The following is a 70,522-nucleotide window of genomic DNA, read 5'->3' as shown; positions in this document are numbered from 1 at the left end:
TGTTTTGTAAATCAGTTCATTTGTATCATTTTTTTAGATTCCATGTATAAGTGATACCATGTAATATTTGTCTTTCTCTGTCTGACTCACTTCACTTAGTATGATCATCTCTAGGTCCGTCCATGTTGCTGCAAATGGCATTATTTCATTCTTTTTTATGGCTGCATAATATACCATTGTGTATATATTGATATATACCACATCATCTTTATCCATTCATCTGTGGACGGACATTTAGGCTGCTTCCATGTCTTGGCTATTGTAAGTAGTGCTGGAGTTTGTTTTTTAAAAAAGCATATAAACTATACAATTCCTAGTTAATATATCATGATACTAAAATCCAGAATTTGGGGGCAGTGCACAGGTCTCTGCTTTATGTGCTTTGTTGAATGAGACATTGAGAATCTAATATATATGAAGTGCTCCACTGGAAATGTCTTATTAAACAAAACAGCACATAGGGGAGACTAGAACAGCGTCAGGCCACAGAGGACTTTCCACCTGACACCAGCTCACTCTGCAAAAGGATGGATGTGAAACCCACAGACCTCTGGCATGCCAGTATCAGACAGCTGTAAGGAGTGTTTACTACTGCCCAGAAGTCTCCAAAATTCTTGGAAGGGGCTACTGGTGATGTTTCAGAGCCATGAGTTTAGATCCCACGGCAAGTGTGGGGAAACCACTCTTAGCCAAAAGGAAAGTCTAGCCAATCAGCCAACATCTGCAACTGACTCAACTTTGTAGCTGTCTCGTTGCCTGGGTCCACATAATTAAGGGAAAATGCTACATGCTCTAGCAATATTAGCAAAGCTGGGGTCTTAATATATATTCCTAGAGAGTTCTAAGGACCCAGGAAACATCACCTCTACTGGAAAAGTTGACCGTCAGCTTTTTGAACTGACAGTAGAGGGATGATTGGGCGGGTTTAGGACTTTAGGAGCCCCAAACGCCTGAAATTCCAGGTGGCAGTGCACTGTCATTAATATCCCCTGGTTTTAGCTCTTTGGGAGATACCTTTTCTGAGGGTTTTATACATTATTTTTGATTTATTTTAGTATTCCTACTTCTAGTCAAAGTCAAGACCAGGAAATGTAGAGATATGCTATGAGGTGGTTCTCGGGCTTTGTTTGAAATCTACTAAAAATTCCGTCATTCGTTCAGTGACTTTCACTGTGTACCATGCATCCGTGAGTAGTACTGCTATGGGTGCCCCTATGGAGCTGACATTCTTTGTTTAATATACTTATTTAATTATTTATTTGGCTGCGCTGGGTCTTAGTTGTGGCACGTGGGATCTTTTAGTTGCAGCATGCGAACTCTTAGTTGTGGCATGTGGGATCTAGTGCCCTGACCAGGGATCGAACCCGGGCCCCCCTGCACTTAGCCACTGGACCACCAGGGAAGTCCCTGGAGCTAACATTCTACCGGGGGGTTGGGGGGGGGGCGGGAGACAGACCAACGAATACACACTGTCCGCACAGTAGTAAATGTTGTGGAGAATTGTAGAGGCCAGAGGGGGGCAGGGCTTGCCGGTATGTGCGGCAGTTTCAAAAGGGTGTTTGGAGAAGGCACCACTTATAAAGGGACGGTTGAACAGCGTCCTGGGGAGGTGTGAGGGCTGAGCCCCTGTGTACTGGGGGGAAGTGGGTCCAGGCAGAGGGCTCAGCAGGGCAGAGACCCTAAGACTGGAACCACGTGGTGGAGGAAGAGCAAGGTGGCTGCAGCCAAGGGGCTGAGTGCGAGGGACCGCGAGACAGGTGGGGGGTGGTTGGCGAGGCTTTTTAGGCAATCACGAGGATCTCCACTTTTACTGGTCCTGGGATGGGGCACAGGAAAGTTTGAGCACTGGGGCGGCACACCCTGACTCAAGTGCTCATGCAGCATCGTCTCGGTGCTGTGGAAGCAAGAAGCAGGAGATGCTGCAGCGCTCAGCAAGAGATGATCCCGGCTTTGGGACCAGCGGCCAGCAGTGGAGGTGGTGAGAAGTCATCTGAAGATGGGAGGATAGATTTGCAGTGAATTGTGCTGTGGTACAAAAGCGGGTGGGAGGCACAGGGGCTTGCAGGGTACCATGTGCTTGGGTTCAGCTGGGGTCAGAAGGTGAAAGAAAGGCTCAGGCAAGAGCCTGAGGGTGTAGGGCGATGACTGTGTTCATGCATCTCGGAATTAAGGTGACTTGCTTGCTTTGCACAGTGGGCCGTCTGCTGAAGAGTATTGTCACACCCGCTCTGTGTTCTGCGTGATGCTTTTAGGTCAGCCTTAGAGTTCAGAGCTTTGTCCCAACTCTGCTCGCTGATGAACAGAGAAGAGTCTTGTGATTTGGTGGTTTCCAAGAGAAATCCCAGCAAAGTGTGGATGGAGGTGGGGGCAGAGAGAATTGCTTTAGTCCCTCAAAGAGACTGTTTATAACAGTAGAACACAGTGAGAGCAACTAGGACAGCTTCTTCAAGAAGCACATATTCTTTCTTCCCTTGTAAGAGGCACTTACTCTCCAAAGAAATCTTTTTTTTTTTCCTTACTGGAAATATTTCACTGCTTTGATTTTATTTTTTAATTCATTGTCTTCAAAGTTTGCTCTTTCAGAATTCATTTGCTTACCATATAATCTATGACTATTTCAGAAGATTGAAATTAGGTTTGTTTTGTGGCTTCTACTTTTAAACCAAGAAGTGGGTTCAGAATTGGTGATGGAAGAGAACTTGAAATAGGATAGCTTATTGGGAACATTGATTTGGGCCCTTTTCTTCTAGTGTTACTTTTTAGCTTATCTCTTTCAGAATATGCCTGATTTCCTTCTCGTGAGATACCACATGTCTAAGGATCCAGTTGTTACTTAATTTTTCTTTGTTTACTGATAAATATGCTGTATGCTTTTGTTCTTTTAAAAAGCAATTTTATTGAGGTATAAAACACTCACAATAAAATACATCCAATTTAAGTATAGAGTTTGAGTTTTGACAAAAGTGTGCACCCGCGTACCTGTTACCACGATCCATATATGGACCATTTCCATCACTTTAAAAAGTACACTCTGGGCCCGTTTCTAAATAGCTCATCCCACCCAGCCCCAGGCAAACACTGATCTGCTTCTGCTTCCAGTCACAATAGATTATATTTGCCTTTTCTAGAACATCCTATCAATAGAATCAAATCCTATGCACTCTTTTGGGTCTGGCCCCTTTGCCTCAGCACCATGTTCTTCCTTGAGGTTCATTATCATGTTGCTTGTGTTGGGGTTTTTGTTTCTTTTATTGCTGAATAGTATTCCAATGTATGGACTTATTAACACACTTCACTTTTCATGGACATCGGGTTGTTTCCAGTTCAGGGAAATTATGAGTAAAGCTGCTATGGATATTTTTCATCAAGTCTTGTTGTGAACAAATGCTGTCATTTCTCTTTGGTAAGTGCCTAGGAGAGGCATTGTTGCATCTCCTGTGATAGGTACACACGGTATTTTTTTTTTTTTTTTTTTTTTTTTTTTTTTTTTACACACGGTATTTTTTTGTTTTTTGGTCGTACCATGCAGCTTGCGGGATCTTAGTCCCCCGACCAGAGATTGAACCTGTGCCCCCTGCAGTGGAAGCATGGACCCCTAACCACTTACCGCCAGGGAATTCCCAGTACACACACATTATGATTGTTATGTCATCTTGATGAATCTACCACTTTTATCATGATGAGAAGTCTGTCCTGGTAATAATATATTTGTTCTGACGTCTACTTTGTCTAATATTGTTATAATCACTCGAGCTTTCTTGATATTGGTGTTTGCATGGTATGTCTGTTCTCTGACCTCTGCCTTGTAATTAGACTATTTAGACCATTTACACTTGAATAATTACCAGTTTAGTTGGATTTAAATCTCGTATGTATTATTTGTTTCCTTGTTGCTTTTTTCTTCTCCAGTCTTCTTTTGGATTGAGTATATCCTAGTAAGTTGTCATCACCACTGGCTTATAATAGCTATATAGCTCTTCATTTCATTTATTTTTCTGGTGTTTCCAGGCACCTCGTCTTCCGTGAACTCCTGGTGCCTTTGCCTCGGCAGGACCACCATGGTCTGCTTGGGTCCCCCTCCCAGCACCACATTTCAGAAAGTGCCTCCAGGCGAAGAGCTGACGCAGCCTGGGGTCCTCCTAGCTTGCTTCCCTTCTTTCAGGGACTCTAGCCCCTTCTGTGTCTGAAAACAGTTACTTCATATACTTTGTCCAGTTTTCTGGTTGTTATTGTGGGAGCTTAGGTTCGGCTCTGGTTACCATATTATGTTCTGAAGTGTAATTTTATTTTTGAAATAAAGTATTTGGTTCTTGGCAGGAGAATGTGTTAAATATGTGAAATTGGGACTGCCTGTAAAACCCTAGATGCATAACACCATTGTTATGACTTCACAAAGTGATGTAAAGATGGTGATGATCAGTTTCCGGCTTAGGCATAGCAGCACGTGTAAACCTCAGAAGCAGAAGCTTTGAAAAGTTCTGTATCAGTCCCGTTTGAATGATAACAGCCCATAATCGAGCCCTTAGGTGCTCAGTGTTCTACATACAGATCTTTTTTAAAAAAAATCATCTTACGTGTGTGTTTTTTAAATTATTTATTTATTTATTTATTTATTTTTGGCTGCGTTGAGTCTTCGTTGCTGTGCACGGGTTTTCTCTAGTTGCGGCGAGCGGGGGCTGCTCTTCGTTGTGGTGTGAGGGCTTCTCACTGTGGTAGCTTCTCTTGTTGCAGAGCACGGGCTGTAGCACGCGGGCTTCAGTAGTTGTGGTGCGTGGGCTTCAGTAGTTGTGGCTCACCGGCTCTAGAGCGCAGGCTCAGTAGTTGTAGTGCACGGGCTTAGTTGCTCCGAGGCATGTGGGATCTTCCCGGACCAGGGCTTAAACCCGTGTCCCCTGCATTGACAGGCGGATTCTTAACCACTGTGCCACCAGGGAAGCCCCTGAGGTTTTAATTTAATTTTAATTCATTTAAATTGAAATAGCCCCATGTGGCTAGTGGCTGCCGTATTAGACAGCAAAACTCCAGGTAGCAAGGGAGCAGGGGTAGAAAGACAGCCCTGTGATGGAGCAGTCAGGGGAGCCTCCCAGCAAAAGACTGACCAGCCTCTTGCCTCACTGTGGCAGGGGAAGCCCCAGGCTGGAAATGGCAAATACTTGGCACAGGCACCACTCCGAACCATTCCTGCGCCCATGGCAGACATTGCTAGTCAATCACCACACACTTTCTTGCTAGTTCAGCCATAGCTCAGGATCCTTCTCAATACAACACTCCAGGCAGTCCCCAACTACAGATCAGTAGATGCTAGCATTTGAGAGAAATATTACTGGTCATCCCTAGGCCAGGAGGCCCATCTGGGAGGTCCAGGATCTCACCAGGCTGTAAGGTGGCTGGCAAGGGACGTGTGGCCAACCTGGGTCAGTGAGGCAACCACAAATATGGAGAGTGGAGAGGCAATGTGCTGGAGGAGCCAAGATTTTTCTATTTCTTCAAGAAACACTCAGAGCATGATTTAGGGAGAGAGGAAGGGGGTGGGGGGAGAGGTGAAGACTTGTCAAAGCCAGCTGATGTGCAAAGCATTTGGAGATTTTTATTGAGCTGGGTGCAATATTGTGATTTATGAAGAAAAATACATATTTGGTCATTCAGACCAAAAATATATATTTGGCCATCTCCCACGTGGCCCAAACCTTAAAATATTTACATTTTCGCCCTTTTTGGAAAAAAAAAAATTTGCGGACCCTTATTCTAGAGAGGGTTCTGAATTGCCCACAAAAGTGGACTTGCTGGATTAAAGGAAATATGCATTGAAAATTTCAGCAGATGCTGCCCTTCATACTTGCACTAGCAGTGTATGAGATTGCCTGTTCCCCAGTATCCTCACCAACACAGAGTAATATCAGACTTTTCCATGTGGCCAATTTGATAGGTGAAAATGGTATTTCACTATCGTTTTAATTGTACTTACCTTATTAGCAGTAAGATTTAGTATTAGGCAGTAGGTATAATAAAATATATATTTGGTCTTTGTCCCTCATTCCTGGCACAAAACTTCTAAACCCCGTGGAATTTCCAGATAGGAGTGTCTTTTGATATTCATAACAAAACCCTTTCAACCACACCTGAGTTTGTGTTAATGAGGTGACTTTTGGAAAGCCCCTAAGGAAGGGGCTGGTTGCCAGGGGAACCAACCAGAATTAGAGGATTGGAACTTTCAGTCTCTTCCACCCTCCCCCCCACCCCCTTGAAGGGGAGAGGGGCTTGAGGTTGAATCAGTTAATCCTGTCTACATAACGAAGCTTCAGTGAAATTAAAAGAATGGAGTTTGGGGCTTCCCTGGTGGCGCAGTGGTTGAGAGTCTGCCTGCCAATGCAGGGGACGCGGGCTCGAGCCCTGGTCTGGGAAGATCCCACATGACACGGAGCAAGTGGGCCCGTGAGCCACAACTGCTGAGCCTGCGCGTCTGGAGCCTGTGCTCCGCAACAAGAGAGGCCGCGATGGTGAGAGACCCGCGCATCGCGATGAAGAGTGGCCCCCGCTTGCCACAACTAGAGAAAGCCCTTGCACAGAAACGAAGACCCAACACAACTAAAATAAATAAATAAATAAATAATTTTTAAAAAAAGTTCTTCAAAATTATTAAAAAAAAAAAAAAAAAATGGAGTTTGGAGAGCTTCTGGATTGGTGTACCCAGGGAGGTGCCAGGTGGGACAGCATGGAAGCTTTGCACCCCTTTCCCCATACCTTGCCCTGTGCGTCTCTTCCATATGGCTGTTCCTGAGTTAGATCTTTTTATAATAAACTGGTAATCTAGAAAGGAAAAAAAAAATATTATATATATATATATATATTTGGTCATCTCATATATATTTGGCTTTCCAAAAGTCACCTCATTAACATAACAAAAGGCACCTTTTTTAAAAATTAATTTTATTTGAGCGTAGTTCTGCTGTACAGCAAAGTGAATCAGCTATACATATACATATATCCCCTCTTTTTTGGATTTCCTTCCCATTTAGGTCACCACAGAGCATTGAGTAGAGTTCCCTGTGCTATACAGTAGGTTCTCATTAGCCTGGAAGGGCGACGCTGCACTCTCCCCTCCGTTGCCAGGCAGGCTGTGCTTCTGTTACTGCAGCCCAAGGCCCCGAGAGCCTGCTCTGGTTCCTTAGGGGCCCCTGGGAGGGGTGTTTGTCACAGGTCTCTCCGCAAGCCCAGTTCTCTCGACCGTGACTGTCCTCGATTGCGGCGTCTGCTACACGGCCTGGGTCAAAGAGCCTAAAAGTGCGGGGATTGGGACCCAACCTGGTAGGAGGAACTTGAGTCCCGTGATCCCCCTAAGCCCCTGTAACCCTGCGGTGGGCGTGGGTCCCCCTCAAGTCACGCTGCCTCCCACACCCACAGCTTCCTTCTGTCTTTGGCTGAGTCCCCTCTGGTTCCTCAAATGGCCACCAGGTGGGAGCAGAGACCTGCGGTGAGGCTGGGACTGAGGCCTCCTTGAAGATGGGCTAGGAGGGCTCCAGGCAGGGCTGGGGGCCTCTCTCACTGGGGGTCTGGGCTTGCCGGGTGGCTGGGAGCTGGGTGCGTGCCTGGGGGTGCAGGCCTCTTTTGGGGTGAGTGTGCTGTGACTGCGTGGGGTGTAGATGGGCACACCTGTGTGCAGAGGCCTCTGCAGCTGTTGGGTGCGTGTGCCCTTGAGCATGCCCGTGTGCAAGCATGCAGGGGGTACCTGTGTGTGACTGTGGGGCCTGGGTCTGCAGAATCCTCCCTGTTCCCCTGCAGGCCTGAGAAGGCTGACGATTGGGATAGCCTGGCCCTTGAACTTTATGTTTCCAAAGCGGCAGGTGGCTCCGAGGCTCGGACCTCAGGACCCCCTGCCCGCTGCGTTCCCTTAGGCTGTGTCCAGCCAGTGTGGCGGCTTGTCCTACTTTGCCAGGTTTGGGGTCCTGCTGAGCCTTTTTTATTTATTTATTTATTTTAACATCTTTATTGGAGTATACTTGCTTTACAATGGTGTGTTAGTTTCTGCTGTGTAACAAAGTGAATCAGTTATACATATACGTATGTTCCCATATCTCTTCCCTCTTGCATCTCCCTCCCTCCCACCCTCCCTATCCCACCCCTCTAGGTGGTCACAAAGCACCAAGCTGATCTCCCTGTGCTCTGCGGCTGCTTCCCACTAGCTCTCTGTTTGACGTTTGATAGTGTATATATGTCCATGCCACTGTCTCACTTTGTCACATCTTACCCTTCCCCCTCCCCATATCCTCAGGTCCATTCTCTAGTAGGTCTGTGAGCCTTTTGATTTGTGTCAGGATGGGGACTCATTGCTGTTCCTGGGGGCCTCGGGGTAGGAAAGGCCAACAGTGCACTGGGGGTGCTCCTTAGCCCCAGGCTGGGGGTTCGGGGAGGGGGAGGGCCGCCACACCGGAGTTTGTGCCCCTGGTCCTGCCAAGCCACTGGGAGGGTGGATGCTAGCCCACTTGTCACCCGCTTAGCATCCTGGGCTTCCAAGGTCCTCCTCCAGCCAGGCCCGTTTCCCTGCTCCCTTTGGTGCCTTTCTACTGCCCTCACTACCTCCACCGCCCTCTTCCGTTCTCCCTGAAAACCACGCTAAGCAGACATTTGTCAAGGTCACAGTGACCTCCATGCTGCCAAGCCCAGTGGACAATTCTCCGGCCTCCTCTGACTTGACCCTCAGCAGCACTTCAGGGGCTGGTCCTTCCCTCCTCCTGCCATCACTCCCTTCCGCAGCTCAGGAATTCCGCTCTCCTGGTTTTCCTTCTGTCCCGCTGGCCCTCCCTCTCAGCCTCCTTTGCTGGTCCCTGATCTCTCCAAGTCTGGGTGCCCCATCCCTACACCTCTTCTGTCTCCCTCTTTAAACGCCCACTTCCTTGGTGATCTCATCCAAGCTCATGGCTTTCAAATGACTCCCGTTGAGTATAATTTAATTAGTTGGTTTTTTATCATCTGTCTTCTCCCAAAGGAAAGCAAGCTCTACAGGCAGGGCTTTTTTTGTCTTAAGTCAGGTTTATTAAGGTATAATTTACATACAGTTAATGTCACCCTTTTTAGTGTTCACTTCTGTAAGTTTTTGACAAACACGTATAGTTGTGAAACTGTCTCTGCCATCAATTACAGGACAGTTCCCATCACCCCCAAAAGTTCTCCATACCCTTGTGGTCATCCCCTCCCCCATGTCCCGCCCTGGGCAGCCACTAATCTGTTCTTTTGTCCCTTTTCCCTAGTTGTGCCTTTTCTGAAAAGTCATATAAATGGGATTGTACTGCGTGTAACCTTTGGAATCGGCTTCTTCCACTTATCACAATGCACAGCGCATTTGAGATTCACCCATATTGTTGCAGCTGTGAGCCGTTAGTTCTTTTATTCTATTGTATTTTATTGCACAGCTTTGTTTATCTGTTCGGAGGGGGACCAGTTGTCCTGGTTTCCGTGGGAGGGAATGGTTTTTCTGGGACATGGGACTTTCAGTGCTAAAACCAGGGTGGTTGGTTATCTTAGTTCTTTAGTTGAGGGACATTTGGGTTGTTTCTAGGTTGTTGATGATTTTGAATACCTACTCAATATAACCAGTGACAGAGGGTTTTTTGGTGAACACAAATGTCCATTTCTCTTGGGTAAATACCTAGGAGTGGGGTTGCTCAGTTGGATGACGAGTGTACGTATCACTGTAAAAGAGGCTGCCAAGCTGTTCTCCAGAGTGGCTGTATTGTGTAGCATTGTGGGAGAATTCCACTTGCTCTGCATCTTAACCAGAACTTGGTAGTGTGTCAAAAAAAATTAAAAACCGGTTTTTTAGCCATCTTAATAGGTGTATAATGATATCTCCTCACGGTTGGCAGAGATTTCCTTTATTCGCCTTGAGTAGTGTTGTGCCCCCAGTGCCTGGGTTAGTGCCTGCTATGTAGTAGACACTCAATGAATTTTTTTTTTTTACTGAGTGAATGGATGTATGGATGGATGAATGAATGAAGTCAAAGGGGCTTCCGGTATCTAAATCTGTTATAGCAAATACATAGCACACGTACCGCCAATTCCCCCATGCCCCATTCTGTTTCCATGGCAGACGTCACTCATCAATTGAGCCATTTTATCCACCTGCTTCATTTCAGACAGGTACGATCCAGTCCTTTGTGTAGCAAGTGAGATGAGCCCCATGAGCTAATGCAGCTTTAGTTCAAGCCTCTCATTGGCTGAAGAAGAGGCCAGGTTCAGAGCAGGGTCCAAGGCTGCCCAAGGACTCACAGCGAGCCAGTGGCAGGACTAGATCTCCAGGCTGGGCTCTCCCCAGAAAAATGCACGACGTCTCTGACAAGGCTGGAGTAGGATGGGAGGCATGGACGTGGATCTGGGCCTGAGGCCGGGTTGGAGCATTGTGGAGTGCTCCCTGGGCCCCGGCTGGGTGGGAAGGCTGATGCCGGCGCTCTTCCTGCAGGTGCCCAGGAGCTGCTGGGATGGCCTACCCGCCCACGTTGGCTCCCTGGCCCAGCGGGCGTACTGGGCTCTGCTGAGCCAGCAGAGGGACCAGAGCATCGTGGCCCTGGGCCAGAGCGGTGCTGGCAAGACCACCTGCTGCGAGCAGGTCCTGGAGCACCTGGTGGGGATGGCAGGCAGTGTGGATGGCAGGGTCTCAGGTACAGTGGTCTCCAGGTGACGTGCAGCTGGGACGTGGTGGGGGCGGTGGCGTGGGGTAAGGGAAGGGAGAGTCAGAGGGGGTGCTGGGCAGCTCTTTCTTATATCTGCTCAGCTAGCGTTCACTGAGCACCTGTGTGCAGACCCTGTGCTGGCTTCTGGGCAGGGCCACCCCTAGTCTGTTGGGTACTTTTGTGTGAATTAGAAACAGGTACTCCTTGCCTAAGACACTCACTGCCACATGTGGAACCGTCGTCACGCATTGACATTGTTAGAACCAAACACTTGACCACCACGTTCTGGGCCATCATCCTAATAAGTATACAGGCCTATGGCTATCTGATATAAATGCTGTGCCCTTAGGTGTGGTGTCCTTGTGCAGCGCACAGCCCACTGGACTGTGCAGAGGACCCGATAAGTAAAAACAAAGACAAGGAGGCACTGACAGCCGGAAGGGAGACTCAGCTGCACATCTGTGCCAGACTCCAGTGCTCTGCACCGCTTGCTGGCCGAGCTGGGGAGGGGAGAGGCGGAGGGAGCACAGAGAAGGGGCCGGGGGGCTTCCTTGAGGAAATGATGTTTGAGCTGGGCATTAAAGAAAGAGTTTCAACATTGTAAATCAACTATACTTCAATAAAAAATAGTGTCAGTTGGTGATAATAATTACAATATTGATGGGGATCGTGGTAAATGCTTGCTGAGGACTTACGCGCCAGGCTCTATTCCAAGCAGGTTAACTTATTTATTATTTAAAACATCCCTATAAGGTAGACATTATTATTATTTGAATTTTATAGATGAGGCCATTAAAACGCAGGGAGGTTAACCAGCTTGCCCAAGGCCACACAGCTCATACATCCTAGCACCGAGATTCAAACACAGACAGTTTGGCTCCAGAGCTGTTACCCCTGGGCCAGTGTTCTCAATGTATTGTTGCCCCTCTGAGGAGCCTTTTTAGTTGTTCTTTCTCCTAATCGTCTCCCACCATGAAAAGTTAATGCCATAGATTCACCATATATTTGTTTATGCAGTGTGTGTGTATGTGTGTATATATATACAGACACACACAGACGTGTGTGTGTGTGTGTGTGTGTATCTGTGCTCTATTCTATACATAAGAAAGGAAAACTGCCCCCATCCTCAAGAATCAGTTTCTGCCCTCTTGGGGGCAGTATTCCCCCTGCTGAGAATATATGGCCCAGGCAGTATTGCTTTTCTAATAATAACAAACAATACTAACACCACCACATTTGGAGCATGTTCTGAGCACTTTACATTATTAAAGCTTTTAGTCTTTGTGGCAACCACATGAGGTAAGTAAGTACTATTATTACCCCCATCTTATAGATGGGGTATCTGAGGCACAGGGGGGTTAATTTATTCGCTCCAAATCAGGTGACTAACAACGGGGAGAGGCCATATTCAAGCTTGTTTAACCATTGTACTATCCTGCTTCTCCACTGGGCTTATTCCAATGCTTTATTGATCACCTGTTCTGCACCTGGCCCAGGTTAGAGCCCTGTGAGGAGCTGGGGATACAGCAAGGAGAGGCCCTCCCAGAATGTAGATCTGCTGAAAGTGTGTGTTGGGGGAGTGGGAGTCAGGCTAGGCTGTATCCAGGTGCCTAGCACATAGTGGGTGCTTGTTAAATAGTTATGTTAAAAAGCTTGGGACTGCTGGGCTTTTTGAGCTGGCTGTGATGGGCGTTCCCCGACAGCAGGTCCAAGAATGTTAATGCTCTGCCCTCCTCCTAGACTCCACCAGGCCCAGGAGGCCCTAGGGCAGCCCTTGTCACTCAGATCGTACCAATCCTAGGTGTGTGTATCTCCCCTTCTGGGCTCACTCTTGCTCACCCCGCGCCCCTGCTTGCAGCACAGGGCCAGCCCAGCAGCGGAAGAGGTGTGGCTTAGAGCTGAGTTGGGGGAGTGGAGGGGCCCCTGCTGGGGCCTGGGGCCAGAATGGGGTCCTGTGAGAGGTGGGGGTGGCAGCACCTGGGCCACGGGTGATGCCCTGTCTGTGCCCCACCAGTGGAGAAGATTCGAGCCACCTTCACTGTCCTCCGGGCCTTTGGCTCCGTGTTCACCGGCCACAGCCGCCGTGCCACCCGGTGCTCCATGGTGATGTCACTGGACTTGAACGCCACAGGCTGAGTCACGGCCGCCCAGCTCCAGGTGAGGCCTCTGGGTGGGAGGGAGAGGGGGCTCTTTAGGGCTGCAGTAGCCTCAGCCCCACTCAGCAGGGCCCACGCCTCCAGCTGGGACCCTGGAATGTGTCTAAATGGTCATCGCTCCCCAGGCCAAGGCCAGCTCCTCCCCACCTCACTCAGTGCCCAGACATCTCCTCCTGGAGCAGGCCAGCTCGTCTGTGCCTCGGAGTATCACAGGGATGAAATATTCATGAGTAGATACATAATTCAGCCGCTCATTAGCTGGGTCTTAAAAGCGTAAGCTGAAATTAAACAGGCGCTCGCTGGCCTTCTGCGGCAGCCCGTGTGTGACAGGCACATGGCCTGTTTGTTCCTCTCTCTGAAATCACCTGGCTCCTCCCCTTCCCCCCCCCCCCCGCCCCCACCAACATTCTGTTTGAACAGAAAACAGGATTAGGTTATTAGAAGGGTTGTTTGTATGTGGAGCTAGGAGAATACCCAGACTCGCTGGTGCACAATAAATCCCTTTCTGTCCCGGCCCTGAAAGTCTACCATGCATCACCATGTGGGTCAAGTTATTAAGGGCTTCGGTTGCATAAGAGTGTGTTGGAGGGCGGCTCTGGGTTAATTGTTAGTACCCTTGGATTCCTTCATCGGAATGAGCCCGTTGCATTCGTTGATTGCCTGCGTGGACTCTGAATCAGTGAGACAAAGGCCTGGCACGTTTTGATTTGGAGGCGTCCAGCCAAGTTGGGGCCTGAGGTGCTGCCTCGAAGAGTGGGCCTGGGGGTTGGTGGGGGTGTGCGGGCAGCCTAGCGGGGCCTCGTGCTGACCGGCGCCTGTCCTCTCCCCTGGCAGACGATGCTGTTGGAGAAGAGCCACGTGGCCCCGCAGCTGGAAGGGGAAGGCAATTTCGAGGTTTTCTCCCAGATGCTATCCGGATTGGACCTGGCTCTCAGGTGAGCGACTGGGCTGAGCAGGGACAGCCGAGGGCAGTGAGACAAAGGGCCTCCGCTCTCCAGGGCCCCAGCCCTGCCTCTGCCCAGAGGTGAGAGGCAGTGGAGCCCAGTGGTTAGGAATCTGGCCTCTGATTCTTGCTGCCTGGTACTGCTCCTGGGCTGGGTGAACCTGGCCAGGTGTCACCTGCTCTGAACCTCCGTTTCTTCCTCTGTAAAGTGGAAATAGTACCTTGACTGCTGACCTTACAGGATTAAGTGAGATAATTCACATATGGCTCTTTATACACGCTGGGGGGTGGTGGTGGGTGTCTGCTGTGACGGTGACATTTTGGTACAGGTTCTGACAGCAGCGTGGGAGGTGGGCAAGGAACAGCAGACCCCAAATCTTCCAGAAGCTCCTAAACTCTGTGAGAGCCTTGGGTGCACCTGAGGTAGCTCAGGGCGAGGAGGCACCAGGTGGAACAGCAGAGAAGCCACAAGACTCATCTGGGAGGGCCTTCTGGGGGAGGTGGCCCAGGGAGTCATCTCTGCCCCTCGCTGACTCCTGGGAATTCTTGGACATGTGGCTCCCTGTCTCTGAGCCTTGGTTTCCTCATCTGTTGAACGAATGAGTAAGGTTCTATCTAGTGAAGCTCCAGGGAGTGCTCACCCCAGGCGAGGGGTGATAATTTTCAATTTGCCTCTGCGTCCCCCATCATTTGTCTCCTGCCTTCCACCCCCGTCTGAAGGGCAGGCCCAACCTGTCCTGAGCCTCTTGGCTAAGGCCAGAGGGGCACCTTACCCTTTGGAGAGAGGGCAGATTAGGGAGGAAACTCCCAGTTTTCAGAGCAGGGTAACTGAGGAGTAAGGAAGCTTCTGGAAGGCCTTCACTTAAGAAGGGCCCATTGAGGGCAGCAAGTGAGGAATATTCGGGAGGCAGGGCCAGGGCCTGAGGCAGACCCCGGGGCCACCTGGGGCACTCTGTGGAGCCCCGTGCCATGATGCCCACCTGCCCTGCCAGGCCACTGGTGTGGGTGGGTCCTCCCTTACTTCTGGTCCCTTCTCTGTTTCCAGGACAGAACTGTACCTGCACCAGCTGGCAGACAGCAGCTCCTTCGGCATGGGCGTGTGGCCTAAGGTAAAGAGGAGGTCCTTCTGGGTGTGAGTGGGTGTCTGTGTCCCCATGGCCAAGATGGGCGGGTCCCCTGTGTGGCTCATCCCTCTGCCACTGGGGTAAGTAGTTGGCAAGGGCTGGTCACGTGGGGGAGGCAGGGTTGCCTTTATGGGGCCTGGGCTTGTCAGGGAAATGAGTCTTGTGCTAATAAAGGGAACCAGGAGGTGGTTTGTGTAGAGGTAAGGGCGTGGTCTCCGGGACAGGCTGTCTGGGTTCAAACCCCGGCTCTGACACTTACTGGATATGAGACCTCAGGCATGGACCCTAGCCTCTCTGAATGTCTGTGTCCTCTTTGGTAAAATAACAACAGAACGGGCGGGCAGGCTGAAGGGAGGACAGAGCGTGGCACGGCCTGCCTGCCTGGGCCACGGGGAGAAGGTCGGGGCGCCGCCCGCGCCCTCGTTCCGCTGCCTGGCGTCCTTTGTGGAGGCAGGGCTCCCAAGGAGCTCAAAGGCCAGGGAAGGACACACGGGACGGTCCAGAGCCACCCTACCGCTCCAGTGGTGCAGCACCCTCTCTGAATTCCTACTGCCACCAAAACACATCCCTAAGGCCTTTGGGAAGAATTGCTAGGACCCAGGAAGGCGGCCCCTTGCTGTGGTCCAGACTTCAGCAGCTGCCGATGACCAGAGGGAGCCAGCCGGCCGGCCGTGAGCAGGAGGACAGGACACGGGGACAGGGACAGCCACAGCCGGGCTTCCCGCAGCTGTGCCCACCGCCAGAACCAGCTCCAGCCAGTCACAGCCCCCGAGATGCCAAACAGTGACGGGCGAGAGGCCGGCAGGAAACTGACACCCCCTCACTGGAGAGCCTGCCCGGTCGGGGTGCGGGGCACCATCCCCGTCTGAACTCACCCCACAGCTCAGCCGTCTCCCAGTGACCCAGACGCGTCCCCACGGCCCCAGGGCTGATCCCCGACCAAGGTCAGAACTCCCCCCAGTGTGACGGCCCCCATGCCACTCCTGTGGTGGAAGGGACGGCAGGCAGAGACCAGGAGTAGAGTCTTTTTTATTAATGGCTGCGTTTTCAAAGAACCGTTTTGTTACCAGGAAAGCTCCCCAGGAAGGGATTGCATTAGTGCAACAAGGGGGAGCCTTGATGCCAGGCTTTCCAGACACTTCCAGGTGGAGACTTTTGGCCTAGGCCGGCCGCCGGGGACTCGGGGGCTGGGAGGACACACGGCCCCTCCCCCGCCCCGACGGGGCGCTAAGGCACCCGGCCCGCCCGGGGGGGCAAAACCCCGTGCCGTCAGCAGGCCGGCGGCTTGCAGCCCTCAACCTGCAGCCCTTTGCTCAGGAGGAAGGCGTCCTGCATGGGGTCACAACCCAGGAAGAGCTTCACCATGCCCTTGGCATCCTCGGAGCCCCCTGGCCTCAGAATGCAGCTTCTGTAGTCCATGGCAACCTGAGGAGAGGGGGCGGGGCTGCAGGAGGGTGGAGCACCCCCTTCACGGAGGGTGTGGGTGTGGCCACCTCTGCTGTGACTCAACAAAGGGCAGGGGAGCAGGGGGTTCTGGGCAGGGCCCTCAGAGCCTGGCAGGCCCAGGCGGGCGGCACAAGCATCTAGGCCCAGGCCAAGGACCTCCGTGTTGGTCTGCACGGCAGGCCGGCCTCTCACCTTGCCACTCAGGACGCCCTCCTGCTTGAAACGAGTGTGTGGACCGTGTCCGCGGAGTACACCTCGCTGCACAGGTAGCCATAGGACTGGGCGTCGTAGCTTCCTGCCAGGTGGCCGAAGGTCGCAGGCAGGTGGGTCCCTGGGACACACGCGGAGAGGCTCCTGCCCGGCCCCCTGGCCGCTCCGTGCCCCTTCCCCAGAGCCCAGAGCTTGGGGCCTCAAAGCAGCCCTGTCTGAGTCCCCTGCCACTAGAGGGAGTATTGGCCCAACACTTCTAGAAAACGGGGACCTTGCGGGCAACTCAGTGGAGGGACACAAATCAATCTTTGCCGACTTTCTGCTGAAGCTCACGAGGGTTCACCCCTAAGCCTCTTACAGGGACAGCTGCCCGAGGCTCCGAGGGATGAGTCAGGGCTCGCCCTCCAGCACGGGGAGAGCGCGGGTTAAAGCGCTCACGAGGGAGTGAACTGCGTCTCCGCACCGACACGCACGGGCAAACCTCGTCGACGCGTTCCGTCCGGGGTATGAAGCCCTCTCCTGCCTCTTCCAGGCTCTCCAGAAAGCACGTGCAGATACGCCCAGCCCACCCTCGGACTCCGCGGGCCACAGCTGGAGGGACCAGCCCAGGAACCCAGGCAGGAAGAGGCCAGAGGTCAGCGAGCCTCGACCAGAGCCCGTCAGTCGGTCCCCCTTCACACACCACCAGAGGATCCTCTTGACCTGGGCAGTAGCCGCCAACCGACCGCTAAGGTGGGCCCGGCGTGCGCTTGGCTACCTGGCGTGGCTGGGACCCCGAGGATCTCCTGGCAGAGGCGGGCATTGTCCTAGGCCGGGTCCGAGGGCGTCTGCGTGTGCAGGGCCTGGTCCACCTTGGCCAGGACGATCTGGCGCAGGTTGAAGAGGCCTGGAGGGCGGGAGGAAGGAGACGGGGGCGCTGGCACTGTGTCCAGGCCGCGCTTTCCAGCCGGGCGGTCCGGGAGCCCCTTTCCTTTCCCTCGGCCCGGCCGCACGGGGGTTGGCCAGCCGGGACTTGATGAGCTTGTCCAGCAGCTCCTGGGGGACGGCGCTGCTCGTGCCCCGCCGAGACTGGCAGCAGCGCCAGGGCTTCACAGGGCGCGGCGCTCCCGGCCCCAGAGCCTACCCTCTGGTTCTCATCCCCGGCTGTCACCAGAGTCGCAGGCAACGTGCCCTTCTTTTCGTTTGTCTTTTTTCCGGCCCTCGACCACGCAAAGGTGTGAAGCCCTGCCACTCGCTGCCACGTGGATGCACCGTGAGAACACAGTGCTCAGCGAGAGAAGTCAGACACAGAAGGACACACAGGGTGTGACCCCACTGAGGGGAAACGTCCAGAACAGGTAGATCCACAGAGTCAGAGTGGGTTCCTGGTTGTCAGGGACAGGGGAGGGGAGGGAATGATAACTAAGGGCGTGAGGGACCTTTTTGGGGTGAGGGAAATGTTCCAGAACAGGGCAGTAGTGACGGCTGCACAGCTCAGTAAAGTGTCCCCACGCGCTCCGGTTGCAGTCTGTGAGAGCATCGCTCTCAGGACGAAGGGCTGACTGCAGGAAGACTGAACGAGCACTGGGTCCTGGGCCCAGACGCTCATCTGGGGACCCCCCCCACATTGGGAAGTCACTGGGACTTGCTGAGCCTCCACCGAGACTGGCAGCAGCCCCAGGGCCTCACAGGGCGTGGTGCTCCCGGCCCCAGAGCCTAACCTCTGGTTCTCATCACTCATCACTCACCAGCCTTGCATGCAACGTTCCTTTCTTCTATTTTGTCTTTTTTAAAGGCAACTCTTGAATACCTGTATTTAACATGCAGGGAACCAGTCCTGACTCCTTGATCTGGGACTTCCAGCCTCCAGAGTCTCGAGGACATCCACTTCCATTGTTTACGCGCCCAGTGCGTGGGGTTTGATGATGGAAACTGACACCGAGGGCGTCTCCTCGTGCGGGGTGACATCAGCGGAAGAATCCCGTGGCGAGGGCCTGCCTGAGGACCACGGGAGAGCCCGGGCCCTCCCCGCCCCCTGCCTTCAGCCCCTCGCCCGCACCCTCCTGGGAGCGGAGCTGGTGCATCGCTTGCCAGAACTCATGGAAGTAGGTCTCCAGCTCATCATGCTGGAACAGGGAGGGCGGGTTGGGCGTAGGCTTGGTGAAGTTGGCCACCATGGCCGCGATGGCAATCTGGCGCCTCCCGTCCTGCTGCAGGCAGCCCGGCTGCAGGCCAAAGCAGGCCATGTGCCCGGACTTCCCTTCCCTGGGGAGGGACGCGGGTGAGGCCCCACTACCACAGAGGAGCCCCAGCCCACGGCCGACAGGTTCCCCCACGCATGCACCGAGGGTAGAGGTCCAGGTAGAACTTGCTGATGGATGACCTTGCCCGAGGCCACGTCCCGGACCGTGTAGAGCCTCACATCTTCATCTTCGTGACGCATGTTGGCGCCTTCCTCCAGGTCGAAGGTCAGCCCCAGCAGCTCCTGGGAGATGCCCAGCCGCCCGCGCGTGACCACCTGCATGGGGAAGGACTCATTGAGCAGGTACTGGTCCACGTGGTAGCGCGTCTCCTCCCCCTGGTTCATGTAGTAGCGCAGGTCCTAGACGTTGATGGGCCCATCAAAGTGCAGGCCCCGCCTCTGGCACTCAGCCTTCTTTAGCTCCAGGATCAGGGCCGCTCCTGCTCCCCGAGGGGCTTCAGCTTCTGGGCCAGCTCATCTGCGGGCGGAGGGGAGAGGCTCAGCTATGTCCCTGTGGCAACCGCCCAGCCGCCCCCCACCCCACGCCCCTCGAGGCAGAATGAAGGGTTGGGGAAGGCGACCCCCAAGGGCTGACACAGTGGGGTCTCAGGCAGCACCACGTCCAGTCAAGGTCCACCTGACCCCCGTCCCCACTGGGACTCGGGGAGGCGGGGTTACCTAGGAAAGTGGCCACCACCTGGCTGGTCTTGGCCATGTTCATCTCCAGCACAGAGTCGGCACGCGTGCTGAATCCCAGCAGGCGGGACTTCTGAGCCTGCAGCCTTACCAGCTCCCCGAGGATCGCGCAGTTCTCCTGGAACCCAGAGACAGCCAGCGCTGGGGACCGTGGGCCACGCCCTCCCCACAGGCCCCCGGGCCAGGTCTCTGTGGGTGGGAGGGCTCTCAGGCCACTGGCGGGCACAGCCAAACCCCCTCCCTCCTCCTCCTGGCCTGGATTTCTAGACACTTTGGTGCTGTCCTAACATGTGGTCTTTATGAACACAGGTCCTTTTGGAACCAGAAACGGCGTGAACCATGATGAGCTCTAAGGCCAAGGGCAGGAAGAAATGTGACCAGGCTCTCCAGGAGCCACCCAGGGGCCTCCCCGGGCTCAACAATACAAACTTGGCTGCCGTGCAGACAGCAGCTCATCCCCACGGCGCCCGAACACCCAGCCCCTGGACGGCGAGAGACCTGTTGCTGCAGGTGCCCCGTGGTTGGCTGGTGAGGCCTGGCCCCAGGCGTACGCCACCTTCTCTGGGGCCACCTCTCTGGGTCTGCGGTGGGGTTCTCCTGGGAGCCCCCAGTCACCACAGGACCAACGTGGCCTGTCTGCAGCCCAAGAAGGTGGGGACACAGGTCTGTCCCCCGTGGACATCACCCGCGAGGCCGAGCAAGCACCAGTGGTGTCTGCGGGGAAGATGAAGGGCTCATGCACAGCCCCCATCTACTGAAGATGCTAAACGGGAGAAGCACAGACTGCAGCCACATGCGGTATGGACCAAACGCAAGTGTCCTTGCAGGAACCGATGTCTGAATGTCGAGGCTGTTCCCGGGCCACAGTGAGAAGGCCCAGGCCCCACGCAAGGCACAGAGAGGGGATGGGGGGAACATCTGCGAATCTGAGCTCATCGGGCATCACCCCAGAAGGAGAGGGAGAGAGCCAGAAGGAGATACGGAGGGAGAGGGAGAGAGAGGGAGGTACAGACGTCTCTCCTTTCCCTGGGGGTTCTCTAGTGCAGCCAAGCCTGAAAACCACTGCATTTCGGGAGATGGGTCCTCGTGGAAAAGTTAAATAGTAGCTCATGGCATTATCGACACATATTAAAATGGCCCCAAATCTTGGGGAGTCAGGGAGGGGAGCTGGCGGCTGCCTCGTAAAGGAGGAGAGATTGGGCGTCAGAGGAGGTGCCTGCCTCCACCACCTCCGCCGCCGCTGCCCCCCCCCAGGGCCCCGCAGACTTCATCTCCCAGCTGTGGTCCTGGGCTGGAAGGCAGCGGGGAGGTCAGGCCGTCCCAAGCATCAACGTTGACTTCAGGGCTGATCTGAAAGGCGCCTGGTGTTTGTTGAAGCAGAAAAAAGAGAAAGCAGTGGGCAGAGGATGGGAGGGGGAGGGAGCCCCCATCAGCCCTTCTCCCTGTCTCCCTCTCTGTCTCCCTCCCTCCCTCCCTCCCTCTACCTCCCTGCCTCTCACTCTCCCTCCATCTCTCCCTCTGCCTCTCTCCCTCCCTCTCTCCCTCCCTCTCTCCCTGTCCCTCTTGCCCTGTCCTGTCCCTCTCTCCCTCCCTCCATCCCTGTCTCTCTTTCCCTGTCCCTCTCTCCCTCTCCCTCTATCCGTCCCCCCTCCCTTTCCCCGTTTCCATCTCCCTCTCTGCCTCCCTCTTTCCCTGTCCCTGTTTCCCTGCTCTGCTCTCCCTCTCCCTCTCCCTCTTTCCCTCTCCCTCTCTCCCTGTCCCCCTTTCCCTGTCCCTGTTTCCCTGTTCCGCTCTTCCTATACCTCTTTCCCTCTCCCTCTCTCCCTCTCGTGCTCCCTCTCCCTCTCCCTCTCCCTCCACCTCCTTCCCTCTCCAGAGAGGGAAGGAGGTGGAGGGAGAGGGACAGGGAGCAGGAGAGGGAGGGGGGAGAGGGAGAGAGGGATAGAGGGAGGGAGAGGGACAGGGAGCAGGAGAGGGAGGGGGAAGAGGGAGAGAGTGATAGAGGGAGGGGGGGAAAGACAAAGACATCTCTCCCTCCCTCCCTCCCTCCCTCTCTCCCTCCCTCTCTCCCTCCCTCTCTCCCTCTTCCTCGCTCCCTCTCCTCCCTCTCCCTCCGTCTCTCCATCTCCCTCACTCCCTCCCAGAGACAGAGAGACGAAGAGGCAGAGACAAGGGAGAGGGAGAGAGGGAGAGGGAGAGAGAGGGGGAGAGAGGGAGAGACGGAGAGAGGGAGAGAGAGAGAGGTCTCTTCCTCCCTTTCCCTCTCTCCTCCTTCTCTCCCTCTCTCCCACTCTCCCTCTTCCCTCTCCCTCCCTCCCCCCTCCCTCTCTCCCTCTCCCCCTCTCCCTCGTCTCTCCCTCTCCCTCCATCTCTCCCTCTCTGGGAGGGAGTGAGGGAGAGGGAGAGACAGAGGGAGGGAGAGGGTGAGACAGAGGGAGGGAGAGGGAGAGAGGAAGAGAAAGGGCGAGGGAGGGAGAGGGAAGGAGGACGAGACGTCTCTCCCTCTCCGTCTCCCTCCCCCTCCCTCTCTCCCTCTCCCTCCCTTCCTCTCCCTCTCCCTCTCCTAGAGGGAGGGAGGGAGAGGGAGAGACAGAGGGAGAGGAGAGGGGGAGTCGGAGAAGGAGGTAGGGAGAGGGAGAGGCGAGAGGGTGCCTGCTTCCCTCTCTGTCTCCCTCCCTCCCTCCCTCCCTCTCCGTGTCCCTGTCTCCCCCCTCTCCCTCTCCCTCTGTCTCTCCCTCTCTGGGAGGGAGAGAGGGAGAGGGAGAAGGAGGGAAAGTGATGGAGGGAGGGAGAGGGAGAGAAGGAGGGGAGAGGGAGAGGGAGGGAGGAAGAGAGCTCTCCCTCTCTCCCCCCTCTCTCTCCCCCTCCCTCTCTCCCTCTCCTCCTCTCCCTTGTCTTTGCCTCTCCCTCCGTCTCTCCCTCTCTGAGAGGGAGTGAGGGAGACGGAGAGACGGAGGGAGAGGAAAAGGAGGAGAGGGAGGGAGGGAGGGAGAGACGTTTCCTCCCTCCCTTTCCTCCCTCTTCTCCCTCTCCTTCTCCCTCTCCGTCTAACTCTTCCGCTTCCTCCATCTCTCCATCTCCCTCACTCCCTCCCAGAGGGAGAGGGGAGGGAGAGAAGGAGAGGGAAAGAGGAGAGGGAAGAGGGAGAGGAAAGAGGCAGAGGAAAGAAGCAGAGGGAAGAGGCAGAGAGGGAAGAGGGAGAGAGGGAGAGGGAGAGAGAGGGGGAGAGAGGGAGAGACGGAGAGAGGGAGAAAGAGAGAGGTCTCTTCCTCCCTTTCCCTCTCTCCTCCTTCTCTCCCTCTCTCCCACTCTCCCTCTTCCCTCTCCCTCTCTCCCCCCTCCCTCTCTCCCTCTCCCCCTCTCCCTCGTCTCTCCCTCTCCCTCCATCTCTCCCTCTCTGGGAGGGAGTGAGGGAGAGGGAGAGACAGAGGGAGGGAGAGGGAGAGACAGAGGGAGGGAGAGGGTGAGACAGAGGGAGGGAGAGGGAGAGAGGAAGGGAAAGGGCGAGGGAGGGAGAGGGAAGGAGGACGAGACGTCTCTCCGTCTCTCCCTCTCCGTCTCCCTCCCCCTCCCTCTCTCCCTCTCCCTCCCTTCCTCTCCCTCTCCCTCTCCTAGAGGGAGGGAGGGAGAGGGAGAGACAGAGGGAGAGGAGAGGGGGAGTCGGAGAAGGAGGTAGGGAGAGGGAGAAGGCGAGAGGGTGCCTGCTTCCCTCTCTGTCTCCCTCCCTCCCTCCCTCCCTCTCCGTGTCCCTGTCTCCCCCCTCTCCCTCTCCCTCTGTCTCTCCCTCTCTGGGAGGGAGAGAGGGAGAGGGAGAAGGAGGGAAAGTGATGGAGGGAGGGAGAGGGAGAGAGGGTGAGGGAGAGAGGGAGAGAAGGAGGAGAGAGGGAGAGGGAGGGAGGAAGAGAGCTCTCCCTCTCTCCCCCCTCTCTCTCCCCCTCCCTCTCTCCCTCTCCCCCTCTCCCTTGTCTTTGCCTCTCCCTCCGTCTCTCCCTCTCTGAGAGGGAGTGAGGGAGACGGAGAGACGGAGGGAGAGGGAGAGGGAGGAGAGGGAGGGAGGGAGGGAGAGACGTTTCCTCCCTCCCTTTCCTCCCTCTTCTCCCTCTCCCTCTCCCTCTCCATCTAACTCTCCCGCTCCCTCCATCTCTCCATCTCCCTCACTCCCTCCCAGAGGGAGAGGGGAGGGAGAGAAGGAGAGGGAAAGAGGAGAGGGAAGAGGGAGAGGAAAGAGGCAGAGGGAAGAGGCAGAGAGGGAAGAGGGAGAGAGGGAGAGGGAGAGAGAGGGGGAGAGAGGGAGAGACGGAGAGAGGGAGAACGAGAGAGGTCTCTTCCTCCCTTTCCCTCTCTCCTCCTTCTCTCCCTCTCTCCCACTCTCCCTCTTCCCTCTCCCTCTCTCCCCCCTCCCTCTCTCCCTCTCCCCCTCTCCCTCGTCTCTCCCTCTCCCTCCATCTCTCCCTCTCTGGGAGGGAGTGAGGGAGAGGGAGAGACAGAGGGAGGGAGAGGGTGAGACAGAGGGAGGGAGAGGGAGAGAGGAAGGGAAAGGGCGAGGGAGGGAGAGGGAAGGAGGGCGAGACGTCTCTCCCTCTCCGTCTCCCTTCCCCTCCCTCTCTCCCTCTCCCTCCCTTCCTCTCCCTCTCCCTCTCCTAGAGGGAGGGAGGGAGAGGGAGAGACAGAGGGAGAGGAGAGGGGGAGTCGGAGAAGGAGGTAGGGAGAGGGAGAAGGCGAGAGGGTGCCTGCTTCCCTCTCTGTCTCCCTCCCTCCCTCCCTCCCTCTCCGTGTCCCTGTCTCCCCCCTCTCCCTCTCCCTCTGTCTCTCCCTCTCTGGGAGGGAGAGAGGGAGAGGGAGAAGGAGGGAAAGTGATGGAGGGAGGGAGAGGGAGAGAGGGTGAGGGAGAGAGGGAGAGAAGGAGGAGAGAGGGAGAGGGAGGGAGGAAGAGAGCTCTCCCTCTCTCCCCCCTCTCTCTCCCCCTCCCTCTCTCCCTCTCCCCCTCTCCCCCTCTCCCTTGTCTTTGCCTCTCCCTCCGTCTCTCCCTCTCTGAGAGGGAGTGAGGGAGACGGAGAGACGGAGGGAGAGGGAAAGGGAGGAGAGGGAGGGAGGCAGAGGGAGGGAGGGAGGGAGAGACGTCTCCTCCCTCCCTCTCCTCCCTCTTCTCCCTCTCCCTCTCCCTCTCCCTCCAACTCTCCCGCTCCCTCCATCTCTCCATCTCCCTCACTCCCTCCCAGAGGGAGAGACGGAGGGAGAGGCAGAGACAGGGGAGAGGGAGAGAGGAAGAGGGAGAGAGAGGGGGGAGAGAGGGAGAGGGAGAGAGGGGGAGGGAGAGAAGGAGAGGGAAAGAGGAGAGGGAAGAGGGAGAGGAAAGAGGCAGAGGAAAGAGGCAGAGGGAAGAGGGAGAGGAAGAGGGAAGAGGGAGAGAGGAGAGAGGGAGATAGGGAGAGGAAAGAGAGAGGGAGAGGGAGGGAGAGGGAGAGAGGGAGGGAGAGAGGAAGAGACAGAGGGAGAGCGAGAGAGGGAGTGGGAAAGAGGTAGAGGGAGAGCGGAACAGGGAAAGAGGTACAGGGAGAGAGGGAGGCAGCGAGGGAGGAGAGGAAGCAGGGAGAAAAGAGAGAAAGAACACACCGTCTACATTTCTGTCAAATGACACCGGGGATCCTTACACAACCAGGAGAAAGTAACACAGGGAGGCTCTTTCTCAGCTGGAACTGGAACTGCAGACGGGGCCAAACACCACCAGGCTGGCCACACGTGTCCAGCCGCCGCTCCAGCCCCGTCAGCCGTGAGTCCGGTCACCAGGGCTCTGAGTGTCTGCTCCAGGGAGCTGGGGTTCACCCTCTCACCCGGGAGGCCGGGCCAAGAGAGCAGGGCCCCGGGCTGGACACATAGGGGAAAACGCATCCCCACAGGACAGCTTGTGCGAGCAGATTCAGCTACCAGATTCTAGAGGCCCGGGACCACCCTGTGGCCCGTGAAACCCAGGAGCCATGAGGGTCTTGCAACGTGATTCCTGTCCGTTGGACTGTAAAGTTTATGTAGGGAATCTTGGAAACAGTGGTAACAAGGCTGAATTGGAACGAGCTTTAGGCTATTATGGACCACTCTGAAGTGTGTGGGGTGCTAAAAACCCTCCCGGCTTCGCTCTCGTTGAATGTGAAGATCCCCGAGATGCAGCCGATGCTGTCCGAGAACTAGATGGGAGAACACTATGTGGCTGCCGAGTAAGAGTGGACCTGTCGAATGGGGAAAAGAGAAGTCGAAATCGTGACCGCCTCCTTCTTGGGGTCGTCGCCCTCGAGATGATTATGGGAGGAGGAGTCCTCCACCTCCCGCACATCTCCAAGATGGAGAGCCTTCTCCGTCAGCCAGAGCAGGTCCCTTTCTAGATATAGGAGAAGAGAGAGATCCCTGTCCCAAGAGAGAAATCACAAGCCGTCCTGATCTTTCTCTAGGTCTCCTAGCCGATCTAGGTCAGATGAAAGGAAATAGAAGACCACTTTGCAAGAGGAGTGGTGTACAGGCAATAACTTCATTTGGCAGGAGTATGTACAGAAAATTCAAGTTTTGTTTGAGACTTCCGAAGCTTGGTGCACTTTTTAAATGTTTTAGTTGTTCACATTTGTTTGTCTCTTGGGACAGTGACACATAAAGGTGTCATTCTCTATGGTTTGAAATGGGTCCTGGGAGGCATGTAATATGAAGAATTGTTACCTTACAATGTTCCCTTAAGCAAAATTGAACTTGCTTTGAATTTTTGGTCTTGCCTAGACTGATAATAAAACTCTAACTCCTGCCCACCTAAAGTGTGATGTTTACTATTATGGAAACAACACTGGCAAACATTGAAAAGACTTTCTGTAGCTGGGATATGGTATGCAGCTGTAGTTAAGCAAGCAGTCTTTAAAAGGTGCTGTGAACCCAAGCCAGCAGGTAAAAATGAAAGCCGCACCCTTACCCTAGATTAGAGGTTTAAAAATTCCACTAGTCTTCACACCGGACAAGAGATTGTCCAGGGAGTTTAAAATCTAAGAAGTTTCAAGGAAGTTAGTTTACCTTTGAGTTAGGTCATACGTCCCCTCTGTGATTGCTGTACATGAATACATAGCTCTTTGTAATATTTTTTGGAAATTTGAGATTATCAAGATACCAATGTCCTGCCAGATTAAGAGTATATTGTAGAGCTGAACTTTGAGTTACTGTGCAATTTTTTTTTTCATGCTGTCATTTGTAATATGTTTTGTGAGAATCCTTGGGATTAACGTTTTGGTTGCAAAAGAAAAAAAGAAAAGAAAAGAATCCGCCTGCCAATGCAGGGGACACAGGTTCAAGCCCTGGTCCGGGAAGATCCCAGGTGCCGCAGATCAACTAAGCCCGTGGGCCACAACTACTGAGCCTGCACTCTAGATCCTGGGAGCCAGAACTACTGAGCCCCCGTGCCACAACTACAGAAGCCCACACGCAACGAAGACCCAACGCAGCAAGAAAAAAAAGACGATACTGGCCAGGTGATCAAGGGTAAAATCGTTTGTCATAAGTCCCGTTGATGGTGTGTATCCTTGATGTGACCTGAGGAGAATGGCATTTTTATCTCTGTCTGGGTCTTCCGCCCCAAACCCCATAACTCCAGACCAACCATAAGAAAACATCAGAAAACAAACAGACTAACAAATTGAGGGACAAAACACCTGACCAGTCCTCCTCAAAACTTTCAAGGTATCAAAACCCAGCGACGTCTGAGAAATGTCACAGCCCAGAGGAGACTGGGACAGAAAAAGGATGTTAGGGGAACACTAGGGAAATTCTAATAAAGTGTGGACTTTAGTTAATAACAATGTATCCATCTGGGTTCCTTAGTTGGATAAACATGTCACACTAAGGTACTAATGAGTTGGAAATAGGGGTACTGGGTCAGGGTCCACGGCACTCTGTACACTCTGTACAGATCTTTGCAACTTTTTTGTAACTCTAAGCTCTTGTAAAATTAAGCGAGTACTGAACAGAGCTAAGAATGTTATTTCCCTGATTTGAACATGCCTGAGTTTCTTTTCATGGTCACATTTTTGCTATTTGGATGTGTCTTGGAATCAGTAGCAAAGGAGAGTTGCCAGCCCCTGGGAAGATGTGGGTGGTTCGCAGGTGGCTTGCTCTGGAGCTGAAGACCACGGTGGGAAGTCTGCAGCCTCGGGCTGCACTTAGAAACATGGGAGGGGATGGGCCAGCTCAGTTAGGGATGGAACCTATAAATAAAACTTTTTTCTTTTCCGTTATGGCTTATCACAGGATACTGAATATAGTTCCCTGTGCTAGACAGTAGGACGTTGTAGTTTATCCATCCTATATTTAATAGTTTGCATCTGCTAACCCCAAACTCCCAATCCAACCCTCCCTCACTGTTTCTCCCCCTTGGCAACCACAAGTCTGTTCTCTATGTCTGTGAGTCTGTTTTTGTTTTGTAGACGAGTTCATTTGTGTCGTATTTTAGATTTCACATATAAGTGAGATCATATGATATTTGTCTTTCTCTTCTGACTTACTTCACTTAGTATGATAATCTCTAGGTCCATCCACGTTGCTGCAAATAGCATTATTTCATTCTTTTTATGGCTGAATAATATTCCATTGTATATATGTACCACATCTTCTTTATCCATTCATCCATCAGTGGACATTTAGGTAGCTTCCATGTCTTGGCTACTGTAAATAGTGCTGCAATGAACGTTGGGGTGCATGTATCTTTCTTTCTTTCTTCTTTCCTTCTTCCTTTCTTCCTTTCTTTCTTTCTCTCTCTCTCTTTCTCTTTCTTTCTTTCTTTCTTTCTCTCTCTTTCTTTCTTTCTTTTTTCTTTCTTCTTTTATTGTCACACGGCATGTGAGATCTTAGTTCCCTGACCAGAGATGGAACCCACGCCCCCTGCACTGGAAGCATGGATTCTTAACCACTGGACCACCAGGGAAATGCCAGGGGTGTATGTATAGTTTTGAATTAGAGTTTTCTCCGGATCTATGCCCGGGAGTGGAATTGTGGGACCCTATGGCAGCTGTATCTGTTCCTGCACGCCTCACATCAACCACCTGCACTCCAATCCTTGCTCTCAACGTCATCTTCGGGGAACCCAACCTGCGACAGGGACCTTGACAAGAAGAAATGGCTCAGGGAAAAGCTACCTGCACGGGGAGGAGATAGAGACCATCGCCCCTGGGGTGCGGAGGGGAGAGTGGGTGCAGAGGTTTGTCATTTCACCCCCGATACTCATCTCAGCCCTCGTGGCTGCCCCACTCTAGGTCACCTCGGGATACAGAGGTGAGCCGGTTAGAGTCCCTGCCTGTGCAGGAATCGGGGCACCAGCGGGTCTGAATAATACTAGTGCAGGGTCTCCCCCGTGGCACTGGGGTTATTCGGGGCGGGTCATCCTCTGCTGAGGGCCCCTCCTGGGCACTGTGTGGGGTTTAGCAGCATCCCTGGCCTCACCCATTTGATTCCAGGGGCCCTCCCTCCCAGTTGTGACAACCACAGATTTTCCCCACACATCACGGAAGAACTGGGTGAGGCGGGGGCAGGATGGCTCTGGGCGAGGACAGCTGTGTTGAAGCAACCAGCCTGGCCCAGGGCAAGGTCTGCCCCAATCCCGTCAGCGCCTGCATTTAGAACTGCCCCTTTCCTCTCCCACCTCCCCTGCCCTGCAGTGGTCTCCGAGACATCATCCCCATGTAATAAATCACACCTTCTCAGTTTACTGTTTGCTGCCCTCGCTAGAACGTGAGCTCTTTGAGGACAGGGATGCTGTTATGTCCCCAGCACCTAGAAGAGTGTCTGCTGTGTAGTAGATGCTTCATAAATACTTGCTGAATAAAGGAGTTGAATAAAGGGATGAGTGGGTGAATGAATGAAGGTTACAATGGAAGGAGGGGGGAGATTCCCTTTCTGGCTCTCGGGGGTTGGGAGATCAAGTGAAAGATCTGTCCTAAATAGGCTGACCAGCCTTCTGGGGTTCCCCGGGACTGAGAGTTTCCCCAGAGTTCCAGCGCTCAAACCTGAGCGGTCCTGGGCAAACTGGGGGCGGGTGTTGGTCACCCTATCTAAACACAGTAACAATTCCAGCTGCAATAGCAATGGCCAATGACCTCTACGGTCTTATTGACCATGCACAGTTCTCTACCTGGCGGGGAAGGGTGGGCCGGGATTGGAATTCTGGTGATCCAGGGCGGGTGAGGGCACACCCTGGGCTTGTGGAGGGGAGTCCAGGAAGGTTCTGGAGGAAGTGACAGTGACACAGGAGGGAGGGAGGAGTCTAAGGAAGAACATCCCACATGACAACCTGTGCCAATGGCCCTGGGCCCAAGGTCACACCTGACCAGGGCTTGCTTTTTTTTTTTCTAATTTACTTTTCCCCACATGGATATGCAATTGTCCTAATGCCATTTATTGAAAACTCCTTAATTTCCCCACTTTCTATCATATCAAGTTCTCATATATCTGTTTCTGGACCTTTTTTCTATACCATAGAGCTATACGTCCCATCCTTGCACCACTAGGGCTGTTTCATCACTATAACTTTATTTATTCATTTTGTTTTGGCCGTGCTGTGTGGCATGTGGGATCTTATGTCCCTGACCAGGGATCGAACCCGCGTCCCCTGCAGTGGAAGCTCGGAGTCTTAATCACTGGACCTCCAGGGAAGTCCCCAGGGCTTGCTTTGACATCCATGGAATGGTGGCAGGTGGGCACGGGGAGCAGCTGTCTGTGAGCCATCCTGGGTAGAAATGCAGGGTGGAGGGGAGGACAGATGGAGCTGGAGGGGAAGAAGCGGAGGAGGGAGGGAGGAAGGGAGGGAGGCCGGGCGAGAGACAGACAGAGAGTTTCCGGAGACAATAGCTCTGGCCGTGTCCTAGGGCATGAAAGCTGAAAATAGCTCCTAGTGCCGGGAGCCTTGGAGCCGGAGGCTGGGAGCCAGGGTGACTGGCTCTCCTCCCTGGTGTGCGTGTGTTGCGGGGGGGTGGGTGGCTCTGGGCTTCTCAGGCTGGGAATGGGGTGCACAGAGCAGGAACGGAGCAGGGACCCTTCTCTCTGGAACCTCGTGGGCCATCCTCAGCTCACAAAGCTGAGCCACTCCTTGCCCTACGAGTGGGGGGCTTATCCTCCCTGTCCCCTGGATCATACCCCCTCACACACAACTTCCCCGTGTGTGTTCCCAGCAACCAAGAGAATCTGTTTTTAAAAGATTTGGGGGAGGGGGGTAACCATACAAACAAGAGCAGAATGGATACTTTTTCAGGATATGAATGGCTCTGTGTAAGCCCACCCCCAGGGTAACCACAGTCCTGACCTCTAACACTCTTGACGAGTCAGCCTTGGTCTGGGCTTGCGGACCCACGGAAGCTTCCTCATTCCCTCCTTCAGGTCCCGACTCTCCCTCGGCGTCTTTGTGAGAAGCACCCGGGGAAGTGGGACTGCTAGGCTGTACTGCTGCTAGAACTCCACCTGGGCTCCACCAGGCTCCAGCCCCCCGCCCTGTCCACCTAACTGACCCTGAGGCACCTCAACTGGTAGGAGCAGCATCACCTTCCCTCCTGGGACTCGTGATACTTAAGGGAGACACCGAAAGACAAGCCTTTGGCTCCCTGGCTGGCAAAGAGCAGGTACTCAATTGTCATAAGTGTCCGTATCAGTGAGGGTTCTCCAGACAAACAGAATCCATATGGGGTGTGTGTGTATATACACACACACGTACATATGTACAAGCATACAAAAATATACAGCTGTGTACATATGCAGTATGCGTACACACATATACACACATAGTATATACAATACACACATACATATATACACACATATAAAATGCAGTTCGTATATATACAGTATGTATACACACATATACACACAATATAGACAATACACACATACATATACACTATACATACACACATATAAAATGCATAGTTTGTATACAGTATGTACACATACGTATAACATATGCAATATACACACCTAGGTACATATATAGCATACGTATATACACACATACAAAGATATTTAGGTGTGCATATAGACAGTATACATACATACACATATAATATATGCAATACACACACGTACATACATATAGACACACATATACACCTACATATAAAAGCATATAGCATAAAAATATATATGTACTGTATATAGAAATTCATCGTATATATACATACATATATCATATATATAAGATATATACACATACATATATACAATGTGTACACACACACACCTATATGTAAATATGCGCATGTACATACACATATAAATTCATACGCAAGTGTGTATATAATAGTATATTCATATATACATATAATACCTAGAAACATATTGGGGGGGAGGTGTCACGGTACGTCAAGGGCGGGAGTCGAACCCGCCACCCCAGGCCCCGAGGGGTCTCCCCGGGTCTCCACTTCGGGCCGGTGGGTGTGGCCGGGGGCAGCTGAAGACGTGCGTGCGTGCTTGCGTGCGTACGTGCGTGCGTTCGTACGTGCGTACGTGCGTGCGTGGGGGCGGGTCCACGGGGCGGGAGGTGCTCGCCGCGAGTGAGTGGTTCAGCCGGGCCCCGGCTCATTGTGCTTGCTCAGGCCGGCCCCAGTTGGCAGCAGCGCTGGAGGCCCCGGGCCTGTGACCACAAAGAGGGAGCCGGGGGCCGGACGGGAGCAGGCCGGCGGCGGCGGCGGCGGCGGCGGCGGCGCCGGCTGAGGCCCAGGCCAGGCTCCCTCCCCTCAGCCTCCCGCCCGCCCGCCCGCCTGTCCCGCCCCCGCCGGCGGCGCCCCGCCCCTCCCCCAACCGCCAGACTAGCCTGGTGCGGGGGCCGCGCGCGAAAACGTGGGGGAGAAGCTGAGACTGGAGTCGCCCGTGGTGGCCGAGCCCGCCGTCTACCCATGGCTGCTGCTGGTCTACGTGAGTGCCGCCCGTCCCCTCTTCCCGGACCTCCACCTCTCTTCCCCCACGGCGCGCGCTGAGCCCACCGAGTAACGGAGCGACTCGAGTCGCCAGACCCTCTTTGGAGCCCCCCTTCCCGCCCTGCCTGGTTCTCCACGGCCGTTTCCAGCCCCCGCGCGCAGGGTGGGCAGAGGGGAGCCGGGGCCGGCCGGGGCCACAGACTCGGCAGCGGGGACCCCGCGCTTCCGAGGGGCGCCCGAGCCGGTCTGCCGTTGGCCCTGTAGGGCTGGGGACCCAGGTCCCCCCCACCCCGGCCTGGACTGCCGGCGGGCTTGCCCTTCCGTACTTTATGATCTTGACACGTCGGGTTTCTTTTTCCTGGCCAGCTTTACCATTACCTGACCAGCTTTCCCAGCATCCCCTGATAATGTGTTAGATATTCAAGTTTTAGGGCCCGGTCCCAGCCCTATGGAATCAGCAACTCTGGTGGGGCTCAGTGATCTCTGTTACAACAGGCCCTCCAGATGATTTTTATTCACCTTAAAGTTTGAAAATATCTGCATTGTCAGCTGGCCGAAGCGTCCACCAGCAGGTGAAGGGGAGTGGCGCCTGGAAAAGATAGGGACTAGCCAAGGTAAGTACAGTAGCATTTGCCATGGTAGTAATGGAGAATGCCTTTTCTCCACTGGTTGGCACAGACTAGTATCTGGGAGCAGTGGCAGGGTTATTTAGGATGCTTTACATTGCAGTGTAGAGTGACCGCTGTCCTGGTTTGCCAGGGACTTCCCCTGTGTGAGCACTTAAAATCTCATCCTGGCAAACCCCTTAGCCTTGGGTTTGATAAACTTAGGGAATAACATGAAATTTAGGGGAAACATGATCTAGGTTTTGGGCAAGTCACAAGTGCTAATTAAAGCTAAGCAAGTATGGACAACATCTAGCCTTCTTTACCCCTTTGCGGGGAGGTAAATCTTGATTGGGTGAGAGGACTTATTGTTAAGAGATCTTTGTAGAAACATCCCCTTCTGCTTAGTCCGCTGGTTCTCCGTTCTGGCTAGACATTGGCATCGTCTGAGGAGAGTTAAAATGATTGTATTGGTCTAGCATGACCAACCGTCGGTGTGAGGGTTTTTAAAAAGTGCTTCAGAGGATTCTAATGTGCAGCCAAATTTAGGTGCCACTGCTTAAGCTTTTGAACCGCTGCTATGTATTTTCACCTCATCTTGCTGTGAGAATATCCAACTGTAGTTGAGGTTTGTTGTTTTTCTTTTTCTTTTTTTAACTGTCTTATTATAAGATTTACTGTCTTAAATAAGATTGAATGGACAGAAAATCCTGCTAGTCCATTTGGTATAGCTGGATACCCAGAGTAATATCGTTAAGATATGTACCATTTAAGTATTGTGACTGGCCTTTTAAAAATTAACATATGCATTAAATTAGTATTGATAGTATAGATCTCTTTCGAAGTTGTCATGTTGGGGAGCTATACCTCTAATCTGCTGCCATTGCTAAATATCTGGACACCTCTTATTAGGAATTGCTTTTAAAAATCTTTAGGGATTAAAACCAAGATTGTTGTATTATTTGTACTGGGACCACAAAAACCTCACAGAGTTCCCCCGCTGTACCTTCTACCCCCATCTCTAACCCTTGGCAACTTCTAATCTGTTCTCCATCTCCACAGTTTTGTTATTTTAAGAATAATATGTAAACATAATCATGAATTACTTAATCTTCGGAGATTGGCTTTTAAAAACTTTTCCCTCGGCATCATTCCCTTGAAGTTCATTTCAATTTTTGCATATATTAATAATTTGTTCCTTGTTGTTGCTCGGTAGTATTCTATCATAAGATTTTATCACAATCTGTTTCAACATTCACCCATTGAAAGACATTTGGGGAGTTGCCAGTTTGTGGCTATTAGAAATAAAACTGCTATGAACATTTATGTGTAAGTTTCTGTGGGAACTTCATTAAGTTTTTGTTTCTTTTGGATAAATGCTCAAGAGTACAATTACTGCATTGTAGGGTGAATCTACTTTTAGGATTAAAAGAGACTGTCAAGCTGTTTCTCAGAGTGGCTAAACCATTTTATTTTCCCACCAGTGATGTGATATAATTTTTCTACGTACTCGCTAGCATTTGATGTTGTCACTATACTTTAATTTTAGTTATTCTCTGATATCTCATTATGGTCTTAATTTGCATTTCCCTGATGGCTAACGATGTTGAACATCTTTTCATGTGCTTCTTTGCCATGTGTATATTCTCTTCCATGAAATGTCTGTTCCTGTCTTCTGCCTATTCTCTAGTTGGATTTTTTTAAGTTGTTTGGAGAGTTCTTTGTATATTATAGATACAAGTCATTTGTCTCCTATGGGATTTTCAAATATGTTTTCCCACTGTGTAATTTGAGTTTTCATCCACTTAAAAGGATCTTCTATGAAGCATTTTTAACTCATTTTGATGAGATCCAATTGATCAGTTTTTGCTTTTATTGATCATACTTTCGGTGTCAAGTCTAAGAATTATTCACCTAGTTCTAGATGCCAAAGATTTTCTCCTATTTTTTTTTTCTAAAAATGTCCTGCTTTTACATTTAAGATTATGATCCACTTTGATTTAATTTTTGTGTAAGATGTGTAAGGTTTAGGTTAAGGTTCATTGTTTGTTTGTTTGTTTTTGTCGAGGGATGTCCAACTGTTTCAGTACCATTTTTTGAAAAGTCTATTCTTCCTTGATAGCTTTTGCACTGCTGTCAAAACCAAGTTAAATGTATTTGTGTCAGTCTATTGCTGGGTTCTCTGTTCCATTCCATTGATCTATGTATCTACCCTCCATCACTACTGCGAAATCTTGAAATTGGGTAGATTAATTCCTCCCATTTTAATCTTCCTTTACAAATTGTTTTAGCTGTTCTTCAGCCTCTTCCTACCATATAAATCTTAGAATAAGCTTGTCTATATCCACAAAAACCTTGAGGGCATTTTAAGAGTAATTGTGTTAAGCCTCTTAACTTGGGGAGAATTGACAGCTTTATTATGTTGTGTTTTCTAATCCGTGAACAAGGTATGTCTCCCTATTTGTTTGGGACTTTTAAAATTTTCTTCATCAGCATTTTGTAATTTTCAGTATAGAGGTCCTATAAATGTCTTATTGGGCTTCTATTTAAGTATTTATTTAGGTCAGTTGTAAATGGCATCACATATTTTTATTTAAGCTTCTACACATTTGTTATTAATATATAATTTGATAAAATTGTGTGGATCTTGTACTCTAAAACATTTACAAACTAATATTATTTCTCAAGCTTTATGTGGATTCCTTGGTATTTTCTCCATTTAGATTATCATCTCATCTTCAGATACAGACAGTTTTAGTTTTCCTTATTCAATATAATAGGATATATTACTATTCAACATTCAGGAGGATATATTCCTTCCTATTCAACATAGTAGGAATAGTTCTTTCATCTTTTAAATAAACTTTTTAAAAATTTAACTTTTAAATGTATCTGTTTATTTATTTTTGCTTTATTTTCTTACTAGAACCCCCAGTAATATATTTAATAAAAGTGGTGAGAGCAGATATCGGTGCCTTGTTTCTGATCTTACAGAGAAAGCGTTCAGTCTTTCACAGTTAAATATAATGTCGGTATAGGTTGTTTGTAGATCATCTTTATGAGTTTCTGTATGTTCCTTTTCTATTCCTAGTTTGCTTGGAGTTTCTTTTCTTCTTTTTTTTTAAATCATGAATGGGATTGGATTTTGTCAAATGCTTTCTCTGCATTAATGATTAGGATCACATGACTTTTCCCCCTTAATCTATTGGATATGGTAGATTACATTGTTTGATTTTCAAATATTTAACCAACTTTGCATAACTGGAATAAATACCACTTGGTCATGGTATATTATTCTTTTTATATATTTCTGGAGTTAATTTGCTAATATTTGGCTGAAGATTTTTACAGCCAATTTCATAAAAAATACTGGCCTGTAGTTAGTTTTCTTCTTTCTATACTATCCCAGTCTGGTTTTGGTATCAAGGTAATACTGGCTTCATAAAATTAATTAGGAACTGTTCCCTCTACTTCTGTTTCTTATCAAGTCATGTAAAATTGGTGTTAATTCTTTAAGTCTTGGGTAAAAGTGAAACATCTAAGCCTGAATATTTCTTTTGGGAGTTTTTAAATGAAAAATCAGTGTTTCTCATAGTTACAGGAAAATTGAGATTGTCTCTTTCATCTTGGCTGAGTTTTGGTAGTTCTGGGTGTAGACGCATTGGTCCATTTCATCCACATTTTTGAATTTATAGTGTAGACTTGTTCATAATAACTTGTCCCTTATTAACCTGCAGGATATGTCATGGTATCCTTGGTTGCATTTCTGATATCTGTGATTTGTGCCATCTCTCTTTTTATCTTGATCAGTCTTGCTACATCTTTCTTGATGAGATTGTTTATTTTGAAGAACCAGCCTTTTGTTTCATTGATTTCCTCCCCCCGCCCAATTTTCCTGTTTTCAGTTTCATGGATTTTTGTTTCATCTTTATTATTTCCTTCTTTCTGCTTGTTTAGTGTTTTTTCCTCTTCCGTTTTTACTATTTTAATATAGAAAATTAGACTATTTCTTTGAAATATTTTCTTTCCCAATTTAGTGCTATAGACTTCCCTTTCAGCATTGCTTTCACTTCATTCCACAAATGTTGATCTGTTATATCTCCATTTTCTTTTATTCTATGCATTTAAAAATTTTTCCTTGACTTTTTACCCATGAGTTATTTGGAATTGTGATGTTTAGTTTTCATGTGATTGAAGATTTTCCTGTTGTCTTTCTGTTATTGATTTCTAGTCTGGTTCCATTATGGCTAGAGAATATACTCTCTATGATTTTAATTCTTTTAAATCTGCTAATGTTTTTTTTTAGCACCCAGTGTATGGTATATGAGTGAATGTTCCATGGACACTTGAATATGTATTCTGCTTTTATTGAGTGTGTTCTTTAAATGTCAGTTATATCCTGTTGATTGATGATGTTTTCAGTTCTTCCATACCCTTGCTGATTTTTGTCTCTGGGAGTTCTATAAATTGCTGTGTTGAAGTCTCAAATAATAATTGTGGATTTGAAATTCTCTCCTTTTACCTTTTTCAGTGTTTGCTTCATGTGTTTTGAAGTTCTGTTGTTTGGTGCACACACATTTAGTATCACTAGGTCATCTAGGTGGATTATTCCTGTTATCTTTATGTAATGACCCTCTTTGCCCCTAATAATTTCCTTTGCTCTGAAATCTACTTTATCTGATATTAATATAGCCATTCCTGCTTTTTCTGATGAATGTTCACATGATATACCTTTTTCATCCTTTTACTTTGAACTACCTATATCATGATGTTTAAAGTAAGCTTCTTATAGACAGTATAGAGTTGGATCATGCTTGTGATTTTTTCATCTACTCTTCCAATCTCTGTCTTTGACTTGGTTATTTAGATCATTTACAGTTAATGTAATTATTGCTATGTTAAAGATTAGGTCTACCATTTTATTTTTTGTTTTGTCTTTTACCTTAGTTTCTCAATCCTGTGTTTCTCTTATTTTGCCTTCTTGTGGGTTACTTAAACATTTTTTGGTAAGTCCATTTTAATCTAATTTATTTATAATCATTTGTGTATACTGTTTGTATAGTTTTCTTAGTGGTTGCTTTTGGCCTTACACTATACATATGTAACTTATCATAGCCTACTGGAATCTGTCTTTTATTACTTCAAGTGAAGTTTCAAAATTTTACTTCCATTTAGGTCTCTTAATAGTCCCCAGTTTTAAAGTATGATTTTCTGTAGTATTTCCTTTATATACATTGAGAACCACATCAGATGGTGTCATAATTTTTGCTTTGACCATCATAGGGAATTTAAGAAACTCATGAGGCTAATGATAGTCTCTTATATTTATCCCACTTGTTTTCACCCATTCCATTTTTCCCCTTTTCTTTCTGAAGTTGCCAGTCTTCTGTTATTGTTTTTTATGTTTTCATAACAGTAGGTGATATCTGGGCTTTCCAGTGCCATTGGATATGAGTTTCAGGAAACACTGAGCCTGGCTCACTTAATGCTACTGAGTTGGAGGGTTTGTATGCGTTGGGCCTGTTGGCACAGCAGATGCTAGCAGATTAGACTAATGCTGATGGGACTAGTGCCACAGGAGGATGCATTCCCATTCAGGCTACGCTGCTGCTACAGTAGATCAAATCCCCCTCTACCCCAAGTGTGGGGCAGTGACCTGCTGCTGTCACTGCTTCTTTATTAGGCTGCTTTCGCCTCAGGTGTGTGGTGGGATCCCTTGGAAGCTGCTGCTGCTGTGAATCACAGGGTTAAATTCATTTTAGAAATACTTAAATATAAATATATAGCCTGGCTCTTGTAGGACCTCTGTATTTGTTTTTTATTGCTTTCATACGAATTACCGCAAATTGAGTGACTCAAAACATCGTAAATTTATTACCTTACAAGTCTGACATTGGTCTCAGTTGAGTAAAGTAAAAGTGTTGGCAGGATCGACAGATGAATGGATAAAGCTGTGGCACATATATACAATGGACTATTACTCAGCCATAAAAAGAAATGAAATTGAGTTATTTGTAGTGAGGTGGATTGACCTAGAGACTGTCATACAGAGTGAAGTAAGTCAGAAAGAGAAAAACAAATACCGTATGCTAACACATATATATGGAATCTAAAAAAAAAGAAAAAAATGGTTATGAAGAACCTAGGGGCAGGACAGGAATAAAGACTCAGCCATAGAGAATGGACTTGAGGACACAGGGAGGGGGAAGGGTAATCTGGGGTGAAGTCAGAGAGTGGCATGGACATATATACACTACCAAATGTAAACTAGATAGCTAGTGGGAAGCAGCCACAAAGCACAGGGAGTGGAATCCTGCAGTGTTTGCTGATGGTCATTTGACTGGTGTGAGCTGAAACCTTTTTGACGTTGGATTTGCATGTGGCTAATAATTCCTTATACTGAGCTTTAGGCATGTCCTTTTTTTTCTTTTCCTTTTTTTTTTAAAGAGTGACTACAACTTCCCTCTTCATATTGACGTCTTGAAAAATTTGTCATGTGTTGAATTTCCTTGCCTATTCCCTACCCCAGGGCATTTTTTGAGGGCAGGCGTCATTTACAGCCCAGCAGTCCTTGTGACTATTAAGCTACCATTAGCACTGGGTTTAAAGCTGCTGTTGTGGGAAAGAGCCACAAGGTGGCAGCATTATTTCGTTCTCAACTCTTGTTACTAGGGCAACAGAGTCTTCCTGGAGGTAGTGTTCCAAGGTTGTAAATTAGAGTGGAATGTGCTGGGACAAGCCCCCAGAAGTTTATGTCTCCTTACTTATGTTTGCTTTTTAAATTTAATTTCTATTTCTTATCGGAGTAAATTTGATTAGAGTGTTGTGATTGTTTGGCTGTACAGAATCTGCTCAATGATTCATGCATATGTCTGTTCATCTTCGGATCCTGTTACCATGTATGTTATTACAGAATGTTGAGTAGACCTCCCTTGGTATTTGGTAGGTGTTTTGTCATTATATATTTTCTATGTATTAGTGATTATATAATTCATATAGTTTATATGTTATATGTTTATATACATTTAACATACATTAATCTATGTATGTTAGCCCCTTAGTCCTAAATTATCCATCCTCCCACCTTTCATTTTGGTTAACCATTAGTTTGTTTTATAAGTCTGTGAGTGTCTTTTTCTGTGGAAATATGTTCATTGGTAGCAATCTTAGGATAACATGTATAAATGATATCATAGGATATTTGTCATTCCCTTTTGACTGACTTAACCTAATATGATTATTTCTAGGCTCATCTGTAGTCCTGTAAACGGCATTGTTCATTTTTTTCCCGAGGCTACTATTCCATTCGGTACGTATACCACTTCTTCTTTGTCCATTTATCTGTTGATGGGCATTTTGTTTGCTTCCATGTCTTGCCTATTGTAAATACTGCTGCAATACACGATTTTCCATCCCGTGTCTTTTGGATTCTGGCTTTCACAGGTGACAGGCCCAATAGTGGGCCTTCCAGATCATATGGTGACTCACTTTTTACCTTTAAACACACTGCCATTCTGTTCCTATTATTGGCTGTTACCAGTTTACATCCCACTTAGACCGAGAGGTTATGCTGTTCTCCACAACTTCTTCAACATCTATTGTTTGTTGACTTTTTGCTGATGGTCATTCTGACTGGTGTGAGGTGATACCTTTGTGTAGATTGGGTTTCCATGCGTCTGACAATTCCTGATGTTTTGCGTTTATCAATGTCCTTTTCATTTTTTTTTAAAGATTGAGCTAAACTTACAACTTCTAATTGCCTTCTTGAAAAATTTGCCGCGTTTGGATTTTTTGGCCATTCCCTGCCCCAGGATATTTTTTGAGGGCATGAGTCATTTACAGCCCTGCAGTCCTTGTGACTATTAGTGACCATTAGCAGTAGATTTGAGCTGCTGTTTGAGGAAACGGCCTTAGGGTGGGAAGACTTCTACGTTGCCAACTCTGCTTGCTAGGGAAACAGAACCTTGCTGCAAGTTGTGCTTTTAGGTTGCAGATTAGAGTGGAATGTGCCAGGACAAACCCCCATAAGTTTTAGCCTCCTTAATTCTTGTCTGTGTCTTTAAGTTGTAGTTTTTATCAGAGCAAACTTGATTGAAAAATGTCTTTTTTTCTAGGTGTACAGAATCTTGTTCATTTACACATATACATATATCTATTGATCTTTGGGTTCTTTTCCATGTAGGTTATTACAGAGTGTTGAGTAGACCACTCTTGGTATTCCATAGGTCTTTGGGGATTATATATTTTATACGTATTAGTATATGTGTGTTAACCCCAATATCCTAATTTATCCATTCCTCACACCTTTTCTTTGGCTTAACCATAAGTTTGTCTTCTCAATCTGAGATTGCCTTTCTCTGTGGAAATATGTTCATTTTTATGAATTTTCAGATAACATAAGTGACATCAAAAGGCATTTGTCTTTCGCATTCTGATTTACTTCACGTTGTGTGATTATCTCTAGGCTCATGTGTGGTGCTGCATATGCCATTCTTTTATTTTTTTTCGTGACTTATATTCCATTCTGTCTATATACCACTTCTTCTTTGTCCATTCATCTGTTTATGGACCTTTTTTTTGCTTCCATATCTTGGCTATTTCAATATTGCTGCAGTGCACATTTGCCTGCCTCTGTCTTTCCGATTCTGGTGGCCTTAGGTTATAGGCCCAAAAGGTGCCCTGCCGCATCATATGGTAGCTGAATTTTTACCTTTTAAAGCAGCTCCATTCAGTTTGTGTTAGTGCTGTTACCACTTTACATCCCACCAGCAGCTAGAAGGTACACAGTTCTCTACAACCCCTTCAGCATTTATAGTTTGTAGACTTTTTGCTGATGGTCATTTGACTGGTGTGAGCTGAAACCTTTTTGGACGTTGGATTTGCATATGGCTAAGAATTCCTTATAGTGAACTTCAGGCATGTCCTTTTTTTTCTTTTCCTTTTTTTTTAAAGAGTGACTACACCTTCCCTCTTCATATTGAGTTCTTGAAAAATTTGTCATGTGTTGAATTTCCTTGCCTATGCCCTACCCCAGGGCATTTTTTGAGGGCAGGCGTCATTTACAGTTTTTTTTTAAATTTAATTTATTTTATTTTTTATTTTATTTTATTTTTGGCTGTGTTGGGTCTTCATCGCTGCGCACTGGCTTTCTCTAGTTGCGGTGAGCGGGGGCTACTCTTTGTTACAGTGCGCAGGCCTCTCATTGTGGTGGCTTCTCTTATTGTGGAGCACGGGCTCTAGGGTGCGCGGGCTTCAGTAGTTGTGGCACGCGGGCTCAGTAGTTGTGGCTCGCGGGCTCTAGAGCGCAGTCTCAGTAGTTGTGGCGCACGGGCTTAGTTGCTCCGCGGCATGTGGGATCTTCCGGGACCAGGGCTCGAACCCGTGTCCCCTGCGTTGGCAGGCGGATTCGTAACCACTGCGCCACCAGGGAAGGCCAAGAAGGTGTTTTTTAACGTGTAATTTGAGCAAGTGGTTCCGTGTTATTAACATGCCCGGGGCGGGGTGGGGGGGTCGGTGTGACAGGGCTGCCCTCCTCTGCAGGTCTAGTTCCAGTCTCCGAAAGGCATTGAGGATTCTGTTTGAGGAGTCTGTCTTCCTTTGTGTTTTCTGCTCCCCACGCTCCCTCCTGTAACCCCTTTCTGCCATCCCCACTCCCCCCACCCCCCCAGTCACACGTTGCAAACCCCAGACCCGTTTTTTCCGTTGTGATTAAACGGTCACCTGAAGCCGCCTCCAGGAGCCTCTGATCTGAACCCCCTAGTGGCATTAACGTGGCCCTCGCGCTATTAACTTCAGCCTCACAGACTTTCCCCGCTGAGAACAGCTTTGCTGGGCACTGAGGGTCTGTGACTTTTATCTCAGTTAGGCCATTAAAAAACTGAAACATGGTTTAGATAAATAAATAACTCCTCCTTCCCTTCCTCCTGACTCTGAGCTTGGAGCTGGTGAGCTGTCTGGGGAGAAGGTCACGGGATGGGGGCTGGGGGATGGGGAGAGAGGACAAGGTAACCGTGCCTGACACGGATCTGTAACTACACGGTGGACAGAGCTCTATACTGAACGTGTCTGGTCCCTCCTTTGCTCCGAGGCGTTCCCGTTTTCTGGTTGGTGTGAGGGGTGGGGCAGAGTGGAAGGTGGACCAAGGTTGCAGTAGCTTTGTCTGACTCTAGGTCTGTGACATCCCCCTTCAAGCACATCCCTCTTCCCCACTGTCTCCCCATCTCTTCCCTCCGCCCCTTTCCGTGACTGTCTCCGTGTGTTTCCACCTTGTTGCTTTTCTGTGGTCCCTCTGTTTCTCTTTCACCCTCTACCTGTCTCCGCCTTTTGTCTCCTTCCGAACCTTCCAGCATCCCCTGTGCTGCGGTTGGCGCATGGTTTGGGGGATCGCCCTCCAACGCGGGCTGCAGGCGACTTGTCAGACTGCTTTGTGAAACCAAAAAATGTAGAAATCTTTCATTTCCTTGGCCTCTGAGGCTTCGCTGGGGTGGCGGGCAATTGGCAGGCCTGTCGGCTACACCCCACACTGGTCGTTGTTTCATATTCTTAGCTATAAAAGTGGGGATACAAATGGTACCTGCTTCATAAGGCCGTAGTGAGGATCCAGCAGGAAGTGGATGCGAAGCCCTGAGCACAGTGATTGATTCTCAGCAGATGCTCAATGAATGAAATCTCTTAAATGAAATCGTTTATTATAAAAATGTTTAGTCCGGGGTAAAAGTGGACCAGAACAATGAGCCCCCATGCATATACATCAGCCAGATTCGGTATGTTTCAACATTTTGTGTACCTGCTTTGTCCATCCCCTCTTCTTGTGGTTGCCGGAATATTTTAAAGCAATTAGCAAACCCCTCGTAGCATTTCAGCCCTATGTGCGTCTCTAAAAAATCTGAATGTTTTCTCATACAACCTTAAGACCTTTATGCCAACCAATGAAAATGATGATTCTTACTTTAATACTGAGTCCATATTCAGGTTTTTCTGATTAACTTTAAAATGTCCTTTTACTCTTGTGTTTTTTGAATCAGGATCCAAATATTGTTCTTGTATTGTAATTGGTAATAACATCCCATTAATCCAGAACAGCCCCCCACCCCACCCCCACCCCCACCCCCAGGTAATTGACGTATTGAAGAAACTGGGCCGGCTGTAGAGTGTTCCACATTCTGGATTTCTCTGTTTGCTTTTTCGTGGTGTCATTTAAATTGCACTTCTGCTTCCTAAATTTCCTATGAGCCGAAAGCCAGCTCCAACAGCTGGATTAGCGTGTTAGGTTCGGACTTTGTAGCAAGAGGCACGTGACACGTAGGGGCCGCTCTGCCGTCCGTCACTTCTCTAAAGTGGGCTCAGGTGCGCTCAGCTCTCCGGCTCCTCACTCAGCTGTCATCTGCCATTCGTTTCATTTTCACTGACGATCTCTGCATAAATCGATTATTTTATTAGGAAGTTAGGAAGCGGTGAGTTTGCTAATCATGCCATTCCTTCCACGTTGACTGCTTTTTACTCATCCACTTGCGCTATATATTTGCCTGTAAAGACAGTCAGGTGCGGTTGGCAGATTTCTGCGACGTCTCCCGTGACTTTTAAAAGCCTCCAGGGGTTACTCCCAGGGGTAACCCGCTGAAAGAGATTTTGCAGATATAATTAAGGTTGTGTTCTGGGTGGGTTGAATTTGCTCACACCAGCCCTTTAAAAGCAGAGAATGTCCTCAGGCCGGCAGCAGAAGTCAGAGAGATTGAAGCAGGAGAAAGGTGGGACGCACCCTTGGCAACTTTGCAGGTGGAGGGGGCCCCATGAGAAGGATTGTGAGTGTGTCGAGGAGCTGAGGGTGACCCCTCCTCCTTGGCAGGCAGCAAGGGAACGGGGACCTCAGTCCTACAGCCCTCGGACCTGCATTCTGCCAACAGCATGAATGAGTTTGGGAGCAGATTCCTCCCTGGAGCCTCTAGATAAGAACCCAGGTTGCCAGCACCTTGATTCTGGCTTTGTGAGCCCCTAGGCAGAAAACCCAGCAGAGCCAGCCAGGACTTCTGACCTCCAGAACTGGGAGGTATTTATTAGCGGTGTTTTTAAGTCACTGAGTTTGTGGGTGTTTGTTACACAGCAATAGAAGACTAATAGAGCAGGATCAATGCTTAACTTCTTTGTTTTTAATTGCCGGTTTCCAGAATAAAAAAGGTTAAGTAAATGACAGCTGCCTTTATCTTCCTCATCCTAACATAGAAACCATACGTCTTAACGGACATCAATGAAGTGGATTCCTAATTTGCTGTCAGTAAAACTTACTCATTTAGAGATTGACAAGTGTCCTGGGTTTGGCTCATTGAAAGAATGGTTTTAAAGGGATACTGGTTATCAAATAGACAGTAAAATCAATTTGTCGGTTAAAATCAATTTGTGTGGTTAAGATGTTTTGCTACCATTTTCTTCTGTGATATACTGAAATAATTTCATCATATGCAAGTGGGGCACATAACATTTGATAAATTCCATCTGTCTGTTGACAATCTACTCACTTCTCTGACTGCATACCCTCTCCTGTTAGAGAAGGATGTTTCCGATTATAAGGAGACTCCAAAATAGATGCTTAATTCATAAAGTATGCAAATGTTACTCTCATATATAAAGAACATCATGGTTAAAGTACTATGACGTCACATCATTATTGCCATGGAAGACATTTCATTTTCTCACACTGACTTCAGAGCTTAATCCAGAGTCTGAATATTGATCTTTTTGAATTCGTGTGAGAATTGGTGTCTTTGAAACATGGTTTTGGTCAAAACAAAATTTTGCAACTTTTACTCTTTGAAAAACAGCTTTATCGAGGCATGCTATTACATGTTATAAAATTCACTCACTATGAGTGTAAATTTGATGAGTTTTAGTAAACTCTGAGTTGTGCAGCCAGCACCACAGTCTAATTTTAAAACATTTCCATGTGTCAAAGAGACCCCCTGTGCCCACTTGTAGTCACTTCCTGCTCCCATCCCCAGGCAACCAATAATCTGCTTTCTGTCTCTATAGTAATTTTCCTTTTCTGAACATTTCATATGAGTGGAATCTTACAGGTTGTAGACTGTTTGTCTTTTGCACATGGCTTCTTTCATTTAACACCAGGTTTTGGAGGTTGATCCACGTTGTGTGTTCCGGTCTCTCGTTCCCTTTTGTTGCTGAATAATATTCCATTACGTGGATAGACCACATTTTGTTTATCCCTTCGCCAGTTGATGGACATTTGAATTATTCCCACTTTTGGTCTATTACAAACGATGCTGCTGTGTTCACATTCACGTACAAGTGTGGATGTATGTTTTCATTTCTCCTGGGTATGTAACTAGGAGTGGAATTGCTGGGCTGTATGGTGAATTCATGTTTAACTTTCTAAGGAATCACTAGTTGCTTTCTAAATTATACTACATTTACATTCTCACCATCATTTTATGAGAGTTCCAGGTTTGCCATAGCCTCATCAACACTTGCTGTTGTCTTTGATTCTAGCCTTCCTAGTGGGTGTGAAGTGGTGCTTCATTGGGGTCTTGATTTGCATTTCCCTAACAGTTAGTGATATTGGACATGTTTGTGGTGATTAGCCATTCTTATATCTTCTTTGGTGAAATATCTATTTAAATCTTATGCCCATTTAAAAAATTGATTGTCTTTATTTATGTTATTTATCATGTGTATAATTCACAAATACTTCCTCCCAGTCAGTGGCTTCTTTTTCATTTTCTTCATAGTGACTTTTGAAGTACAGAAGGTTTTAATTTTGAAGTCCAGTTTACAACTTTTTGGAATGAATTTTAGTGTCTTATCTAAGAACTTTTTGCCTAACTGAATTCCCCAAAGATTTTTTTCTCTTTTTCTTCTAGAAGTGTTTTAGCATTTTAGCTCTTAGGTCTTTGTTTGATTTTTGAGTTGTCATGTATAACGTGAGGTAAGGGTCTAAATTCATCTTTTTTTGCATGTGGCTATCTAGTTGTCTGAAAAATGTTTGTTTTTTTGTTTGAAGATAAAAACGTTTTCTTCCCCCGTTGGATTGTCTTGGCACCTTTGTTGAAAATTGATTGACCATAAACTTAAGGACTTATTTCTGGACTCTTAGTTTTGTTCTGTTGATGTATATGTCTGTCCTTATGCTGGTCCCACAGTGTCTTGATTACTGTAGCTTTATAGTAAGTTTTGAAATCAGGAAATAAAAATCTTCTCACTTTATTCTTTTCTTTCTTTTTTTTTCAAACTTGTTTTTGGCTCTTCTGGATCCTTTGCATTTCCATATGAATTTTAGCATCAGTTTTTCAATTTCTGCCCCCCCTCAAAAAAAAGCCTACTCAGATTTTGGTAGGGATTTTGTTGAATGTATAGATTTGGAGACAACTGTCATTTTAACAACATTAAGTCTTCCAATCCATGAATGAAATGTCTCTACAGTTGTTTACGTCGTCCCTAATTTCTCTCAGCAGTGCTTTGTAGTTTTCAGTCTTATGTGTCTTCTTAAATTTATTCACAAATATTTTAATGTTTTTGATGCTATTATGGATGAAATTGTTTCTTTAATTTCATTTTTGGTTGTTCATTGCTAGTACATGGAAATAGAATTGGATTTTGTATGGTGATCTTGTATCCTACAATCTTGCTGAACTAATTTATTAGTTCTAGTAGATTTGTGTATGTGTGTATGTGTGTGAGTTCTTCAGGATTTTCTACATGTAAGATCCTGTCTCTGAATAAAAACAAATGTACTCCTTTCTTTCCAGTCTGGTGCCTTTTCTTTTCGATTTTTACTTTTCACTTTAATTTCTTAAATATTTATTAACGTTGGTCTCAAACATATTTAGCATGCTTTCAAAGAACATTCGGGTTGAAAGAATGCATAAATTATATTTGGCGTTTGGGGCTAAGGCATAAGAAATATACTTGCCATGGACTTTGAAAAAAAATGTATGTTTCATTATAAAAAGGATACATTGGAAAGACAGAAATTGCTACCTTACAAATTTCTTTTTTTTTAAATTATTATTTATTTATTTATTTATTTATTTATTTTTGGCTGTGTTGGGTCTTCGTTTCTGTGCGAGGGCTTCCTCTAGCTGCGGCAAGTGGGGGCCACTCTTCATCGCGGTGCGTGGGCCTCACTATCGTGGCCTTTCGTTGCGGAGCACGGGCTCCAGACGCGCAGGCTCAGTAGTTGTGGCTCACGGGCCTAGTTGCTCTGCGGCATGCGGGATCTTCCCAGAGCAGGGCTCGAACCCGTGTCCCCTGCATTGGCAGGCAGAGTCTCAACCACTGCGCCACCAGGGAAGCCCCAAAGTTCTTTTTAAAAGGATTTTCTAAGCAGGCCTGTAGAAAGAAAGATGGACACAGACATGACATAGAGACCTCTTTTTTTAATTTGGTAATTATATGCAAAATACAGGACCACAGAAGTACTGAAAAAAAAATAAGCGACACAGAGGAAAACATTTTAGGTTTACTTTTTTGTCAGTTTCAAGGAACAAAGTTACCAGCCTATTTTATGATTATAAAATTATTGCTCGAAGTGCTTTGTGCTTCAAAACATGGTAGGTGGCTAAAATCTGCAAATACTTAACCTCTGTGCAACTTCTGACTTGAAGAGCAGAGTTAAATGATAGAACATCGAGCCCTTTTGCTTGTGGTCGTAGAGAGGGAAATCTTAACCTGGGAACCCCCCTTCAGGCTTTGTTTTCTCTTTTGTTTCCACCTTTGTTTGGAAGAGTTTGTTTGTGTCCCTGTGCAGGGCCTTCCCCAGACAAACAGCCTCCCTGATTGACAGTCACAGATGGCCGCCGTCCCACCCTGTCTGACGTGTAAAACTTCCTCCAGCTGAGAGCCACCAGCCCCAAAAGAGAAGAAAACCTGAGGCCCCATTCAACCCTGCATCAATTATCCATGGCTTTGTGGAGACTTCTAGTGAGGGAAAGAGTTAAAGATCCATTTAAACTTTCAAACAGCAGAGGTAAACACTTGGCTAAGCACAGCTGATTGGATTTTCAATTGAAGAGGCCAGGCAGCCACAGGCAACGGGTGGTGAGGAACCCACAGAAATGATGGACACAGATTCTGCACTTTCAACTTGCATCTCTAGACAGAAATGCCGCCTAGAGAGGAAAGACACTGAAGAAGAGGGAAAGGCTGTGAGTCCAAACCCCACTGGTAGGCAGTCCTTTGGGCTGACTCCTTATCTGTGTTGGCTCCCACAAGCCTGGGTATTGGCGCCCCGGGTTGGAGACGCCACCTGCCCTGCCACGCAGCCTCTGCGGCTCTGAAAACTGGGGACATCTGAGAAAACTGTGGCAGCTTTCAAAGAGAGTAAAAAGGCTTAAACCAGTCCTATGAGAAATTTCGTTGTATTTTGTTCGTTTATTTTAAACCAGTTTATTTGGGCTGGTTTTCCTCTTACAAGACATCATTCAGGTTCTAAGATCAGCCATGATTATCTCTTCCCAGAAAAATTCAGAAGAGCTACACTTCTGCTGGAATGGCACAATCCTTTAACATCTGCTAATCACTAGAACTATAGGAACCCTGGCATGTGACCACCAGACCCCTGATCTGCAGGCTGGCAACTCTCTCTCTGATCTTGTAGGTGGTTGCTATTTAATTTTCCCTGAGCTCTTCTGAGCCCATGGTTGATGGGAATTACTGTTGGTTTAAGACAGTGATGGCCACCTGTGTACTAAACACAGCACTAGTATTTTCTATGCTAGTTAAAATAATGTGACCAAGTTTGCCCATCCCCCAAAAAGCAGAGCCTGAATAGGAGGTAGGCACTTCACAACTGCTATTTTCCGTCTGTCACCAGGAAAAGTTAGTGGGGAAATGAGCACGCCTCGGGTTTTTTTTTTTTAAATTTTTTTCTTTAAATTTATTTATTTATATTTATTTTTGGCTGTGTTGGGTCTTTGTTTCTACGCGAGGGCTTTTCTCCAGTTGCGGCAAGCGGGGGCCACTCTTCATCGCGGTGCGCCGGCCTCTCACTCTCGCGGCCTCTCTTGTTGCGGAGCACAGGCTCCAGACGCACAGGCTCAGTAGTTGTGGCTCACGGGCCTAGTTGCTCTGCGGCATGTGGGATCTTCCCAGACCAGGGCTCGAACCCGTGTCCCCTGCATTGGCAGGCAGATTCTCAACCACTGCGCCACCAGGGAAGCCCTGGGTTTTTTTTTAATTGAAGTATAGTTGATAGAATATTGTGTTAGTTTCAGGTGTACAGCAAAGTGATTCAGTTATACATATATATATTCTTTTTCAGATTCTTTTCCATTATAGGTTATTACAAGATACTGAATGTAGTTCCCTGTGCCATACAGTAGGTCCTTGTGTTTATCTATTTTATATATAATGGTGTGTATCTGTTAATCCCAAACTCCTAATTTATCCCTCCCCACGTTTCTCCTTCGGTAGCCATAAGTTTGTTTTCTATGTCTGTGAGTCTATTTCTGTTTTGTAAATCAGTTCATTTGTATCATTTTTTTAGATTCCATGTATAAGTGATACCATGTAATATTTGTCTTTCTCTGTCTGACTCACTTCACTTAGTATGATCATCTCTAGGTCCGTCCATGTTGCTGCAAATGGCATTATTTCATTCTTTTTTATGGCTGCATAATATACCATTGTGTATATATTGATATATACCACATCATCTTTATCCATTCATCTGTGGACGGACATTTAGGCTGCTTCCATGTCTTGGCTATTGTAAGTAGTGCTGGAGTTTGTTTTTTAAAAAAGCATATAAACTATACAATTCCTAGTTAATATATCATGATACTAAAATCCAGAATTTGGGGGCAGTGCACAGGTCTCTGCTTTATGTGCTTTGTTGAATGAGACATTGAGAATCTAATATATATGAAGTGCTCCACTGGAAATGTCTTATTAAACAAAACAGCACATAGGGGAGACTAGAACAGCGTCAGGCCACAGAGGACTTTCCACCTGACACCAGCTCACTCTGCAAAAGGATGGATGTGAAACCCACAGACCTCTGGCATGCCAGTATCAGACAGCTGTAAGGAGTGTTTACTACTGCCCAGAAGTCTCCAAAATTCTTGGAAGGGGCTACTGGTGATGTTTCAGAGCCATGAGTTTAGATCCCACGGCAAGTGTGGGGAAACCACTCTTAGCCAAAAGGAAAGTCTAGCCAATCAGCCAACATCTGCAACTGACTCAACTTTGTAGCTGTCTCGTTGCCTGGGTCCACATAATTAAGGGAAAATGCTACATGCTCTAGCAATATTAGCAAAGCTGGGGTCTTAATATATATTCCTAGAGAGTTCTAAGGACCCAGGAAACATCACCTCTACTGGAAAAGTTGACCGTCAGCTTTTTGAACTGACAGTAGAGGGATGATTGGGCGGGTTTAGGACTTTAGGAGCCCCAAACGCCTGAAATTCCAGGTGGCAGTGCACTGTCATTAATATCCCCTGGTTTTAGCTCTTTGGGAGATACCTTTTCTGAGGGTTTTATACATTATTTTTGATTTATTTTAGTATTCCTACTTCTAGTCAAAGTCAAGACCAGGAAATGTAGAGATATGCTATGAGGTGGTTCTCGGGCTTTGTTTGAAATCTACTAAAAATTCCGTCATTCGTTCAGTGACTTTCACTGTGTACCATGCATCCGTGAGTAGTACTGCTATGGGTGCCCCTATGGAGCTGACATTCTTTGTTTAATATACTTATTTAATTATTTATTTGGCTGCGCTGGGTCTTAGTTGTGGCACGTGGGATCTTTTAGTTGCAGCATGCGAACTCTTAGTTGTGGCATGTGGGATCTAGTGCCCTGACCAGGGATCGAACCCGGGCCCCCCTGCACTTAGCCACTGGACCACCAGGGAAGTCCCTGGAGCTAACATTCTACCGGGGGGTTGGGGGGGGGGGCGGGAGACAGACCAACGAATACACACTGTCCGCACAGTAGTAAATGTTGTGGAGAATTGTAGAGGCCAGAGGGGGGCAGGGCTTGCCGGTATGTGCGGCAGTTTCAAAAGGGTGTTTGGAGAAGGCACCACTTATAAAGGGACGGTTGAACAGCGTCCTGGGGAGGTGTGAGGGCTGAGCCCCTGTGTACTGGGGGGAAGTGGGTCCAGGCAGAGGGCTCAGCAGGGCAGAGACCCTAAGACTGGAACCACGTGGTGGAGGAAGAGCAAGGTGGCTGCAGCCAAGGGGCTGAGTGCGAGGGACCGCGAGACAGGTGGGGGGTGGTTGGCGAGGCTTTTTAGGCAATCACGAGGATCTCCACTTTTACTGGTCCTGGGATGGGGCACAGGAAAGTTTGAGCACTGGGGCGGCACACCCTGACTCAAGTGCTCATGCAGCATCGTCTCGGTGCTGTGGAAGCAAGAAGCAGGAGATGCTGCAGCGCTCAGCAAGAGATGATCCCGGCTTTGGGACCAGCGGCCAGCAGTGGAGGTGGTGAGAAGTCATCTGAAGATGGGAGGATAGATTTGCAGTGAATTGTGCTGTGGTACAAAAGCGGGTGGGAGGCACAGGGGCTTGCAGGGTACCATGTGCTTGGGTTCAGCTGGGGTCAGAAGGTGAAAGAAAGGCTCAGGCAAGAGCCTGAGGGTGTAGGGCGATGACTGTGTTCATGCATCTCGGAATTAAGGTGACTTGCTTGCTTTGCACAGTGGGCCGTCTGCTGAAGAGTATTGTCACACCCGCTCTGTGTTCTGCGTGATGCTTTTAGGTCAGCCTTAGAGTTCAGAGCTTTGTCCCAACTCTGCTCGCTGATGAACAGAGAAGAGTCTTGTGATTTGGTGGTTTCCAAGAGAAATCCCAGCAAAGTGTGGATGGAGGTGGGGGCAGAGAGAATTGCTTTAGTCCCTCAAAGAGACTGTTTATAACAGTAGAACACAGTGAGAGCAACTAGGACAGCTTCTTCAAGAAGCACATATTCTTTCTTCCCTTGTAAGAGGCACTTACTCTCCAAAGAAATCTTTTTTTTTTTCCTTACTGGAAATATTTCACTGCTTTGATTTTATTTTTTAATTCATTGTCTTCAAAGTTTGCTCTTTCAGAATTCATTTGCTTACCATATAATCTATGACTATTTCAGAAGATTGAAATTAGGTTTGTTTTGTGGCTTCTACTTTTAAACCAAGAAGTGGGTTCAGAATTGGTGATGGAAGAGAACTTGAAATAGGATAGCTTATTGGGAACATTGATTTGGGCCCTTTTCTTCTAGTGTTACTTTTTAGCTTATCTCTTTCAGAATATGCCTGATTTCCTTCTCGTGAGATACCACATGTCTAAGGATCCAGTTGTTACTTAATTTTTCTTTGTTTACTGATAAATATGCTGTATGCTTTTGTTCTTTTAAAAAGCAATTTTATTGAGGTATAAAACACTCACAATAAAATACATCCAATTTAAGTATAGAGTTTGAGTTTTGACAAAAGTGTGCACCCGCGTACCTGTTACCACGATCCATATATGGACCATTTCCATCACTTTAAAAAGTACACTCTGGGCCCGTTTCTAAATAGCTCATCCCACCCAGCCCCAGGCAAACACTGATCTGCTTCTGCTTCCAGTCACAATAGATTATATTTGCCTTTTCTAGAACATCCTATCAATAGAATCAAATCCTATGCACTCTTTTGGGTCTGGCCCCTTTGCCTCAGCACCATGTTCTTCCTTGAGGTTCATTATCATGTTGCTTGTGTTGGGGTTTTTGTTTCTTTTATTGCTGAATAGTATTCCAATGTATGGACTTATTAACACACTTCACTTTTCATGGACATCGGGTTGTTTCCAGTTCAGGGAAATTATGAGTAAAGCTGCTATGGATATTTTTCATCAAGTCTTGTTGTGAACAAATGCTGTCATTTCTCTTTGGTAAGTGCCTAGGAGAGGCATTGTTGCATCTCCTGTGATAGGTACACACGGTATTTTTTTGTTTTTTGGTCGTACCATGCAGCTTGCGGGATCTTAGTCCCCCGACCAGAGATTGAACCTGTGCCCCCTGCAGTGGAAGCATGGACCCCTAACCACTTACCGCCAGGGAATTCCCAGTACACACACATTATGATTGTTATGTCATCTTGATGAATCTACCACTTTTATCATGATGAGAAGTCTGTCCTGGTAATAATATATTTGTTCTGACGTCTACTTTGTCTAATATTGTTATAATCACTCGAGCTTTCTTGATATTGGTGTTTGCATGGTATGTCTGTTCTCTGACCTCTGCCTTGTAATTAGACTATTTAGACCATTTACACTTGAATAATTACCAGTTTAGTTGGATTTAAATCTCGTATGTATTATTTGTTTCCTTGTTGCTTTTTTCTTCTCCAGTCTTCTTTTGGATTGAGTATATCCTAGTAAGTTGTCATCACCACTGGCTTATAATAGCTATATAGCTCTTCATTTCATTTATTTTTCTGGTGTTTCCAGGCACCTCGTCTTCCGTGAACTCCTGGTGCCTTTGCCTCGGCAGGACCACCATGGTCTGCTTGGGTCCCCCTCCCAGCACCACATTTCAGAAAGTGCCTCCAGGCGAAGAGCTGACGCAGCCTGGGGTCCTCCTAGCTTGCTTCCCTTCTTTCAGGGACTCTAGCCCCTTCTGTGTCTGAAAACAGTTACTTCATATACTTTGTCCAGTTTTCTGGTTGTTATTGTGGGAGCTTAGGTTCGGCTCTGGTTACCATATTATGTTCTGAAGTGTAATTTTATTTTTGAAATAAAGTATTTGGTTCTTGGCAGGAGAATGTGTTAAATATGTGAAATTGGGACTGCCTGTAAAACCCTAGATGCATAACACCATTGTTATGACTTCACAAAGTGATGTAAAGATGGTGATGATCAGTTTCCGGCTTAGGCATAGCAGCACGTGTAAACCTCAGAAGCAGAAGCTTTGAAAAGTTCTGTATCAGTCCCGTTTGAATGATAACAGCCCATAATCGAGCCCTTAGGTGCTCAGTGTTCTACATACAGATCTTTTTTAAAAAAAATCATCTTACGTGTGTGTTTTTTAAATTATTTATTTATTTATTTATTTATTTTTGGCTGCGTTGAGTCTTCGTTGCTGTGCACGGGTTTTCTCTAGTTGCGGCGAGCGGGGGCTGCTCTTCGTTGTGGTGTGAGGGCTTCTCACTGTGGTAGCTTCTCTTGTTGCAGAGCACGGGCTGTAGCACGCGGGCTTCAGTAGTTGTGGTGCGTGGGCTTCAGTAGTTGTGGCTCACCGGCTCTAGAGCGCAGGCTCAGTAGTTGTAGTGCACGGGCTTAGTTGCTCCGAGGCATGTGGGATCTTCCCGGACCAGGGCTTAAACCCGTGTCCCCTGCATTGACAGGCGGATTCTTAACCACTGTGCCACCAGGGAAGCCCCTGAGGTTTTAATTTAATTTTAATTCATTTAAATTGAAATAGCCCCATGTGGCTAGTGGCTGCCGTATTAGACAGCAAAACTCCAGGTAGCAAGGGAGCAGGGGTAGAAAGACAGCCCTGTGATGGAGCAGTCAGGGGAGCCTCCCAGCAAAAGACTGACCAGCCTCTTGCCTCACTGTGGCAGGGGAAGCCCCAGGCTGGAAATGGCAAATACTTGGCACAGGCACCACTCCGAACCATTCCTGCGCCCATGGCAGACATTGCTAGTCAATCACCACACACTTTCTTGCTAGTTCAGCCATAGCTCAGGATCCTTCTCAATACAACACTCCAGGCAGTCCCCAACTACAGATCAGTAGATGCTAGCATTTGAGAGAAATATTACTGGTCATCCCTAGGCCAGGAGGCCCATCTGGGAGGTCCAGGATCTCACCAGGCTGTAAGGTGGCTGGCAAGGGACGTGTGGCCAACCTGGGTCAGTGAGGCAACCACAAATATGGAGAGTGGAGAGGCAATGTGCTGGAGGAGCCAAGATTTTTCTATTTCTTCAAGAAACACTCAGAGCATGATTTAGGGAGAGAGGAAGGGGGTGGGGGGAGAGGTGAAGACTTGTCAAAGCCAGCTGATGTGCAAAGCATTTGGAGATTTTTATTGAGCTGGGTGCAATATTGTGATTTATGAAGAAAAATACATATTTGGTCATTCAGACCAAAAATATATATTTGGCCATCTCCCACGTGGCCCAAACCTTAAAATATTTACATTTTCGCCCTTTTTGGAAAAAAAAAAATTTGCGGACCCTTATTCTAGAGAGGGTTCTGAATTGCCCACAAAAGTGGACTTGCTGGATTAAAGGAAATATGCATTGAAAATTTCAGCAGATGCTGCCCTTCATACTTGCACTAGCAGTGTATGAGATTGCCTGTTCCCCAGTATCCTCACCAACACAGAGTAATATCAGACTTTTCCATGTGGCCAATTTGATAGGTGAAAATGGTATTTCACTATCGTTTTAATTGTACTTACCTTATTAGCAGTAAGATTTAGTATTAGGCAGTAGGTATAATAAAATATATATTTGGTCTTTGTCCCTCATTCCTGGCACAAAACTTCTAAACCCCGTGGAATTTCCAGATAGGAGTGTCTTTTGATATTCATAACAAAACCCTTTCAACCACACCTGAGTTTGTGTTAATGAGGTGACTTTTGGAAAGCCCCTAAGGAAGGGGCTGGTTGCCAGGGGAACCAACCAGAATTAGAGGATTGGAACTTTCAGTCTCTTCCACCCTCCCCCCCACCCCCTTGAAGGGGAGAGGGGCTTGAGGTTGAATCAGTTAATCCTGTCTACATAACGAAGCTTCAGTGAAATTAAAAGAATGGAGTTTGGGGCTTCCCTGGTGGCGCAGTGGTTGAGAGTCTGCCTGCCAATGCAGGGGACGCGGGCTCGAGCCCTGGTCTGGGAAGATCCCACATGACACGGAGCAAGTGGGCCCGTGAGCCACAACTGCTGAGCCTGCGCGTCTGGAGCCTGTGCTCCGCAACAAGAGAGGCCGCGATGGTGAGAGACCCGCGCATCGCGATGAAGAGTGGCCCCCGCTTGCCACAACTAGAGAAAGCCCTTGCACAGAAACGAAGACCCAACACAACTAAAATAAATAAATAAATAAATAATTTTTAAAAAAAGTTCTTCAAAATTATTTAAAAAAAAAAAAAAAAAATGGAGTTTGGAGAGCTTCTGGATTGGTGTACCCAGGGAGGTGCCAGGTGGGACAGCATGGAAGCTTTGCACCCCTTTCCCCATACCTTGCCCTGTGCGTCTCTTCCATATGGCTGTTCCTGAGTTAGATCTTTTTATAATAAACTGGTAATCTAGAAAGGAAAAAAAAAATATTATATATATATATATATATTTGGTCATCTCATATATATTTGGCTTTCCAAAAGTCACCTCATTAACATAACAAAAGGCACCTTTTTTAAAAATTAATTTTATTTGAGCGTAGTTCTGCTGTACAGCAAAGTGAATCAGCTATACATATACATATATCCCCTCTTTTTTGGATTTCCTTCCCATTTAGGTCACCACAGAGCATTGAGTAGAGTTCCCTGTGCTATACAGTAGGTTCTCATTAGCCTGGAAGGGCGACGCTGCACTCTCCCCTCCGTTGCCAGGCAGGCTGTGCTTCTGTTACTGCAGCCCAAGGCCCCGAGAGCCTGCTCTGGTTCCTTAGGGGCCCCTGGGAGGGGTGTTTGTCACAGGTCTCTCCGCAAGCCCAGTTCTCTCGACCGTGACTGTCCTCGATTGCGGCGTCTGCTACACGGCCTGGGTCAAAGAGCCTAAAAGTGCGGGGATTGGGACCCAACCTGGTAGGAGGAACTTGAGTCCCGTGATCCCCCTAAGCCCCTGTAACCCTGCGGTGGGCGTGGGTCCCCCTCAAGTCACGCTGCCTCCCACACCCACAGCTTCCTTCTGTCTTTGGCTGAGTCCCCTCTGGTTCCTCAAATGGCCACCAGGTGGGAGCAGAGACCTGCGGTGAGGCTGGGACTGAGGCCTCCTTGAAGATGGGCTAGGAGGGCTCCAGGCAGGGCTGGGGGCCTCTCTCACTGGGGGTCTGGGCTTGCCGGGTGGCTGGGAGCTGGGTGCGTGCCTGGGGGTGCAGGCCTCTTTTGGGGTGAGTGTGCTGTGACTGCGTGGGGTGTAGATGGGCACACCTGTGTGCAGAGGCCTCTGCAGCTGTTGGGTGCGTGTGCCCTTGAGCATGCCCGTGTGCAAGCATGCAGGGGGTACCTGTGTGTGACTGTGGGGCCTGGGTCTGCAGAATCCTCCCTGTTCCCCTGCAGGCCTGAGAAGGCTGACGATTGGGATAGCCTGGCCCTTGAACTTTATGTTTCCAAAGCGGCAGGTGGCTCCGAGGCTCGGACCTCAGGACCCCCTGCCCGCTGCGTTCCCTTAGGCTGTGTCCAGCCAGTGTGGCGGCTTGTCCTACTTTGCCAGGTTTGGGGTCCTGCTGAGCCTTTTTTATTTATTTATTTATTTTAACATCTTTATTGGAGTATACTTGCTTTACAATGGTGTGTTAGTTTCTGCTGTGTAACAAAGTGAATCAGTTATACATATACGTATGTTCCCATATCTCTTCCCTCTTGCATCTCCCTCCCTCCCACCCTCCCTATCCCACCCCTCTAGGTGGTCACAAAGCACCAAGCTGATCTCCCTGTGCTCTGCGGCTGCTTCCCACTAGCTCTCTGTTTGACGTTTGATAGTGTATATATGTCCATGCCACTGTCTCACTTTGTCACATCTTACCCTTCCCCCTCCCCATATCCTCAGGTCCATTCTCTAGTAGGTCTGTGAGCCTTTTGATTTGTGTCAGGATGGGGACTCATTGCTGTTCCTGGGGGCCTCGGGGTAGGAAAGGCCAACAGTGCACTGGGGGTGCTCCTTAGCCCCAGGCTGGGGGTTCGGGGAGGGGGAGGGCCGCCACACCGGAGTTTGTGCCCCTGGTCCTGCCAAGCCACTGGGAGGGTGGATGCTAGCCCACTTGTCACCCGCTTAGCATCCTGGGCTTCCAAGGTCCTCCTCCAGCCAGGCCCGTTTCCCTGCTCCCTTTGGTGCCTTTCTACTGCCCTCACTACCTCCACCGCCCTCTTCCGTTCTCCCTGAAAACCACGCTAAGCAGACATTTGTCAAGGTCACAGTGACCTCCATGCTGCCAAGCCCAGTGGACAATTCTCCGGCCTCCTCTGACTTGACCCTCAGCAGCACTTCAGGGGCTGGTCCTTCCCTCCTCCTGCCATCACTCCCTTCCGCAGCTCAGGAATTCCGCTCTCCTGGTTTTCCTTCTGTCCCGCTGGCCCTCCCTCTCAGCCTCCTTTGCTGGTCCCTGATCTCTCCAAGTCTGGGTGCCCCATCCCTACACCTCTTCTGTCTCCCTCTTTAAACGCCCACTTCCTTGGTGATCTCATCCAAGCTCATGGCTTTCAAATGACTCCCGTTGAGTATAATTTAATTAGTTGGTTTTTTATCATCTGTCTTCTCCCAAAGGAAAGCAAGCTCTACAGGCAGGGCTTTTTTTGTCTTAAGTCAGGTTTATTAAGGTATAATTTACATACAGTTAATGTCACCCTTTTTAGTGTTCACTTCTGTAAGTTTTTGACAAACACGTATAGTTGTGAAACTGTCTCTGCCATCAATTACAGGACAGTTCCCATCACCCCCAAAAGTTCTCCATACCCTTGTGGTCATCCCCTCCCCCATGTCCCGCCCTGGGCAGCCACTAATCTGTTCTTTTGTCCCTTTTCCCTAGTTGTGCCTTTTCTGAAAAGTCATATAAATGGGATTGTACTGCGTGTAACCTTTGGAATCGGCTTCTTCCACTTATCACAATGCACAGCGCATTTGAGATTCACCCATATTGTTGCAGCTGTGAGCCGTTAGTTCTTTTATTCTATTGTATTTTATTGCACAGCTTTGTTTATCTGTTCGGAGGGGGACCAGTTGTCCTGGTTTCCGTGGGAGGGAATGGTTTTTCTGGGACATGGGACTTTCAGTGCTAAAACCAGGGTGGTTGGTTATCTTAGTTCTTTAGTTGAGGGACATTTGGGTTGTTTCTAGGTTGTTGATGATTTTGAATACCTACTCAATATAACCAGTGACAGAGGGTTTTTTGGTGAACACAAATGTCCATTTCTCTTGGGTAAATACCTAGGAGTGGGGTTGCTCAGTTGGATGACGAGTGTACGTATCACTGTAAAAGAGGCTGCCAAGCTGTTCTCCAGAGTGGCTGTATTGTGTAGCATTGTGGGAGAATTCCACTTGCTCTGCATCTTAACCAGAACTTGGTAGTGTGTCAAAAAAAATTAAAAACCGGTTTTTTAGCCATCTTAATAGGTGTATAATGATATCTCCTCACGGTTGGCAGAGATTTCCTTTATTCGCCTTGAGTAGTGTTGTGCCCCCAGTGCCTGGGTTAGTGCCTGCTATGTAGTAGACACTCAATGAATTTTTTTTTTTTTACTGAGTGAATGGATGTATGGATGGATGAATGAATGAAGTCAAAGGGGCTTCCGGTATCTAAATCTGTTATAGCAAATACATAGCACACGTACCGCCAATTCCCCCATGCCCCATTCTGTTTCCATGGCAGACGTCACTCATCAATTGAGCCATTTTATCCACCTGCTTCATTTCAGACAGGTACGATCCAGTCCTTTGTGTAGCAAGTGAGATGAGCCCCATGAGCTAATGCAGCTTTAGTTCAAGCCTCTCATTGGCTGAAGAAGAGGCCAGGTTCAGAGCAGGGTCCAAGGCTGCCCAAGGACTCACAGCGAGCCAGTGGCAGGACTAGATCTCCAGGCTGGGCTCTCCCCAGAAAAATGCACGACGTCTCTGACAAGGCTGGAGTAGGATGGGAGGCATGGACGTGGATCTGGGCCTGAGGCCGGGTTGGAGCATTGTGGAGTGCTCCCTGGGCCCCGGCTGGGTGGGAAGGCTGATGCCGGCGCTCTTCCTGCAGGTGCCCAGGAGCTGCTGGGATGGCCTACCCGCCCACGTTGGCTCCCTGGCCCAGCGGGCGTACTGGGCTCTGCTGAGCCAGCAGAGGGACCAGAGCATCGTGGCCCTGGGCCAGAGCGGTGCTGGCAAGACCACCTGCTGCGAGCAGGTCCTGGAGCACCTGGTGGGGATGGCAGGCAGTGTGGATGGCAGGGTCTCAGGTACAGTGGTCTCCAGGTGACGTGCAGCTGGGACGTGGTGGGGGCGGTGGCGTGGGGGAAGGGAAGGGAGAGTCAGAGGGGGTGCTGGGCGGCTCTTTCTTATATCTGCTCAGCTAGCGTTCACTGAGCACCTGTGTGCAGACCCTGTGCTGGCTTCTGGGCAGGGCCACCCCTAGTCTGTTGGGTACTTTTGTGTGAATTAGAAACAGGTACTCCTTGCCTAAGACACTCACTGCCACATGTGGAACCGTCGTCACGCATTGACATTGTTAGAACCAAACACTTGACCACCACGTTCTGGGCCATCATCCTAATAAGTATACAGGCCTATGGCTATCTGATATAAATGCTGTGCCCTTAGGTGTGGTGTCCTTGTGCAGCGCACAGCCCACTGGACTGTGCAGAGGACCCGATAAGTAAAAACAAAGACAAGGAGGCACTGACAGCCGGAAGGGAGACTCAGCTGCACATCTGTGCCAGACTCCAGTGCTCTGCACCGCTTGCTGGCCGAGCTGGGGAGGGGAGAGGCGGAGGGAGCACAGAGAAGGGGCCGGGGGGCTTCCTTGAGGAAATGATGTTTGAGCTGGGCATTAAAGAAAGAGTTTCAACATTGTAAATCAACTATACTTCAATAAAAAATAGTGTCAGTTGGTGATAATAATTACAATATTGATGGGGATCGTGGTAAATGCTTGCTGAGGACTTACGCGCCAGGCTCTATTCCAAGCAGGTTAACTTATTTATTATTTAAAACATCCCTATAAGGTAGACATTATTATTATTTGAATTTTATAGATGAGGCCATTAAAACGCAGGGAGGTTAACCAGCTTGCCCAAGGCCACACAGCTCATACATCCTAGCACCGAGATTCAAACACAGACAGTTTGGCTCCAGAGCTGTTACCCCTGGGCCAGTGTTCTCAATGTATTGTTGCCCCTCTGAGGAGCCTTTTTAGTTGTTCTTTCTCCTAATCGTCTCCCACCATGAAAAGTTAATGCCATAGATTCACCATATATTTGTTTATGCAGTGTGTGTGTATGTGTGTATATATATACAGACACACACAGACGTGTGTGTGTGTGTGTGTGTGTATCTGTGCTCTATTCTATACATAAGAAAGGAAAACTGCCCCCATCCTCAAGAATCAGTTTCTGCCCTCTTGGGGGCAGTATTCCCCCTGCTGAGAATATATGGCCCAGGCAGTATTGCTTTTCTAATAATAACAAACAATACTAACACCACCACATTTGGAGCATGTTCTGAGCACTTTACATTATTAAAGCTTTTAGTCTTTGTGGCAACCACATGAGGTAAGTAAGTACTATTATTACCCCCATCTTATAGATGGGGTATCTGAGGCACAGGGGGGTTAATTTATTCGCTCCAAATCAGGTGACTAACAACGGGGAGAGGCCATATTCAAGCTTGTTTAACCATTGTACTATCCTGCTTCTCCACTGGGCTTATTCCAATGCTTTATTGATCACCTGTTCTGCACCTGGCCCAGGTTAGAGCCCTGTGAGGAGCTGGGGATACAGCAAGGAGAGGCCCTCCCAGAATGTAGATCTGCTGAAAGTGTGTGTTGGGGGAGTGGGAGTCAGGCTAGGCTGTATCCAGGTGCCTAGCACATAGTGGGTGCTTGTTAAATAGTTATGTTAAAAAGCTTGGGACTGCTGGGCTTTTTGAGCTGGCTGTGATGGGCGTTCCCCGACAGCAGGTCCAAGAATGTTAATGCTCTGCCCTCCTCCTAGACTCCACCAGGCCCAGGAGGCCCTAGGGCAGCCCTTGTCACTCAGATCGTACCAATCCTAGGTGTGTGTATCTCCCCTTCTGGGCTCACTCTTGCTCACCCCGCGCCCCTGCTTGCAGCACAGGGCCAGCCCAGCAGCGGAAGAGGTGTGGCTTAGAGCTGAGTTGGGGGAGTGGAGGGGCCCCTGCTGGGGCCTGGGGCCAGAATGGGGTCCTGTGAGAGGTGGGGGTGGCAGCACCTGGGCCACGGGTGATGCCCTGTCTGTGCCCCACCAGTGGAGAAGATTCGAGCCACCTTCACTGTCCTCCGGGCCTTTGGCTCCGTGTTCACCGGCCACAGCCGCCGTGCCACCCGGTGCTCCATGGTGATGTCACTGGACTTGAACGCCACAGGCTGAGTCACGGCCGCCCAGCTCCAGGTGAGGCCTCTGGGTGGGAGGGAGAGGGGGCTCTTTAGGGCTGCAGTAGCCTCAGCCCCACTCAGCAGGGCCCACGCCTCCAGCTGGGACCCTGGAATGTGTCTAAATGGTCATCGCTCCCCAGGCCAAGGCCAGCTCCTCCCCACCTCACTCAGTGCCCAGACATCTCCTCCTGGAGCAGGCCAGCTCGTCTGTGCCTCGGAGTATCACAGGGATGAAATATTCATGAGTAGATACATAATTCAGCCGCTCATTAGCTGGGTCTTAAAAGCGTAAGCTGAAATTAAACAGGCGCTCGCTGGCCTTCTGCGGCAGCCCGTGTGTGACAGGCACATGGCCTGTTTGTTCCTCTCTCTGAAATCACCTGGCTCCTCCCCTTCCCCCCCCCCCCGCCCCCACCAACATTCTGTTTGAACAGAAAACAGGATTAGGTTATTAGAAGGGTTGTTTGTATGTGGAGCTAGGAGAATACCCAGACTCGCTGGTGCACAATAAATCCCTTTCTGTCCCGGCCCTGAAAGTCTACCATGCATCACCATGTGGGTCAAGTTATTAAGGGCTTCGGTTGCATAAGAGTGTGTTGGAGGGCGGCTCTGGGTTAATTGTTAGTACCCTTGGATTCCTTCATCGGAATGAGCCCGTTGCATTCGTTGATTGCCTGCGTGGACTCTGAATCAGTGAGACAAAGGCCTGGCACGTTTTGATTTGGAGGCGTCCAGCCAAGTTGGGGCCTGAGGTGCTGCCTCGAAGAGTGGGCCTGGGGGTTGGTGGGGGTGTGCGGGCAGCCTAGCGGGGCCTCGTGCTGACCGGCGCCTGTCCTCTCCCCTGGCAGACGATGCTGTTGGAGAAGAGCCACGTGGCCCCGCAGCTGGAAGGGGAAGGCAATTTCGAGGTTTTCTCCCAGATGCTATCCGGATTGGACCTGGCTCTCAGGTGAGCGACTGGGCTGAGCAGGGACAGCCGAGGGCAGTGAGACAAAGGGCCTCCGCTCTCCAGGGCCCCAGCCCTGCCTCTGCCCAGAGGTGAGAGGCAGTGGAGCCCAGTGGTTAGGAATCTGGCCTCTGATTCTTGCTGCCTGGTACTGCTCCTGGGCTGGGTGAACCTGGCCAGGTGTCACCTGCTCTGAACCTCCGTTTCTTCCTCTGTAAAGTGGAAATAGTACCTTGACTGCTGACCTTACAGGATTAAGTGAGATAATTCACATATGGCTCTTTATACACGCTGGGGGGTGGTGGTGGGTGTCTGCTGTGACGGTGACATTTTGGTACAGGTTCTGACAGCAGCGTGGGAGGTGGGCAAGGAACAGCAGACCCCAAATCTTCCAGAAGCTCCTAAACTCTGTGAGAGCCTTGGGTGCACCTGAGGTAGCTCAGGGCGAGGAGGCACCAGGTGGAACAGCAGAGAAGCCACAAGACTCATCTGGGAGGGCCTTCTGGGGGAGGTGGCCCAGGGAGTCATCTCTGCCCCTCGCTGACTCCTGGGAATTCTTGGACATGTGGCTCCCTGTCTCTGAGCCTTGGTTTCCTCATCTGTTGAACGAATGAGTAAGGTTCTATCTAGTGAAGCTCCAGGGAGTGCTCACCCCAGGCGAGGGGTGATAATTTTCAATTTGCCTCTGCGTCCCCCATCATTTGTCTCCTGCCTTCCACCCCCGTCTGAAGGGCAGGCCCAACCTGTCCTGAGCCTCTTGGCTAAGGCCAGAGGGGCACCTTACCCTTTGGAGAGAGGGCAGATTAGGGAGGAAACTCCCAGTTTTCAGAGCAGGGTAACTGAGGAGTAAGGAAGCTTCTGGAAGGCCTTCACTTAAGAAGGGCCCATTGAGGGCAGCAAGTGAGGAATATTCGGGAGGCAGGGCCAGGGCCTGAGGCAGACCCCGGGGCCACCTGGGGCACTCTGTGGAGCCCCGTGCCATGATGCCCACCTGCCCTGCCAGGCCACTGGTGTGGGTGGGTCCTCCCTTACTTCTGGTCCCTTCTCTGTTTCCAGGACAGAACTGTACCTGCACCAGCTGGCAGACAGCAGCTCCTTCGGCATGGGCGTGTGGCCTAAGGTAAAGAGGAGGTCCTTCTGGGTGTGAGTGGGTGTCTGTGTCCCCATGGCCAAGATGGGCGGGTCCCCTGTGTGGCTCATCCCTCTGCCACTGGGGTAAGTAGTTGGCAAGGGCTGGTCACGTGGGGGAGGCAGGGTTGCCTTTATGGGGCCTGGGCTTGTCAGGGAAATGAGTCTTGTGCTAATAAAGGGAACCAGGAGGTGGTTTGTGTAGAGGTAAGGGCGTGGTCTCCGGGACAGGCTGTCTGGGTTCAAACCCCGGCTCTGACACTTACTGGATATGAGACCTCAGGCATGGACCCTAGCCTCTCTGAATGTCTGTGTCCTCTTTGGTAAAATAACAACAGAACGGGCGGGCAGGCTGAAGGGAGGACAGAGCGTGGCACGGCCTGCCCGCCTGGGCCACGGGGAGAAGGTCGGGGCGCCGCCCGCGCCCTCGTTCCGCTGCCTGGCGTCCTTTGTGGAGGCAGGGCTCCCAAGGAGCTCAAAGGCCAGGGAAGGACACACGGGACGGTCCAGAGCCACCCTACCGCTCCAGTGGTGCAGCACCCTCTCTGAATTCCTACTGCCACCAAAACACATCCCTAAGGCCTTTGGGAAGAATTGCTAGGACCCAGGAAGGCGGCCCCTTGCTGTGGTCCAGACTTCAGCAGCTGCCGATGACCAGAGGGAGCCAGCCGGCCGGCCGTGAGCAGGAGGACAGGACACGGGGACAGGGACAGCCACAGCCGGGCTTCCCGCAGCTGTGCCCACCGCCAGAACCAGCTCCAGCCAGTCACAGCCCCCGAGATGCCAAACAGTGACGGGCGAGAGGCCGGCAGGAAACTGACACCCCCTCACTGGAGAGCCTGCCCGGTCGGGGTGCGGGGCACCATCCCCGTCTGAACTCACCCCACAGCTCAGCCGTCTCCCAGTGACCCAGACGCGTCCCCACGGCCCCAGGGCTGATCCCCGACCAAGGTCAGAACTCCCCCCAGTGTGACGGCCCCCATGCCACTCCTGTGGTGGAAGGGACGGCAGGCAGAGACCAGGAGTAGAGTCTTTTTTATTAATGGCTGCGTTTTCAAAGAACCGTTTTGTTACCAGGAAAGCTCCCCAGGAAGGGATTGCATTAGTGCAACAAGGGGGAGCCTTGATGCCAGGCTTTCCAGACACTTCCAGGTGGAGACTTTTGGCCTAGGCCGGCCGCCGGGGACTCGGGGGCTGGGAGGACACACGGCCCCTCCCCCGCCCCGACGGGGCGCTAAGGCACCCGGCCCGCCCGGGGGGGCAAAACCCCGTGCCGTCAGCAGGCCGGCGGCTTGCAGCCCTCAACCTGCAGCCCTTTGCTCAGGAGGAAGGCGTCCTGCATGGGGTCACAACCCAGGAAGAGCTTCACCATGCCCTTGGCATCCTCGGAGCCCCCTGGCCTCAGAATGCAGCTTCTGTAGTCCATGGCAACCTGAGGAGAGGGGGCGGGGCTGCAGGAGGGTGGAGCACCCCCTTCACGGAGGGTGTGGGTGTGGCCACCTCTGCTGTGACTCAACAAAGGGCAGGGGAGCAGGGGGTTCTGGGCAGGGCCCTCAGAGCCTGGCAGGCCCAGGCGGGCGGCACAAGCATCTAGGCCCAGGCCAAGGACCTCCGTGTTGGTCTGCACGGCAGGCCGGCCTCTCACCTTGCCACTCAGGACGCCCTCCTGCTTGAAACGAGTGTGTGGACCGTGTCCGCGGAGTACACCTCGCTGCACAGGTAGCCATAGGACTGGGCGTCGTAGCTTCCTGCCAGGTGGCCGAAGGTCGCAGGCAGGTGGGTCCCTGGGACACACGCGGAGAGGCTCCTGCCCGGCCCCCTGGCCGCTCCGTGCCCCTTCCCCAGAGCCCAGAGCTTGGGGCCTCAAAGCAGCCCTGTCTGAGTCCCCTGCCACTAGAGGGAGTATTGGCCCAACACTTCTAGAAAACGGGGACCTTGCGGGCAACTCAGTGGAGGGACACAAATCAATCTTTGCCGACTTTCTGCTGAAGCTCACGAGGGTTCACCCCTAAGCCTCTTACAGGGACAGCTGCCCGAGGCTCCGAGGGATGAGTCAGGGCTCGCCCTCCAGCACGGGGAGAGCGCGGGTTAAAGCGCTCACGAGGGAGTGAACTGCGTCTCCGCACCGACACGCACGGGCAAACCTCGTCGACGCGTTCCGTCCGGGGTATGAAGCCCTCTCCTGCCTCTTCCAGGCTCTCCAGAAAGCACGTGCAGATACGCCCAGCCCACCCTCGGACTCCGCGGGCCACAGCTGGAGGGACCAGCCCAGGAACCCAGGCAGGAAGAGGCCAGAGGTCAGCGAGCCTCGACCAGAGCCCGTCAGTCGGTCCCCCTTCACACACCACCAGAGGATCCTCTTGACCTGGGCAGTAGCCGCCAACCGACCGCTAAGGTGGGCCCGGCGTGCGCTTGGCTACCTGGCGTGGCTGGGACCCCGAGGATCTCCTGGCAGAGGCGGGCATTGTCCTAGGCCGGGTCCGAGGGCGTCTGCGTGTGCAGGGCCTGGTCCACCTTGGCCAGGACGATCTGGCGCAGGTTGAAGAGGCCTGGAGGGTGGGAGGAAGGAGACGGGGGCGCTGGCACTGTGTCCAGGCCGCGCTTTCCAGCCGGGCGGTCCGGGAGCCCCTTTCCTTTCCCTCGGCCCGGCCGCACGGGGGTTGGCCAGCCGGGACTTGATGAGCTTGTCCAGCAGCTCCTGGGGGACGGCGCTGCTCGTGCCCCGCCGAGACTGGCAGCAGCGCCAGGGCTTCACAGGGCGCGGCGCTCCCGGCCCCAGAGCCTACCCTCTGGTTCTCATCCCCGGCTGTCACCAGAGTCGCAGGCAACGTGCCCTTCTTTTCGTTTGTCTTTTTTCCGGCCCTCGACCACGCAAAGGTGTGAAGCCCTGCCACTCGCTGCCACGTGGATGCACCGTGAGAACACGGTGCTCAGCGAGAGAAGTCAGACACAGAAGGACACACAGGGTGTGACCCCACTGAGGGGAAACGTCCAGAACAGGTAGATCCACAGAGTCAGAGTGGGTTCCTGGTTGTCAGGGACAGGGGAGGGGAGGGAATGATAACTAAGGGCGTGAGGGACCTTTTTGGGGTGAGGGAAATGTTCCAGAACAGGGCAGTAGTGACGGCTGCACAGCTCAGTAAAGTGTCCCCACGCGCTCCGGTTGCAGTCTGTGAGAGCATCGCTCTCAGGACGAAGGGCTGACTGCAGGAAGACTGAACGAGCACTGGGTCCTGGGCCCAGACGCTCATCTGGGGACCCCCCCCACATTGGGAAGTCACTGGGACTTGCTGAGCCTCCACCGAGACTGGCAGCAGCCCCAGGGCCTCACAGGGCGTGGTGCTCCCGGCCCCAGAGCCTAACCTCTGGTTCTCATCACTCATCACTCACCAGCCTTGCATGCAACGTTCCTTTCTTCTATTTTGTCTTTTTTAAAGGCAACTCTTGAATACCTGTATTTAACATGCAGGGAACCAGTCCTGACTCCTTGATCTGGGACTTCCAGCCTCCAGAGTCTCGAGGACATCCACTTCCATTGTTTACGCGCCCAGTGCGTGGGGTTTGATGATGGAAACTGACACCGAGGGCGTCTCCTCGTGCGGGGTGACATCAGCGGAAGAATCCCGTGGCGAGGGCCTGCCTGAGGACCACGGGAGAGCCCGGGCCCTCCCCGCCCCCTGCCTTCAGCCCCTCGCCCGCACCCTCCTGGGAGCGGAGCTGGTGCATCGCTTGCCAGAACTCATGGAAGTAGGTCTCCAGCTCATCATGCTGGAACAGGGAGGGCGGGTTGGGCGTAGGCTTGGTGAAGTTGGCCACCATGGCCGCGATGGCAATCTGGCGCCTCCCGTCCTGCTGCAGGCAGCCCGGCTGCAGGCCAAAGCAGGCCATGTGCCCGGACTTCCCTTCCCTGGGGAGGGACGCGGGTGAGGCCCCACTACCACAGAGGAGCCCCAGCCCACGGCCGACAGGTTCCCCCACGCATGCACCGAGGGTAGAGGTCCAGGTAGAACTTGCTGATGGATGACCTTGCCCGAGGCCACGTCCCGGACCGTGTAGAGCCTCACATCTTCATCTTCGTGACGCATGTTGGCGCCTTCCTCCAGGTCGAAGGTCAGCCCCAGCAGCTCCTGGGAGATGCCCAGCCGCCCGCGCGTGACCACCTGCATGGGGAAGGACTCATTGAGCAGGTACTGGTCCACGTGGTAGCGCGTCTCCTCCCCCTGGTTCATGTAGTAGCGCAGGTCCTAGACGTTGATGGGCCCATCAAAGTGCAGGCCCCGCCTCTGGCACTCAGCCTTCTTTAGCTCCAGGATCAGGGCCGCTCCTGCTCCCCGAGGGGCTTCAGCTTCTGGGCCAGCTCATCTGCGGGCGGAGGGGAGAGGCTCAGCTATGTCCCTGTGGCAACCGCCCAGCCGCCCCCCACCCCACGCCCCTCGAGGCAGAATGAAGGGTTGGGGAAGGCGACCCCCAAGGGCTGACACAGTGGGGTCTCAGGCAGCACCACGTCCAGTCAAGGTCCACCTGACCCCCGTCCCCACTGGGACTCGGGGAGGCGGGGTTACCTAGGAAAGTGGCCACCACCTGGCTGGTCTTGGCCATGTTCATCTCCAGCACAGAGTCGGCACGCGTGCTGAATCCCAGCAGGCGGGACTTCTGAGCCTGCAGCCTTACCAGCTCCCCGAGGATCGCGCAGTTCTCCTGGAACCCAGAGACAGCCAGCGCTGGGGACCGTGGGCCACGCCCTCCCCACAGGCCCCGGGCCAGGTCTCTGTGGGTGGGAGGGCTCTCAGGCCACTGGCGGGCACAGCCAAACCCCCTCCCTCCTCCTCCTGGCCTGGATTTCTAGACACTTTGGTGCTGTCCTAACATGTGGTCTTTATGAACACAGGTCCTTTTGGAACCAGAAACGGCGTGAACCATGATGAGCTCTAAGGCCAAGGGCAGGAAGAAATGTGACCAGGCTCTCCAGGAGCCACCCAGGGGCCTCCCCGGGCTCAACAATACAAACTTGGCTGCCGTGCAGACAGCAGCTCATCCCCACGGCGCCCGAACACCCAGCCCCTGGACGGCGAGAGACCTGTTGCTGCAGGTGCCCCGTGGTTGGCTGGTGAGGCCTGGCCCCAGGCGTACGCCACCTTCTCTGGGGCCACCTCTCTGGGTCTGCGGTGGGGTTCTCCTGGGAGCCCCCAGTCACCACAGGACCAACGTGGCCTGTCTGCAGCCCAAGAAGGTGGGGACACAGGTCTGTCCC

General features: G+C 50.1%; 1 long non-coding RNA gene and 2 pseudogenes across 3 annotated transcripts in view; 1 reads left to right on the top strand and 2 right to left on the bottom strand.

Annotated features, from left to right (window-relative positions):
- Nucleotides 1-16,156: 16,156 nt before the first annotated feature.
- LOC309617009 (thimet oligopeptidase-like) lies at nucleotides 16,157-22,537 on the bottom strand (annotated as a pseudogene). Its single transcript has 8 exons — nucleotides 22,513-22,537; nucleotides 19,443-19,601; nucleotides 18,867-19,242; nucleotides 18,592-18,787; nucleotides 17,536-17,578; nucleotides 17,301-17,429; nucleotides 16,526-16,664; nucleotides 16,157-16,312 (listed from the first exon to the last, which is right to left on the bottom strand). The product of its transcript is annotated as a thimet oligopeptidase-like (transcript).
- Nucleotides 22,538-39,256: 16,719 nt separating this feature from the next.
- LOC309613841 lies at nucleotides 39,257-64,096 on the top strand. The gene is made up of 3 exons (XR_014235909.1): nucleotides 39,257-40,288; nucleotides 63,071-63,213; nucleotides 64,046-64,096. It is a non-coding gene; the product is annotated as an uncharacterized lncRNA (long non-coding RNA).
- Nucleotides 64,097-66,547: 2,451 nt separating this feature from the next.
- The window catches only part of LOC309616968 (thimet oligopeptidase-like), a 6,381-nt pseudogene continuing 2,406 nt past the window's right edge, over nucleotides 66,548-70,522 (bottom strand). The window contains exons 2-7 of the transcript in view: nucleotides 69,834-69,992; nucleotides 69,258-69,633; nucleotides 68,983-69,178; nucleotides 67,692-67,812; nucleotides 66,917-67,055; nucleotides 66,548-66,703 (exon numbers count right to left, since the gene is read on the bottom strand). The product of the transcript in view is annotated as a thimet oligopeptidase-like (transcript). The remainder of the gene's footprint in view (nucleotides 66,704-66,916; nucleotides 67,056-67,691; nucleotides 67,813-68,982; nucleotides 69,179-69,257; nucleotides 69,634-69,833; nucleotides 69,993-70,522) is intronic.

This window comes from Balaenoptera borealis, assembly GCF_965194805.1.
Source record: "Balaenoptera borealis genome assembly, chromosome: 1".
In the NCBI taxonomy this organism is placed as follows: domain Eukaryota; kingdom Metazoa; phylum Chordata; class Mammalia; order Artiodactyla; family Balaenopteridae; genus Balaenoptera; species Balaenoptera borealis.
Note: the sequence above shows the minus strand (reverse complement) of the source record. Positions and strands in the feature narration are given on the sequence as shown.